Source organism: Nannobrachium achirus (genome assembly GCF_963921795.1).
Source record: "Nannobrachium achirus genome assembly, chromosome: 8".
Classification (NCBI taxonomy): Eukaryota; Metazoa; Chordata; class Actinopteri; order Myctophiformes; family Myctophidae; genus Nannobrachium; species Nannobrachium achirus.
In genome coordinates this window covers 28,652,465-28,722,162 of record NC_137817.1, presented here as the reverse complement: position 1 = coordinate 28,722,162, position 69,698 = coordinate 28,652,465, and the positions used below count along the sequence as shown (strand labels likewise).

Here is a 69,698-nt window from a genome sequence, read left to right as displayed (position 1 = left end):
CAGACAGAGATACGCGGACAAGATGTGCCTGTTTTCAATTAATTTACCAAATGTCTGTCTGTCCGCTTTACCGAATGTCTATCTGTCCGCCTGTCTTTAGTACTTTGACAACATAGTACTGACGTCACATACTGGCCTGGACACGGAACATCATATATGGGCATTAACGGGTGAAAACGTGCCCAAATTCTGACATCACTGATACCTTCGCCTGCACTGCGCATGCGTCCCCGCCAAACATCCATGCTGAAACAATGCCCAAATTTGAAGATGACTGACATCACTGATACGTCTGGGTTCTCCAACATTACTTTACACTAACACTTAGGCCTACTTTACTACATTACACCCTCCCCGCCCAGTTTCCCTTCCCCAAAGATGGAACAATTTGTTTGTATAGACGCCCCACAAAGCCGGCTGCACTATGGTGAAATCGAACCCACAACCACCATGGTGGTGGGCAGGGAATAAACCACTGCACCACCCGAGCGCTGCATATATTATTATTATTATCTATCTATAAATGCGACAAATCTCTGTCTGTTTGTTTGTTTGTTTGTTTGTTTGTAATCCGCGTATCTCGAGAACCGTTCGTCCCACCGGCTTCAGATTCGGCACACGCGTTCCCCGCCGCCGCGCGGAGTGCAGTGCCAGGCCTCGACCCGACCCGACTCGCGGTTTTCCGAAACCGGCGCGAAACGTTCGGAATCTCCTTATGCGGAGCTGATTGTTGACATCAGGCTGTTCCGGAGGAAATCGGCGCAAGCGCTGAGTCATTGTGACATCACTTCATAAAAGGCTCTGACATCACGTACGCCACATGAGTCAACACAAAATCTCTGTGAATGTGTATGTATGTATGTAATCCGCGTATCTCGAGAACCCTTCTTCCCACCGGCACGCGCGTTCTCCAGATATGGGCATAAAGTCTGACATCAGAGTTTTCCGCAACCGGTACTGTGTGTGCAGAGATCTTCATATATGGGCATAAGTGCGAAACGTTCGGAATCTCCTTATGCGGAGCTGATTGTTGACATCAGGCTGTTCCGGAGGAAATCGGCGCAAGCGCTGAGTCATTGTGACATCACTTCATAAAAGGCTCTGACATCACGTACGCCACATGAGTCAACACAAAATCTCTGTGAATGTGTATGTATGTATGTAATCCGCGTATCTCGAGAACCCTTCTTCCCACCGGCACGCGCGTTCTCCAGATATGGGCATAAAGTCTGACATCAGAGTTTTCCGCAACCGGTACTGTGTGTGCAGAGATCTTCATATATGGGCATAAGTGGACAAAGACAAACAGATGGTCAAAACGGGTCCTATGACAACAGGTATATTGGGGTTTGCATTAAAGGGTGGGGCATTCATGGGGTTTGCATTAAAGGGTGGGGCATTCATTCCCTATTTCAAATTCGGCACGTGCGTTCCCCACCGCAGCAGGTAGTGCAGTGCTCGGCCTCAACCCGACCCGACCCACGATTGTTTGAAAAAGCGACAGAAATCTCATATATGGGCATAAAATGGACGCAGATAAACAGATATCTCCATATATGGCATATATGGGCATACAATGGATGCAGAATCACAAAGATCTCCATATACGGGCATAAAAGGGACACAGACAGACAGATACAGAGATCTCCATATATGGGCATAAAATGGATGCAGATAGACAGATATCTCCATATATGGCCGCGGTTTTCCGAAACCGGCGCGAAACGTTCGGAATCTCCTTATGCGGAGCTGAATGTTGACATCAGGCTGTTCCGGAGGAAATCGGCGCAAGCGCTGAGTCATTGTGACATCACTTCATAAAAGGCTCTGACATCACGTACGCCACATGAGTCAACACAAAATCTCTGTGAATGTGTATGTATGTATGTAATCCGCGTATCTCGAGAACCCTTCTTCCCACCGGCACGCGCGTTCTCCAGATATGGGCATAAAGTCTGACATCAGAGTTTTCCGCAACCGGTACTGTGTGTGCAGAGATCTTCATATATGGGCATAAGTGCGAAACGTTCGGAATCTCCTTATGCGGAGCTGATTGTTGACATCAGGCTGTTCCGGAGGAAATCGGCGCAAGCGCTGAGTCATTGTGACATCACTTCATAAAAGGCTCTGACATCACGTACGCCACATGAGTCAACACAAAATCTCTGTGAATGTGTATGTATGTATGTAATCCGCGTATCTCGAGAACCCTTCTTCCCACCGGCACGCGCGTTCTCCAGATATGGGCATAAAGTCTGACATCAGAGTTTTCCGCAACCGGTACTGTGTGTGCAGAGATCTTCATATATGGGCATAAGTGGACAAAGACAAACAGATGGTCAAAACGGGTCCTATGACAACAGGTATATTGGGGTTTGCATTAAAGGGTGGGGCATTCATGGGGTTTGCATTAAAGGGTGGGGCATTCATTCCCTATTTCAAATTCGGCACGTGCGTTCCCCACCGCAGCAGGTAGTGCAGTGCTCGGCCTCAACCCGACCCACGATTGTTTGAAAAAGCGACAGAAATCTCATATATGGGCATAAAATGGACGCAGATAAACAGATATCTCCATATATGGCATATATGGGCATACAATGGATGCAGAATCACAAAGATCTCCATATACGGGCATAAAAGGGACACAGACAGACAGATACAGAGATCTCCATATATGGGCATAAAATGGATGCAGATAGACAGATATCTCCATATATGGGCATATATGGGCATAAAATGGACCCAGAACTATAACTGCAGTGATCTCCATATATGGACATAAAATGGACACCGACAGACAGATACAGATATCTCCATATAGTGACATCACTTCATAAAAGGCTCTGACATCACGTACGCCAGGAGTCAACAAAAAATCTCTGTGAATGTGTATGTATGTATGTGAATCTCGAGAACCGTTCTTCCCACCGGCACGCGCGTTCTCCAGATATGGGCATAAAATGAATCCCCGAATGCGGAGCTGATGTCTGACATCAGAGTTTTCCGCAACCGGTACTGTGTGTGCAGAGATCTCCATATATTGGGGTTTGCATTAAAGGGTGGGGACAAAGGCTAACAGAAGGCAAACAGATGGTCAAAACGGGTCCTATGACAACATGACAACAGGTATATTGGGGTTTGCATTAAAGGGTGGGGACAAAGGCTAACAGAAGGCAAACAGATGGTCAAAACGGGTCCTATGACAACAGGTATATTGGGGTTTGCATTAAAGGGTGGGGACAAAGGCTAACAGATGGTCAAAACGGGTCCTATGACAACAGGTATATTGGGGTTTGCATTAAAGGGTGGGGCAGGCATAAAATGGACGCAAATAGACAGATATCTCCATATATGGGCATATGGGCATAAAATGGACCCAGAACTATATCTGCAGTGATCTCCATATATGGACATAATATGGGCATATGGGCATAAAATGGACCCAGAACTATATCTGCAGTGATCTCCATATATGGACATAAAATGGACGCCGACAGACAGATACAGATATCTCCATATATGGGCATAAATGGACACAGGCAAACAGATGGTCAAAACAGGTCCTATGACAACAGGTATAATGGGGTTTGCATTAAAGGGCGGGGCATTCATTCTCTATTTACATCGTTCCCGAGTTGGCCAGGTCGCCGACTAGACGCTGGGCCGCCCAAAGGGCGGCCCAGCTTCTAGTACTTATAATAATATAAATTATATTATTATAAGTTATAACACTTCAACTGTTATTATAACAAGTGTTATAATGCCTTATAACTTATAAGTGCATGTTATCCATTATAAATGTGGTTATATAGCGCATTACAAACTCAGCCTTAGTACAACGTTTTTAAACAGATTCCCCCTATACTGTAGCATTAACACAACAATCTAAAATGATGCATTATACAATCTCAATTCATGTTTCAATTTGCAGAGATGAAAGGATTAAATTACGTGATCATTCTTCATTTCCTTTTTTACTATTGCCTGAAATTAACATTGCATTTTCATTCTGTAAACACATGCACCACAATGCTTTCTCAATTACACAACATAGATTATTATCATATTATACAAATCCTTGTGTGCTTTATTTATCTCAGTGTACGCCTTTGCTGTTTTCTAATTCCATTCAAAGAATCTCTTTCAGAATGGTGTACACTGTACAGTATACAAAGCGTGGCAGTCCAATATGAGAGGACAGTGTGAGAGAGTTGGCTTCTTAACTGTGACTGTGACTTTGTAGAACCAAACTAAATACCGGTAGTAGCCTATGTATTGTATTACTCAACAACGGTATGAAGTGATTCATCATTATTAACGGTACTGTGATGTATTTGGGCGGCCTCAGCTGAGTGGAATGAGAGTCCGTTGGGTAATCAGATGGTCACAAGGCTTGGTTCTCCCAGCCAGGGACATGCTGGGCCCCTGATTCAGCCCCGGAAAAAGAGTTGGAGAGGCCCTCATTGCGTGCTATAGAGAGAGATCTCTCTCTATAGCACTGCTGCTACTCAAAGATTTGCCATTTCAGATCATGACAAGTGACGGGTGGAAACCTTGTATGTCCAAAACCGTTTGTTTTGTATTTATCATTTTAAAAATGATTTAAACTAGTGAAAACAGCCGATCTACAAGCACACAACGCCTCGCACCGCGAGGCGTTGTGTGCTTGTAGATCTGCTGTTTTCACTACTTTTGTGCAACGGCCTTGTATGATGAAGCAGGGCTTTGCTTTGGGAAAGAATGTATACATTTGAAACTTGGAGATACGAGGTTGCTGCCCGACAGTGATGATTTACTTTGTTGGCCGCCCAGCCCCCAAAATGGATTTTTTTTTCTATTTTTTTCCAAATGGTCGGACTGGACAGGCCGGGAATGAACCGGCCGTTCGGGAGTTGTCCCGCTTTTCCCAATGGCCAGCACGTCCCTGCTCCCAGCTACATGTCAAACTGTCCCTGAGCAGCTGCAAGACACCACAATTGTGTCCCTATTCTTGGGCAAAAATGTGCAAGTAAGTATAGGGTTTTACATGGTTAATTCCTAACAGCTCTGCACTGAGGGCTCATTAAAAAGCTGTTGAGTTCCAATCCACCGTACGTGGTGCATCTGGCTTTGTCGGGTGTTGTTGTGAACACAAGTGTTCAGGGGAGGATGATAATGGTCATTGCATGTATTCCTATGGGCTGGGACGGCATCTGTCAGCAGGGAGTGTTGGGCAGGAGGAGTATATGTGGTACTTACTAAGGCTGGGCAATATATAAAAAAATTATAGATATCGAGGTATCAACATGTGAGGTATACATATCGACGAAGACAGCTTGAAATGAGGTATTGGTGACATGTGTAATTAACAGACACACTATGCATGCACGTAGCACATGCAAAAAAGCAGTCCATCTATAGTCCATGTAACCAGGTGTGGTTATTTCAATAAAACCATTGTTGGAAAATGGAAATTAGGCATTTCATTTACCAATTGCCTGGTAGTTACCATGTAATTATAATTAATAATAATACTTAATAATGGGTAATAATAATAATTTATAATAATAATTAATAATAATAATTTTATTTATTAGTCAGACACATTGCTGTGATGTAATTACCTGGTTATTACTTGGTATTACCAGTAAATACTTGGTATTACCTGGTAGTTACCAAGTTACCAATTACATAGTAATTACCTGGTAATTACTGTGCCGTAAAAGGAAGCGTTACCAAAAAAAACATAATGCAATTGTTTTTACTAATATCGTGAGTAATATCGATATCGAGGTATTCAACAACGTTATCGAATATCGAAGGTTTTCCTAATATCGCCCAGACTTAGTACTTACTGGAACTTACTGTACCCTCAATCCAAGCCTAAAGCATTGATGCTGAGTGCTAAGCAGGGAGCTATTGGTATCTGTGTGTGTGTATGTGTGTGCGTGCGTGCGTGCGTGCGTGCGTGCGTGCGTGCACATTCACATACACAAACCATAATGAACGGGATTATGATGAAAGTGTGAATCTTGTCGGTATACTCCCTGCCATTCTTGGCAGTGAGCAGCCAGCTCCAGCCAGGAGAAGGTCTTCAAAACATTCCATTTCTTAATATTTCAGTCATGAACCACCTGGTTAGGATGACTGATGACTCTGTTGAAAAGGTCACAACAATAATGTGCTACAACCTTGGATGCTTCAAAGGATTTCCATTATACTGAGACTAAAAGACTAAAAGATATTAGATGATGTTCTATTAGGCTTGTCTGACTCGGATGTGTAAAGAACAACAAATTATGTTCACCCTGTGTACAGTATATGTTTATATGAGATGACAAGCTAAAAAGAAAACAAACGATTCTCAGAAAATTCTCAGAAACATTCCTGCAAATTTGAAACTATTCATGTACTGTAGATGCCAAATGCTACAAAAAAAAAGGAAGTGGAAAGTGCTTGGGGGAGAGGTGAGGTTGAATTATTTAAAAAGGTTTTGGCTAATTCTCAAGAATGTTTCTTTTTCGAATGGTTTGACCAGCTAGCTGTTCTGTTGCCAAGTGCTTTGGAGGAGAGATGCTTGGTGCAGCAAAAGTTATACTAAGACAGGATTGACAAAAGAAAAGAGACAGTAGTTATGATTAATGGTAAAAAGAATATGGATACAATAATGTCTCCTCTCCATTAAACTGACAGAGCGGAATATTTATTTTATCTTACAGACAAATCTTGGCACTCAACGTTCACATTGCTGACATTCCACAATACAGTTCCCACAATAATACAATACAAAAAAGATCATGTCCTGTCTCTTGAAACTAATTATCACTTAAAGATATTTACACTATGTAAATTGTTTTTAATCAATAATATGTCATTTTTTCTAATCTGTATTGTAGAGTTTGTTAATACAATATAGTGTGGTTGTATTTTGTCTCCCTGCTCTTCTATTGAGACATTTTAGATTGTGTCAAAGGTCATGTCTCACCTAGACACGAATCTGACTTTTTTATTTATCCCCTGAGCAAGCAGGCAGGCTCTATTAGCTCAATGATAAAAATGTCAGCACTTGCATATCCAGGTTCAAATCGTGGGTAGGAGAGATAAAATTACAATGCAGCTCTAATTGTCAGTGCAGATAGAGTGTGTGTGGCTATAATCACCATGACAAATACTGTAATCTCTAAACCAACAATAAAAAAAAATATATATATATATATATTAGTGCTGTTCAACGATTAAATATTTTAATCGCGATTAATCGCATGATTTAGCTAGTTAATCGCGCGATTAATCGCAAATAAGTCATCAGCTTTTATCAGTTTACAATGTAAATTAGAGGGATATCTTTCAAGTGTTTCGTGGCCCTATTAACTTGGGAGTGGAAAAATAAGCTGGCTTTATGCGAAAGTATGTTAATCTTTTATTCAAATTGAAAACCCAAATAAATCATAATGGCATTGCATTAAACAGACTGCAGCTGATGGGTACAAGGATATGCTTAATTTACTTAATCTTATTACTGTTCCCCATCTTTAATTATATTTTATATCAACAGGGATGGACCTTGAAGCCAAAATAGCCAATATTGTAGCCAATGTTTGACCTTAATTACTTGTGAGTAAATTAGAGATATTATAGAGATATAATGGCGGTATTAATAAAATAATTAAATTGTCACTTTATAAATGTGCAGATACCCTGTATATGTATGTTGGATTGTTTACTGTTGAGTGAGAAAACAATATTGCACATTAAGCTGATCATCTGGAGACCTCCCCAAATTATAGTTGAGATACTAATGTTGAGAAACAGTGTCCAAAGGCCAAATGGCTATAATATATAAAATTATGCGATTAATTGCGATTAAAATAATTAATCGCGATTAACATAATGGTGAGTTAATTGCGATTAATTTAGTTAACTCGAACAGCACTAATATATATATATATCATAATTTCATGTGACATGAATTAGTAGATAAAGCCACTAAAGAAGCCAGCAGATTGAAGATGTTTGTCTTTCTTGTATGGTCATCATGAATAATTAATTATGTACAAAAGAAATCACAAATAAAAAAAGAAAAAAAAAAAAGAAAAAAAAAAAGATATTGAATCACCCAGAGTGCTGTTTGTGTTTATGGAGATTACATTTATTAATAAAAATAAATTATAAGAAATGCCAGGACTTTTATACAGGATAGTATAATAATCTGAACATTAATATTAGTTAGTGGTTTCACATACTGTACATTACCATAAATTAAAATTAATGCAAAACACGTCACCAAATAAAACCATAAGAAAAATGCTGGTAAAGTAAAGCAACAGCCATTTGTGTGTATGTATCTTTATGTTTTGACCATATTATGTGTAGTCTGTGTGCACTTAAAGGTAATTATAAGGTAAGTGATGTTTTTTGGTTAAAACTAAACCTTTTTTGTTATTAAGGTTAAAGCTCTATATTGTGATAGTAATCATTGCTATAGATGTTGTGTTCAGTAACAGGAGTCTCCCTGTCTCTCCAGCTCTTTAATGAACATGAAATACATCTTCAGGTATAGGTGACAACATTTCAGCCAATCAGGAGAGACTAGAGTACCCATTCATCAGCTTCATTTGTATGGTGTTCCAGGTCCAAATTTGTTTGCTCATTTATTTGTCATCAGTTCCCATTTCACTTGTTTTATCTGTATCTTGACTGAGTTATCTATCCTGATTGGATAAAATTGGTATCCCGCAGAGGCGTCAATTGGGTATGGCAGGGGTATGCAGCTGCCATACCCTGGGTCCAAGGGGGAAAATAAAAGTTACTTTTAAATATAAATCCATGTCTCTTTTTCTATCTGTGTTGGTTATTATGTTGTTAAATTACAGTAAAATAACTACAAATGCAAAATTTAACAAAATGGTCACTTTAACTCACTTAGCGCCGGTCGACTTTTGGATCGACTAGCTCATTATGGACGTCCCTGCCGATCGACTTTAATCGACTTTTATATAAAGGCATATTGTTTAAGCTTTTATTTGGGTTAATAGACGGAGCGAAACGGTTAGCTTACCTTCAGCTCGTAATAACACGAGACCGTGAAAAAAAAAGGATACGATTATGACGTCACCGCTAAACCAGGCCTTCCTGTTTACATTAGCTTCTGCTAGCCGTTAGGCTCAATGCAAACCATCCGACCCTTACGCAGCTTCACTAGGTCGGATTTTGATTCAGAAACTTTCTGTGTGGCGTCTGTATACGTTCCGCTGCCCATACCGATGGTGGTTTTAGACGATCTAGCACGAATTGAACAGGATTGAGCACAGATGGCGGCCCGCGGATCTCCCATTGTGAGTCAATGGAGCGACGTCACTTTCCCATCCTTTATTCATGGTTTTAAGATGGCTTCTTCTGAAGGTTTTAGTGTTACGATGGCGCACTCTAGTGGTCTTTTTGTGGTGGTATATCATCATGGCTTTGAAAACAATGAAATTATACCCTATCATGATGATAAAATACAGCTATTTCCTGGCGTTATTAGCGCACATTCATATTTTAAGTTGGCTGGCAATGGGTTTTAACAAGGTATTATAATTATATTCTCCACACTTTTATTCTCCCCATCTTGACAAAATGGTATATGGTTCCGCAGGTCAGCTGTAATTCTTAAAATGTACTTCTTAAAATAAATGTTGCTAAGGCATGGCAACATGACAGGTGTCTTGCACGCGCGCCTTCGCGCGTGTGTAAGACACCTGTCATGTTGCCATACCTTAACTTTTTCTGAACTGACGCCACTGGTATCCCGACCTGAAAACGTATGTTTTGTCTAATAAAGAGCTGGAGAGACATGGAGACTCCTGTGACTGAAGAAACACATCAGAATATGGAGCGATTTAACTCTTCAATTTAACCTAAGAAAATCACATACTCTACCTTCAAGTGTTGTCATGTTGCAGCCCTCCATTGTCCTGTCTTCCTCCACAGCTCTCTAAGTTTAGCCGATAGGAGCTCTCTGAACTGGTCACCCATGAGGAAATAGAAGACGGGGTTGATAACACTGTGTAAGAAGGCAATTGGTCGAGTCAGGATGTACAGACCCTCTATGTACATCCTGGTACATAGCTCCATCCCTGCCCATTCCTGCTGAGATGCTATCCTCACATTCCTCATCACATGGTAGGGAGTGTAGAGGACCAGAAACATGGTAGCCGCTGCTGTGACAACCCTGAGAGGTCGCTTGAAGTAAGTGGTACTGCGCTGAAAAGCCCTTTCCTGTACCTTTAGAAGGCGTGCAATATGGTAGGAGGAGAGGCAAAGTCCCAGGAGAGGAACAACATAGCCGGTCAGGGTCAGTCCCATGCTGTAGCCCAATGCATTGCTGCCGCCACTCAGGCTAGCAAAGTCTGTGCAGCGGCTCCAGTTTGCCTTCTGCATGTCCTGGAACATAAGCGCTATCAGCGGAGCCACTTGGATGTTGACTGCCAGCCAACTCAGCCCAGCTATCGCCAACGCAACCTTTGGTCTTAGCAGGAAGTGGTTTCGTGTCGGGTGTCTGATGAGCAGAAAGCGGTCCACGCTCACCCAGACCATGAAGAGAATGGAGAGATAAAGATTGACGTGCAGGACATATCGGTTGATGATACAGGCATAGGGGCTAGTCTCTTTTTGGCCATTTGCATAGAGGCCTGAGAGACGAGGCAGTGTGCATAGGAATAGGAGGTCAGACAATGCCAGGTTGAAAAGGTAAATATTGATGCTCTGCCACTCTTTCAGACAAACCACATAGCCAATGACAACTAACAGGTTGCCAGGGAAACCAAGGCAGAACTCCAGAGCATAGAGTGGTGACAGGTAATATAGCTCTAGGACGTCATCTAGCTGTGTGCAGTTGAACACCTGGAGAAGAGAAGGGAAGAGAAGGCAAGGGAAGGGAAGGGAAGGGAAGGGAAAGGAAGAGAAGAGAAGAGAAGAGAAGAGAAGAGAAGAGAAGAGAAGAGAAGAGAAAATGGAAGAAGAAATGTCAGCATTCAGCTCAACTTCAATGACCATGTCTTCCAATAATGTTACTGTTTTACCTCGCTCTCTTTTCCTTTACAAATTGTTCAGTAGAGATTGTTCAGTAGCAGATATGAGTATGATAACTACATTTGTATTACAATATATCACACTCACAAACATGAATGTTATAAGATGTGAGTCTTACCATTCTGTCCTTACAGCGTAGCTCCTAGGAACAGGAAGAGGGTGCGCTGCTCTTGCTGGTGACTCCACTCTGTTGACTGAAAACAGCATGTGCATCAATGTGTGAGGGTGCAGGTGGTGTATTTCATTATTTGTTGGCAATAAAGTTTATTCCACAGTCAACTGGACAGAGTCATTTGCACTTATGGAAAATCTGTGAGGTAATAAAACTACATTCTGTTCTGTGTTGTGTATTTAGTGTCACGCTAATCTTCTATATTACTGTATGTTTATTAACGAAACCAAAGGTCAAGGAAAACAATTTCCTCTGTAACACAATGTTTACAGTACATGCACAGACATATGACACACTGGTGTCATGGGTAAACTGAGGTAGCTCTGGGTCTGTCCTGTACAACATCTACATGCTCACTGGCTCAGATTATAGAAAATAACAAACTAGGTTACTGTAATTATGCAGAAGACATAATATTTGCATAACCATATCACCATGGAACTATGGTCCAATACAAGTACTGACTAGAATGAATCAACAATTGAGTGTGCCAGGCTTTTGTTCATTTTAAGTGAACCTGGTGTAATTGTTTTTGGAGCCACGGACAAACGATTGAAAGTCAGTGCTCAGTTTCAATAATGTTAAAAACCAAAACCCAAGCCATACTGTAACAGACCATCTTATTAGACTCAGACCATATTAAGGCATTTACAAAGACTGTTTTAATTTAGCAATTATTTTCTAAAATATCTTAAAATAACTATTTGTAGTAAAAATGTGACAACTTTTCCCACCACTGTGTGTAAAGCACTGTGAATTTCCTTTTTTGACTTGCCTTTCCTTGTGTTGGCATTAGTACAAGTTACTATGATTTACTATGTTTATTATGTCATCCAAAATATGGGTAATATTTTCCATCATTTAAGTACGCCAAAGAAGCTAAATTAAAAAAGACTTACCCAGTCCAACAACGCTGATCGAGTTTTCAATCTCTAAAAGTCTGTTGAATTAGTCTCAGTTCGGAAAGCTTTTATAATGGTTGAGATGTACTATGACCACACCTAATTTGGTTACCAAACAGTAACTAAGAAGATGACTATTTATTTTCTCCATAATTCACATTCGACAACAGTGATTCAACACTTAACAGTAAATTTAGGCCCACACTTCTCCATTTGCCTAGCTGTTAATCATGTACAGTATTTCAAAGAAGTTTGTGTACTCAGAAGAATGCAGGAAGAACAGTATCCTGTGTACCCCACGTACCGGTAGTCACTTTAGCCTATTGGAGACTATATATACGTTGCAATGATCATGATATCTGATATGATGACATATAATATGATATCGTGTCTTGGTCTCATTATTGTTTTGAAAATGGAAAGAGCAATTGGTATTTCCAGGTAAAGGGCTACTTTTGTTGCCCTGTCACCTTTTATGTCAGATAGTTTAGTTTTATTGCTACATGGTGTAGTCATGGGTTGGGTCATCTGCTGCCAGTGGTGACCCCAGGAAGCTGCAGGTGGTCCAGAACAGGGCAGCACGGTTGGTCCTGGGCTGCTCACTAAGGTCTATAATGTGATGCCGTATGCATGCCTGCCTCTCCTGGCTTACAGTTGAGTCTTTTAGTACACTTGTGCTGTCAGTGAGTCATGAGCAATAATGGTAATAAACAGATTGTTTATATTTATACTGTGCATGATCATTACACTAGAGGTACAGTAATGGGCAGCTTGAATTACCGGATCCAAGAACCAATGCTTATAGATCATTGACTCTTTGGAATAGCCTGCCTCGAAACCTCTGAAAATTCACTTTTAAAAATAATCTTAAATGTTATTTAACATTATAAAGTATTTAGTTTGCTCTTTTTGTTTTCTTTTCTCACATGCAGTTTCAGCTATATCTTATTTGTTAGTTTCATTATGTATTCTGTGTTGAGTACTTACATTTAATAATTTTGTATTTGCATCTGTACTAGCTAAGACTAGATGACACCAGCTAATGCATGGTCCCGAATCGAATCAAATCAAATCAAATCAAATCAAATCAAATCAAATCAAATCAAATCAAATCAAATCAGCCTATGTTGTCAATCTATTAAATCACAAAACCTGTGTCTGTCGGTGTGTCCCGGGCATGGTCAATGGACACTGACCACATACTTTAAATTTGAACTAAAGTTCAAGGCCCACAGTACCAACTGGCCACAACGCAGCCATTGAGAGGGGAAAAAGGCCAATCCCAACAGAATGCACCCCCTCCTTCTCCAGTGCACTTTAGTAATATTGGCATACCTCGAAATCACACAGTCTTTTCTCCTAGTAGTCAGAGGGATAGAGAGGGTAAAACAAACACCCTTACTCTTCCCTGCAGTGTAGAGAAAGACGAGAGGATGGAAAAGAACAAAACAGTCCTGTCCTGAAGCAACCCAGCCTATGAATGGCACAATATTCAGTATTATTATTTCTACATTACTGTAGCATCAGCAATAACAAACCAATAATCCAACTTTGGAATTCTTGTGTTGTGGTTACATCAGACAGAGTCCAACCAATGACTGCTGACAGACATGTGTACATACTTAGATTGGTTTCATTCAAAATATACAAAATGCCTTTACAGTTCAGATAAGGCCACTGTCCTTGACTGAGCAGGGATTCTTAGAACTGTTTTCCCTCTTTATGAATAAGGGTTCTGAGAGGTGTGGGTAGTTGAGCCACATGGCTCATCAGCTGGCTTATAATACCAGTTCTGGGTAAGCTACTTAAAAACAATATAGGCTATGTAAATAATGATTCTAAAATGTAACTGAGCTACACTAAAAGCATGGTATTTCACACTGTCAAACACCAACAGCTAAAGCTGATGTATTGCACCAGTACTTTGTTGGGGGAAAAAAAGCACTTCCACAATCTGCCACACTCTGTTGAAACCTCTCTGGAAGCACTCAAAGAAATCCAGTGCTGAGGCATTGCTACAGACGGAAAAAGCTACAAATATTCCCAATCCAGTATTTTGACTGGAAGAAAGGTGGCGTGAAAACAAAACTGATCAAGGTCAAAAACACACCTGATAAGACAGCCAAAACGAAACCATTGGGCAAAACAACAAGGAAAAGCTATCTACTTTAGAGGATCTTTTTAATGTGGTTTTGACTATCTATATGCATTTTGTTGTGATTTTATTGTGATTGTCTGTTGTCTTTATGTAGAAATGGAAAACAATACATTGAGAATATCATTTTCTCCCACATTTACACAGGCACTGAAAATCTAAAGGAGCTAATTGTTGACATTGAATACAGGTGGCTCCTTTCTCACATCAAGACACAATGGCTGTTATTATTCCCAGGCGTTCGGGGGCTGCTACAGATGTCTCCAGCCCTTCTGTCTCAGGAGAAGCCACCCTGAGTAGTAAGGGAAAGTTAGCCTATTGCTACATCAATCTGGGAACTAAATCTAAATCACTAGCTTTCTTCACAAATGTGTTCATAAAGGTGTCTACTATCACCTCTGAACTTTGTCAAACCCAACTCCCTTGACATACTTTGTGGGAGCCAATCAAAGTTGGGGGTATCGGGATACCCAGGGCCTGGGATTAAAGGGGGAAAAATAAAAGATGGCCAATATGAACGCATGAAGTGTGTAATTAGGGTATTGTTGGGCTGCTGAATCCATTCCAACCATTAGTTATCAGTAAAAATGACTCCTTGGCCACAAAAAAGGCCTAATTGGCTAAGGCTTAGCCAATCATGTCATTCGAGGTCACCTGTGTCCTGTTAGTCCCTATGTTTTAAACCCTGTGTTTGAGTGTTCCTTGTCAGATTGTATCATGTTATCCTATGTGTCATGTGTGATTACCCACCTGATCTTGAATAGTTTTCATGAATTCAAACCCTACTCCAACCTTTTTTTTATTGCCAATATTATATGTCTCATGGACACACAATCTAGGTGTGGCCTATTTTATGGCCAAGGAGTCAATTTAATTGAAAACGAATGGTTGGAATGGATTCAGCAGCCCAAAAATACCCAAATTACACACTTTATACGCTCATATTGGCCATTTTTTTCCCACTTTAATCCCAGGCCCTCGGGATACCCAATAACTTTGATTGGCTCCCACAAAGTATGTCAAGGGAGTTGGGTTTGACAAAGTTCAGAGGTGATAGTAGACACCTTTATGAACACATTTGTGAAGAAAGCTAGTGATTTAGATTTAGTTCCCAGATTGATGTAGCAATATGCTAACTTTCCCTTACTATGAGGTCAGCAGACAAAGTGACGTTAGTGAGAGGAAAAAACCTGGGTGAAATCTGCCAATCTTAATGGTAGTCTGTATATACTTAGGCCCACTTTACCAAAACAAACAGTAGTGTCACGTCCACTTTTGTTGTCTCATATGGGGTATGGAACATGACTTATAAAATGGCTATATCTCATTTACTATTCAATCATCGATTCCAGGTTTATCAGCCCATTATAGGCACTTGTTGAGACCGTTAGGTCGCAAGTTACTATGAAAAGCTCCACCGGCTGTCCGTCAGTCCATCAGTCTGTCCGTCCCGTCAGGTCACGTCCCGTACAGTCACGTTCCGTCACGTCCCGTCACGTCACGTCACGTCACGCCACGTCACGTCACACTTTTCCCCTACTCTTATCTCTGGCACTGTTGCCCCTATCCTTGCCAAACTTTGCACACACAAACACCTTGGCTGGCAAACCACAACCTCCACCCCTCATTTCTCACACGGCCCTCTTATAGCACCACCACCAGGCCGATTTTTGCAAAACACATTTTTGTTCCTACAGATTTTGGCCTAAAATCAAGCAAAGCGGTACACAGTATCTCTAAAGTCATGTCATCAACATGGATCTGTCACATTTCCCATATTCCCTCCTGATTGGCTACGATTGCCTTCTAAAGTTTGTGTATGCAACGAGGCGGTCGCTTATCTCCCGATTAGTGAGTCATACTGGTGTATTGTACAGTCACTAATTATTCATCGTCATCTTCTGACTCAGAAAAAAACATAGGTGGAATTGTCACATTCCTCAAATTGACACAGTCCACAGACGGTAATAGGTCTACTTGGGAGTCCATTTCTTAAACAAGACCGTCAGATTGTCTTGCAGGCAGTGGAGCAATTACAATGAATGATCTGTGTCTGCATCAGCATTGACTCTTGACATACAGTAAATGGGATGAATAAATTATCCTGCAGGTTCCAACCCTATGGCATGCATACCCTCTTCTTTTCCCATCCCTGCACAGGTGTGGCAGTTAGGGGCTAAGAGTCTTGCTCGTGGACACTTTGACGCATATTCAGGGGCCAGGGCCAGGTATTGAACCTGAGACAGTGTATAGATGCCACCTTTCCCAGGCGGCATCAAGAGTGGAGGACAGTTAAGGCATGTCCAAATCATACACACACAAAAGGCAGCAAAGGTTCAACTTAAATAATTAATTTGAATAATTAAGGCCACAATGTTGGCAGTTGCAAAAATCTGGTTTCCAAAGGCTTTATTAGAGCCCAGCCCAGCCCTAACAGGAGAACTCAACTACACAATCAACACCAGGATAGGGATAGAATCACCAGAATTACAAACTAATACAGAACACACAGAGCTAAGAAACAAGAACAAAACACTTAAACCAAACGGGGTAGAACTAGATGTCCAAAAAGTAGGAGTCCATGTGCTGAGGAGTGGATTGTGACACATAGCCGCTCCCGCCCACTGACTATGCTTATCTAATAATTAGTGATTAGCTTATCTAATCACAGGGTGTTAACTGATACAAGCTTATAGGCAATTGCCTCAGGGCTCAACTAACAAATGAAAAAGTTCAAGATACAGCAAAGGGTTATTGATAGGCCTACTGTAGCTTTTTTTCATTATTGCACTTCCATGTGGTATAATAGTGCTCTCTAGTGGCAAAGGACTGCAATAATCTTTATTTCCACCTAGGCATTTCTTGGGTGTGCAAGTTCTACAACAATTTGTCCTACAAATCAATAAAAAGAAAATGTCAAAATGTCAAATTAAGAACATTTGTCAATTAACTGGTGCATCTGGCTTTGTAGTCCATGAGCTAGATGAGATGTCGGTGCCATCAAAAGGGACAAAACATATGTGGTATCAGTTTGTTCCTATGACATCCAGGAGTGAGAAAATGTATGATAGCAGTTTGAGAAGGCCAGCTGAATACCATTTTAGGGGTATAATCTGAATATGCAAAACCACATAATTCATTCTTGTCGAAACTACACAATTATTCAATATTATGCAAATTTCTGATGTTTGTGCCATGGATGGACATGACCAACATCATAATATAACAACAGACAGGCTGAATTATACCTCTGGTAGCCATACCAGACAAACTCAGGAAAACATGTAACCAGTAAGACTCCCTAATCGGGAGATAAGCGACCGTAGGTGGCTTATCTCCACAAAATTTTCCAAAATCTTCCTGATCCATGGTGATGACATGAGTGTAGACATGCTGTGTAGTGATATTCGTGATTTTAGGGCAAAAACTGTAGGAGCAGTGTCCAAAAATGTGTTTTAAAAATCGGCCTGAAGGTGGCGCTAGAATAGGGCCATGTGAGAAATGAGGGGTGGGGTCTCCGCGTTGCCTTGGCGGACGAATAGGTACCGGCCCCGGCTCTCCCGGACGCTCCTAGCCCGAGTTACGGCATTTTATGTGCGCTGCAGTGGCAGGGGGTCCTCCACTGGGGGCGCCACCACTTTTGCATCCGTTCTGGAGCACCAGGAGTCGGTGGTCCCCGGGAATTCCCCGTGAGCAGCCCCGTTGGGGTGGTCATTTGGTCATTTTTGCACATTTGGTCATTTTTTACATCAGGGGGTCCCCTAGGGACCTGGGGGTCCCTGGGGCTCCGGGGGTCCTTGGAGGTTGTAGTTTGGCAGGCAAGGAGTGTGTGTGTAAAATCTGGCATGGATCGGGTCAACGGGTGCGGAGATATAAGCAGGGAAAAAGTGTGACGTGTGACGTGTGAGCACATTTGGTCATTTTTCACATCTGGGGGTCCCCCAGGGACCTGGGGGTCCCTGGGGCTCCGGGGGTCCTTGGAGGTTGTAGTTTGGCAATCAAGGAGTGTGTGTGCAAAATTTGGCATGGATGGGGGCAACGGTTGTGGAGATATGAGCAGGGCAAAAGTGTGACGGACTCACTGACTCACTGACTGACTGACTGACTCACTCACTCACAGACAGCCGGTGGAGGTTTTGGCATGTAACCAGTAAGACTCCCTAATCGGGAGATAAGCGACCGTTGGTCGCTTATCTCCACAAATAGGCCAAAAGTTTGTTTTACCAATTATCAAGACATACGGGCAGTTGACAGTTTGCCATGGTTACTCATTGAAGTTGAATCTCCATATATGGAGATAACCTACGCATCACACTAAGTCTGACCTCACCAGCCCATATTTGGGCATGAGCAACTTATGTCTCCATATATGGAGATATGATGACATCACACAGTCCTCAGCCAATGATGTGGCGTGATGTCATACAATACACAAACGAGCCCTACAGTATAAAGGGGCAATTCTTGCCAGGAAAGAAGCATTTCTTCGACTCAGACCTTATCGCCAGGGTTGGCTTATAGCAGCTGTCGGTAGGACCATATATGGATTCTGTTAGTGTGGATCTCCTAACAGGGCATCATCTGGGATACAATCCCTTTTATGCCCATATATGGAGATCCCTAACAGAATCCCTTTCATGCCCATATATGGAGATCCCTAACAGAATCCCTTTTATGCCCATATATGGAGATCCCTAACAGCATCCCTTTTATGCCCATATATGGAGATCACTAACAGCTAACAGAATCCCTTTTATGCCCATATATGGAGATCCCTAACAGAATCCCTTTTATGCCCATATATGGAGATCCCCAACAGAATCCCTTTTATGCCCATATATGGAGATCCCTAACAGAATCCCTTTTATGCCCATATATGGAGATCCCTAACAGAATCCCTTTTATGCCCATATATGGAGATCCCTAACAGAATCCCTTGTATGCCCATAAAATATATGGAGATCCCTAACAGAATCCCTTTTATGCCCATATATTATGGAGAAATCCCTGCTCTGAGTATCTGACATCAGTGTGATGTCACCTGTTTATGCCCATATATGGAGATCCCTGCTCTGCGTATCTGGTTGCTATGGTAAACAGTTGGTTGCTAGGGTAAAAAAACATGGTTGCTATGGTAAACAGTTGGTTGCTAGGGTAAACAGTTGGTTGCTAGGGTAAAACCATGGTTGCTAAGGTGGTTGCTAACGTACACTAACAGACCAGCAACAACAGACTGTTGCCACAGCAACGTACACAAAGGTTTGTGTACACATGTGGTGTGATGTCATACTGATGCGGAGATATGAGCAGGGCAAAGGTGTGATGTGTGACGTGTGACCGACGGACGGACGGACGGACGGCCGGTGGAGGTTTTCATAGTAAACTGCTCCCTGACGGTCGCAATAAACATGTAAATCACGCACGCACGCACGCACGCACGCGCGCGCGCGCACACACACACACACACACACACACACACACACACACACACACACACACACACACACACACACACACACACACACACACACACACACACACACACACACACACACACACACACACACACACACATAACCTTTGCATTCACATTTAGGAATTCATGAACACAAGATGTTGATTCACAAACTTGGGAAACTCAACAACAAAATGTCATGATACAGATCATGGGTACAGGATATATTTGTCAATTATGCAAGCAGGCTACTCCTACGGGTTGGGGTGGTCCATAGTGAGTGTTGTGTGGGAGGATTAGGCCAGAGAACTGACTTAATTATTTAGTCACCAACTCTTGCTAATACTTTTCAGTGGTTATATATTTATAAAACCCACTGACACACTTAACCACTTTCATTTTACTTAGTTCAAAAGTAGCAAAAACTGCAGATCTACAAGCTCACGTTGCATCGTTGCGAGCCCTGCTTTTTTGGGGGTAGGGGGCATCTGGGCATGTCATAACAGGTGACCATTTTTGTGAATATAGCAAACATTCAGCAAAAATAGCAGATCTGATCTGCTATTTTAACATTTAGTAGGCTATTGAGGGAGAACATTTGGGCACCAATATAGATCCCTGGGGGTCAGAATTGACCCATAATTATGCTGTCATATAAATTAATAGAGATTATACTCTTCATCATTAGCATGATGTGTTAAGCTCTGTACAGACCGGCGAATTAGCGAAAGCGACGTGAATAAGCGAACCAAAAAGGCGAAGAATTCGCGATTCGCCTTTTTCCATACACACCAAAAAGCGACGCGAATATGCGTATGATATTCGCTTAATTCGCCTAAAACGAGGGGGTGATTATCTGCCTCTGGCGCAGGAGAAAGGAGAAGAGAAGAGAGGAGAGAGTAGAACGGAGACAGGGTCCAGGGAAACAAATAGTACACGCGCTCCCTATTTGCGAGACAGTGCGCTCTTCATATTATATCGCATCTCTCTGAGTCTGCATGCAGTGCATTTGGCCAGAGAGAGAGAGAGAGAGGGGAAGCCAGGGGAGCAGAGCGTTCACCGTTCCTCCTCCGCCCGTGTCCCTGCATACTGGCAGATCCCCGCAACAGCTTGTGGAAAGTAGCCTAACTAAAAGTACATTTACTTGAGTAGCCTGTACTTGTAGATGTGTCCAATTTCCAGTACTTTACTTCTACTCCACTACACTTCGGATCCATTTGTATTTAATACCCAGCGATTTATTTTAAAACATTAGTCTTTTTGCAGTTATAAATTAGCCTAAAACATACCATGCTTTTACCAGTAATACATTCGAGTACTTTTTCGAAGCAGCCACGCTGCCACAGAGAGAGAGACACGGAAAAGGAGAAAAACTCCGTTCCCCTCGGCCTCAATGTAACGTGAAGGTCCCTCCACCATTCTCTCTCTCTCTCTCTTGAAATAAGGTAGAGTGAGCTTACTTTGATACAGAGAGAGAGAGGAATTCGCCTTTGAACGTTCGCTAAATTCGACACAAGGGCGAATAAAAAACAGACGCCTTTTCGCTTTTTTTAAATTCGCGTTTGGTGTGGATGCTTCCATTGACTTTATAAGGTTTTAAACAAAAGGCGAATTATACTTAATTCGCTATTCGCCAATTCGCCGGCGGTGTGTACGAAGCTTTAGGCTACTATTAGACTACTTAGACCTGAGCCTAGCTAAATTGTTGTGTGATATGATAGAAACTGATGAAAATACATGGCTTACACCGGTATGTTATCTCTGGGTAATGACAAGAAACTTGGCTTTAGTCACTTTAGAAATGTGAGAGCTATGGTAAACTCCACCATCCCTATTCTAGGAAAAGAATAGCTGAAAATAGTAGATACAGGTTCTGGGGTCCCCACATGATTTTGTGGGGTCCCCACTCCCCAGCCTGATGTGCAACATTGTATACAAACCAACATATGACTTAAGTGTATTGCACATTTCCAAAGTGACAATTTAAGGACTTTTAAGACCTTTTTAATACCAGATCTAAAATGAAAAATTAAACATTGGCAGAAATTGTGAAACAGCCGATCTACATGCTCACAACGCCTTGCAACGTTGCAACGTATTTTCACAATAGAACTGTGTTAAACAAAATGTAATGCCTCAACTCTTCCAACTCCAAGTATAGTGCTCGTCAGGGTGGGGGGTCCCCAGTTCAAATATGATTATTTTGGAGGTCGCGGCCTGAAAAGGTTGAGAACCACTGCTGTATAGACAACCAGACTAATTGTTCTTGTCCATTTTTATTTCACCTAGACTAAATCATTTTTTCTGTAACTCCAAATACCATTCAGTTCAGTGGAAAAAGTAAACCTTTTTCTGTAAACTTTTCTGTAAACCCCAAAAGTCATTGAGTTGAATGATGGACGTTTTCTGTAACATTTTCTGTAACCCCAAAAGTCCATTGAGTTCAGTGGATGGACCTTTTCTGTGATTCTGTCCCTTTACTGATTGGACAATATAATGTTAATTCAGACAGGATTGGTCAAGCTAGTGCAAACACATTTACAATTTCCCAGAATTACATCTTTCTAATTTATGCCTTACCCTGCTACGTTAACCCAGCAGGTTCCATACTGAACACCATACAAAACATAATATTCTTAACCAGATTATAGGCTATTTATAAACCAAGATGCAGTCCACAAGTCATTTCTAGACATAGCACCATCCTGTGCTCATTACCTGAGATTGCAGATGTAAAAGAAAAAAAAGAAAAGAAAGAAAAACTGATTAACTTTCAAGACTGTTCAGACTTGCTTGTTCCCTTAAATCGGGTGACAATTTACTGCTGTCTATCTATCCCTCCTCTTCTACCCATCTATTAAGGCTTAATGATTTAATGCTCTATTTTAAACTAACAGGGCATGACCTCGGCTGCTGGATTAAGTTACAACCACCCTGACTGTGCGTGCGTGCATGTTTGTGTGTGTTTGTGTTTGTGTGTGTGTGTGTGTGTGTGTGTGTGTGTGTGTGTGAGAGAGTGCGTGTGTGCACGCGCGTGCGTGCATCTGTGCGTGTGCATGTGCGTATGCGTGTGCGTGTGTGTGAGAGGGGGGAAATGAGAAAGAGAGAGGATGTGCTGATGTACCACAGGGTATAACTAACATACTGTACAAACAAATATACATACATGTTTAAAGTATTACATAAAGTTGAATATGAACAAATAGCAACTCAAAAAATGATGGTGAATGGAACGGTCTCGGTTTGATCAGATGAACAACATAATGTCTGTTTTGAAAATTTGAACCTGGCTAAAGCCAGGTCATTACTGTCAGTACTATAGTATGTTACCTGTGATGCTAGATTTATTTTCTTCCAGTAGGGGGCAGTATGAGCCATATACACAGGCAGTACAAGACTACAGGTACAACAGTAAGCCAACTCTTGTCAGTAGAACTTGCAAGAATAACAGAGTCCAGTAGTTAGATGGACAGGATATGGAAGGTGGGGAGATAGAGATGGAGCAATAGATAGGCTACTCATGGATTAGTAATGAAGTGAGCCAACGTGAAAGGGCCCACACCCACAAGGGTGCATTTGTTGGTTCTGTAATGTATGACACAATGCCTGCATTTTGTTTTTGTGTTTTGTTTGCAGCTATTATAGCCTAGGCCTATTATTGTATATACATGTAGTCAAAGTACACACTATTGGCAGTATTAAGTTTAACACATATGAATAGTAGTGTCAAAGTGTAAATGCAATGTGTCCAATGCGTGACTGCAAGTGCGCGCGCGTGCGTGCGTGCGTGCGTGTGTGTGTGTGTGTGAGCGTGTGCGTGTGTGTCTCTGTGTGTCTGTGATGAGAGAGAGAGAGAGCCTTATAAGTGAGCAGCTGCATGTATGGTATGTGTGCCTGTCTGAAGTGAGTGACTGTGTGTGTAGCATGGTGGCCCCATTCTGAGTGGGGCGATCCCCTGAGCCCCTGTAGTTTACCCTGCCCCAGTTCTGGAAGGTGACACACTTAGAACCTTATCACAACTCTGTACTAATTATCAACATGGATGACACTCAACGGACAGTTAATTGGACCAGAACCTGATGAGGCAGAAGGCACAAGAGGGTTTTGTGTGACTCTGTAGGGCCTATAATCGTATTTTGTGCTGTACTTGTGTGCATCGATTTATTGTGACATGCACTTTGACAGTGGTTCTCAACCTTTTCAGGCCGGGACCCCCAAAATAATCATATTGTAACTGGTGAGCACTAAGAGTTGAGGCATTACATTTTGTACAATCTGGCACGCCATCGTCAAAGAAAGGGGTCTGTACCTCTTCCTTTCAGTAGCGTAAGCCATCATGACTCTGTCTCGAGAGAATGCATTTTGTATAACACTTTTCTATTGTGAGAATAGCCGATCTACATGCTCACAACACCTCGCAACGCGAGGCGTTGGGAACATGTAGATCGGCTATTTTCACAATTTCTGCCTCTAATATTTGACAATCTGGCCAATGTTTAATTTGTCATTTTAGAGGTATTAAAGTCCTTAAAATGTCACTTTAGAAACGTGCAAATACCCTAGAGTCTATACACATAAACTTTATGTTGGTTTATTTACTGTTGAGTGAGAAAACAATGTTGCACATTTTCACATTTCCCGGCCCACATGTTGAGAAACACTGCACTGTGATACAGCAGGTAGCCTACTGTTGCAACATTGCAGGCATGCAGTGATATTCTTGTATGCTTGTGTTTGTGCATGTGAGACCGAGGTATGACAGAGACTTTTTGACATTAGTCGAATGCTCTCAGATTGTGGGGACACATGCACCTCTCAAACACTCATGTCCTGTCCTCTTAAAGTACATTACTGGTAAATGGTGCATTTATATAGCGCTTTTATCCAAAGCGCTTTACATAGATTGTGCATTACATTCACCCATTCACGCACACATTCATACACCGGTGGCAGAGGAAACCATGCAAGGCACCAACCTACTCACCGGGAGCAATTAGGACTTCAGAGTCTTGCCCAAGGACTCTTCGACATTAACTCAGGGGGAGCCCGGATTCGAACTGGGAACCCTTCGGGAACCCTTTGTGCTCTAATAGCTGTTTCTCTACCCCTGAGCTATGCCGCCCCATCTACCACTGCTACTCTTCCATCTCCGAAAATAAAGCTTGATGTATAATTTCAATTGTCTATATTCCAATGCTACTCTCCAATACTGAGTAAAGGTAAAAGAGAATGAGTGAATGTGAATGAAAGAAAAAAATATTTGTAATAATCCATCCATCTTCAACCACTTATCTGACTGAAATAGGGTCGAGGAGATGGACGTTCCAGCAGGGGACCCCAGACTCCCTTTTCGTGGGCCATGTTAGCCAGGTTTGACAGAGGTAACCTGAGGCGATTTTGTAACACATTTATCACCCAGTGCCAAATGCCTAAACTGTAATCCTGGGCGCTGCTCTCCCTCTGCCAACCTGGGGAGAGCCCCGAACCGAGCTCACGCTTCCTTCAATGCATGAGGAGTGAGCAGGCCACTTCTTATCACCTGACAGAGGGAGGGTTTCCCCGGTAGGACGTAGCGCGTGGACTGAACACGTTATTCCAACCAGTTCCTTTTACCTCCATCAGGCGCTCCGGCTGACCAGGGGGAGGCAGTATAGAGACCAGGATTACTACATACATACATGTTTTTTGTGATTGTACTATACCTACCTACCTTAGGGCAGTGGTTTTCAACCTTTTCAAGCCACGATCCCTAAAATAATCATATTTTTACTGGGGACCCCCCCACCCCCGGCTATCGGCTATTTTCACAAATTCTGCCTCTAATATTAGATAATTTGGCCAATGTTTAATTTGTCATTTTAGAGGAATTAAAAAGTCCTTAAATTGTCACTTTAGAAATGTGCAGATACCCTCTGTACACTTACACTTTATGTTAGTTTGTTTACTGTTAAGAGAGAAAACAATGTTGCGCATCAAGTTAATCATCTGGGGACCCCCAAAATAATTTAGGGACCCCCCTAGGGGTCCCGACCCACAGGTTGAGAACCACTGCCCCAGGGGACACGGGGAGAACAATCATGCAAATTCCACACAGAAATGCCCTTTCACTTACCCCTCCAGGTATGGGCATTGATGATGGGAAGGAGAACACCCAGCGCCCCCGCCTCATGTTTTACAGGCTGAAAGCTCTTTAAAACAGTGGAGATTCTGCACTCATGTGACCACTATGCTGCTACAGCAATTAGCCCACCATGCTGTGAAGATAACAATCTCTGTGAACGTTTCACACAAAACAGATAGCATCAATTATATATTTTATTTGTATCTAGGCTACTGTATAAACTATGAGCAAGGAGTAAATCACAACTTTCTTTCTCTTTATCAAGAGAGAAGTATGTTAAATATTGATCAGAGTCAGAAGTTAAAAAGATGAATTCTGGAAACATTTGATGGTGTTCAACTGTTCATTCACATATTAGAATTTGATTATGTTCTTTTGCAAGAAATATGCCAAATTGAGGTTGTTGCTGTTGTTCCTACTTTTTTCCCATTACATAATTAGTTGAGATTGTTTATTGTAATACTACTATGCTTATATTTATGGAGTGTACGTTATTTACCCACTAGGGGGTGCTGGTTGACAGGTGATATCTTTTTTTTTTTTTTTCATGGTCCCCCCACAACCTTAAAATATTGTTTTGTGGTCCCCCCTGTGTGACTTGAGAAAAATGCATGACCCCCCTTCCCAATAAACATCATGTTTCAGGCCAACAACACATGTACAGAATAATGAGAAATAGTCTGAAAGTCGGGTCTGCGCAAATGTTTCATAAATTGATAGATTTATTTGGCCAGCAATTAATCAAATATATAGGCTACTCACTGGTATGGTCACGATGCTGCATACATCTCTGTTATGCAACTTTGAGAAGGTTGAAAGGGCTTTGGTGGTGATCTTGTACAGTTTCCATAACATCTCCCCATAAAGAACTTCAATCAAGTGTATAATGTTTGTTTTATATGGGTTGTTGTTAGTTGTCCTGCGTGCCTTCCATTGTGAGCTTGTAGATCTGCTATTTTTAAAATATCATTAAAGAACAGGACATTCTGCATAATGAGTACTTTTACTTTTGGGACTTTCATTTGACAATACTTAGGTACTTTTACTCAAGTACATTTTTTATTCTAGACTTGTAGTGTTACAAAAACACTCCAAACTAAAGAAAGATTGAGTAACTGATCTATTTTCCATGATATTCATCAAGCAACCAAGTCAACAAAGTGTGCATGAGTCTTTTCTCTCTCCTTCTGACTCCAATTCCCACTTCGCAGCAGAGAGAGAGAGAGAGAGAGAGAGAGAGAGAGAGAGAGAGAGAGAGAGAGACACTACACCTTTATTTCTAATGCTATATTCCTCTCTTGGTAACAAATATGGTGGTTGTGACGATGAGCTCCCGTTCGGCAACAGACGCTTTCCGCCGCCTTCCGCCGCCGAATCGTCGCCGAATCTGTGCGGTTAAAAGTGGCCTTTACATGTTTACCTCGGCTCGGTCAAATGGTTCTCAAACTGTGGTCCAGACTCCAGGGACACTTCAGGCAGGGGGTTCCAAATGAACCCCCACAGGTCTGTAACCCTGAGTGTATAAAATGGTCCCAGTCCCACAAATACATGTAGACCTATGCTTAGTCCATACGATGGACTTCAAGAAGCTAGAACATTTGTCAAATAATAATTTCGCTATCATAATTATTAGGCCTATTTATAAATAATTATAATCAAAATGAGCTGGCTGTCACTCAGTTTTAGTTTCACTTTCACCTGATGCAGTGTAGTGATGTCAAGTGCCCTCCCACCTCGACGACGACGTGTTAATCTTGCAGCTGCCGAGAATGAGAAAAGCACTCAGCAAGCATGGTAAGTTCACTCCCTCTTCAATACATTGTTGCACTTAGCGTTATGTGCAGATTTGCTACAGAGCTTTTGTTAGCTTGGTTTGTACAGAGTCAAACTAATTGTTTCCCTCATTTCCAATCAAGTGATTCAGGTGAAAAAGCAGCCTAAAGACATGTTAGGCTGCATCTGCTGTTATACCTACACAGCTGCAGCTAATCAAATTAATAATGGGTGTGTTACATTTTAGGTGTGTGTCAATCATGGTGTCAATACTATCATGCCCTAGCTTGGCTCTGGAATACACCTATGGAAATCAAACACACTAATTGTCTCCGCCAGGCCGAGACGCCCCTGTCCGTCCGTCCGTGTCTCCGCCTGTCCATCCGTCCATCTGTCTGCTACTAGCCATAAATTATAACTACCAGGAGATGTCGCTAATATTCGGACGTTATGTCTCTCCTGGAGTTATAAGGCAGAGTCATATGGCTCTCGCTGGTTGAGCCCCAACGTCCACATACGGCTCAAAACATTTACAAATTAATAAGTTGCTCACCGCATCGTCGAAACAGCTTTATATCTACCGGTGAGCCCACTCGTTGGCATGTGTTAGTCCATAATTATGTTTCTTTCTTTTCAAATCTTTTTTATTAAGGTACAATGTCACAATGAGGCAGGTACACACATAGTGATGGCACCCCAAATCACATTCCAATCACAATAATCATTGGTACAAAATATCACAAGATCTGAAGCGATCACGGTACGTACATGTGAAGGGGTGGAAGTCGCGTTATTCTTTTTTATTTTTCTTTCCTTTAATAATTGTTGTTTTTACAATTATTTCTTTCTGTTGAACATGTTTTGTATATTTTGTATAATATGTTTCTTTGGTTATAATGCGATATTGCTGTCTCCCTTTAAAACCTCCTCTCTTTCCATGTGTGAGTCTGAATGCGAACTGATAGGATAACTAGAAGCCGGTGCTGGCCAATGTATGGGGACTGACGTCATGACCAGCCAATGGGTGGCTGGCAGAGTGGGAGGCGGCCCTTTAAGAGGAACGCCAGGCTCAGTCTAGGTGAACGAGCAAGGGGTGCAGACGTGTGTGTGTGGAGCGGGCTGAGGGAAGTGACTCAGGTGGCCGGCTGTGATGAACAGAGAGACAGGCACAGGCCGAGCCAGGCAGTAACTGAACTGAACCTTATTGAACCTTACTGAACTAAAGTGCTAGGACCGAGTAGCACTTTACCTTACAAACCCAGCGGATTCCAGACGGTGATCCGGGTGCCAGCGTTACCAGGCAGTGTCTGGGCCATCCAGAGACGAGCGAGAGGGTCCCGACGAGCCGAACCGGCTACCCGGCTAACGAGAGGGGTCGTTGTGACTACTGTGGTGTCGTGCGAACTATTCGCAGCGGCAGCCCACAAGGCTGCCTGCGTGTGAGTATCCAATCCTGTACACCACTGTCACTAAAGTCACTGGCCTAGAATTGAGCTGTATAGTCGTCGCGACAAGGATACTGGCGTATTCTTTGTATTCACAGATGAGTGGACTAAAGAAGTAGACGACCAGAGATGAGCTGTGTGTCGCTGTGTGTGCCATTCCACCTGCTGTAGAAGTCACTATTCCCACCTGCTTGAACGATACGCTGCTTATTATTTGATATCTACTTAGTTTATAGTAATAATTATTAGTCACTAATCTGCGCTCCTTGTATAATATCCATTTATCGTAATACTATATTATTACGATTTGAGGGCCGTAACGGGCCTGGAACTACACGCTAAGTGCACTTTAACTGTCCCAAGAAACGATACGATAAGAAGGGGGGGGGTGAAGTATTGTTTTATTGTTGGAAGTGTTCTTAATTTTTTAGGTTTTAGCTTAGTGGCGCCATAGGATTATAGGATTCCCTTTTATTTTATTATTGTGTTTTTGGCATTATAGAGGCCGCTGTCACTAGAAATAAAGATTTGTTATACTTTTTCTAAACTGTTGTCCTGGTCAGTCTCTCCTCATGGTTCATATTGCTCTGATATCCCGTAAACGAACTTGTGTGTCCTTAAAGGTAGTGCCTTTTGTGCACTTACTTTCCTCTTTAAACGAGGTGGCGTTGTCGGAAACTTATAATTATATAATCTGCTAATGGTAATACTTAATGATATACATCAAACCAAAAAGGTGTATTTACAATTATTTATTGGCAAATTCAGTAACAAGGTGATGACAAAAGGGTACCAGTTTAAACACTGGCAGTTAATGTGAGTTGGGCCACCCTTACATAATTGGCGTTAGTAGCGGCAGGATCGGATACAGAGCAATATAGAGGAGAGATTGAATAAGTGTGTAATTGTGAACTTGTTAATATGATGATGATGCCGGTGTATCCGGGCGCCCCGTGGCTGCCCACGTTTGGAGGTACAGAGGGTGAACTTAAGTACAGGGAATGGAAAGTACAGATTAAAGGGCTATTGGGGACGCAAGATGTTAATGAGGCTAAAAAGGTTGCCATTCTATTACAAACCTTGACTGATGAAGCTAGACGGCAAGTTAATGTGTTGGATGAGGGGGATCGAGATACTGTGGCCAAAATCTTTGCTCATCTAGATAACGTGTACAAAGAAACAACCCCTGTTGCAAAGGTACGCTCACAATTTTATAGTTGCGCACAGCGCCCTGGAGAGAGTGTCAGTGCCTTTATTCTGAGACTTAGAGAATTATTTTGTGGGTTGCGGCGTTATGATGCGACTACAGCCCCCTCCGAGGCCGTTCTGAAAGACCAGTTTCTTATGGGATTAACTGAGGGCCCACTTGGCCAAGCACTGAGAATATATGCTCGACGCCACCCTGACGAAGACTTCGCCGCGCTGCGACAGGAGGCCTTGACGTTGGAAACGGAACATGGAGGTACGCCAGCTACTGAAATTGCTTGTCATGCTATTAACCCCGTAACTGTCCCTGTGCCACCACAGACCTCTGCGTGGAGAGATGAACTGAAGCGAGAAATAATGGAGGATGTCAAGACGCAGTTGCAAGGTATGACGAAGGAGTTGATGAGTGAACTCCGACCGCTCATCCAAGCTGCCGCTCCTGCTGTGCGTTCCCAACCACCGCCGCCTGAGGCGCCTTATGTGCCACCTGCACGCCGGTACGCGCCACCTCAGAGACATGAATGGGATGGGGAGGGGAGGCCAATATGCAGACAATGCAAACGACCGGGACACATAGCTAGATGGTGCACTAATAATCAGCCGTCGTTAAACTAAAGGGCCCTGTTGCCGGAGCCCGTGCGACAGGGGTTATTTCCCCACCTATGGGAAGGAGGGCTAATGAGGCGTTTGTTGGGGAGTGTCAGGTTATGGGGGTACCGAGACAGAGAGTTCCATTATGTGGCTTACCGGATGCAGGATTACAAGTTAGGTTAATGCAGCAGAGACACGATCGGGATATGCGGGCCCTTTTGGACAGAAAGAACAGCGAAATTGAGGCGTATAGAGCTAAGCAGCGGGACTCTGAGGAGCGCGTCCGCAAGCTAGAGGAGACAGTTCGAGGCCTACGGCGGGAAACCCAGGTCATTCGTGAGTGCAAAAATAAGCAGATCGGTGAGCTGAGGAAGGTGGCGGTTCAGAGCGCCAACTCGTTGAAGGAGGAGCAGGAGAAGTTTGAGCTGCAAAGGAGACACACAGAGAGCACCCAGGCTCTGCTGGAGGACACCAACCTCAGATGGGCCAAGATGGAGAGTGAGTATAACAGCCAGGCACAAGCAGCTGACCAGAAGGTGCGTGTTCTGGAGCTGCAGGTAAGGCAACAGGCGGTGGAGCTGGAGGGAGGTGGTGCTCTGCGTCAGAGGCTGAGCCAGGAGAAAGCCCAGCTGGAGATCACCATAACGGGCCTCAGCGCAGAGTTGCAAGAGGCCAACAGACGGAGCGTGTCCCCGATGAGAGAACACCAGCAGCTGTCTGAGGAACAGGAGATGGCCCCTCAGAAGCTCCAGGACGAACCCCAGTTGCAGGTCACCTGGGGGAACGAGGCTCAGGCCGTCCCATTGAGGCGGAGAAAGGGAGGATGCATTCAACCAAGACGACAGCCTAACTGGAAGAAGCTTTCAGGGAGGTATCAGGGCCCCGACGTTCTGCTGGAGTTAATTTGGGCAGCCGTCTGTGCGGTACAGCCCGGTTGAGTTGGTCGCAGGGACTGCTAATGATTCAGTAGGGGGGAGTGTGAAGGGGTGGAAGTCGCGTTATTCTTTTTTATTTTTCTTTCCTTTAATAATTGTTGTTTTTACAATTATTTCTTTCTGTTGAACATGTTTTGTATATTTTGTATAATATGTTTCTTTGGTTATAATGCGATATTGCTGTCTCCCTTTAAAACCTCCTCTCTTTCCATGTGTGAGTCTGAATGCGAACTGATAGGATAACTAGAAGCCGGTGCTGGCCAATGTATGGGGACTGACGTCATGACCAGCCAATGGGTGGCTGGCAGAGTGGGAGGCGGCCCTTTAAGAGGAACGCCAGGCTCAGTCTAGGTGAACGAGCAAGGGGTGCAGACGTGTGTGTGTGGAGCGGGCTGAGGGAAGTGACTCAGGTGGCCGGCTGTGATGAACAGAGAGACAGGCACAGGCCGAGCCAGGCAGTAACTGAACTGAACCTTATTGAACCTTACTGAACTAAAGTGCTAGGACCGAGTAGCACTTTACCTTACAAACCCAGCGGATTCCAGACGGTGATCCGGGTGCCAGCGTTACCAGGCAGTGTCTGGGCCATCCAGAGACGAGCGAGAGGGTCCCGACGAGCCGAACCGGCTACCCGGCTAACGAGAGGGGTCGTTGTGACTACTGTGGTGTCGTGCGAACTATTCGCAGCGGCAGCCCACAAGGCTGCCTGCGTGTGAGTATCCAATCCTGTACACCACTGTCACTAAAGTCACTGGCCTAGAATTGAGCTGTATAGTCGTCGCGACAAGGATACTGGCGTATTCTTTGTATTCACAGATGAGTGGACTAAAGAAGTAGACGACCAGAGATGAGCTGTGTGTCGCTGTGTGTGCCATTCCACCTGCTGTAGAAGTCACTATTCCCACCTGCTTGAACGATACGCTGCTTATTATTTGATATCTACTTAGTTTATAGTAATAATTATTAGTCACTAATCTGCGCTCCTTGTATAATATCCATTTATCGTAATACTATATTATTACGATTTGAGGGCCGTAACGGGCCTGGAACTACACGCTAAGTGCACTTTAACTGTCCCAAGAAACGATACGATAAGAAGGGGGGGGGTGAAGTATTGTTTTATTGTTGGAAGTGTTCTTAATTTTTTAGGTTTTAGCTTAGTGGCGCCATAGGATTATAGGATTCCCTTTTATTTTATTATTGTGTTTTTGGCATTATAGAGGCCGCTGTCACTAGAAATAAAGATTTGTTATACTTTTTCTAAACTGTTGTCCTGGTCAGTCTCTCCTCATGGTTCATATTGCTCTGATATCCCGTAAACGAACTTGTGTGTCCTTAAAGGTAGTGCCTTTTGTGCACTTACTTTCCTCTTTAAACGAGGTGGCGTTGTCGGAAACTTATAATTATATAATCTGCTAATGGTAATACTTAATGATATACATCAAACCAAAAAGGTGTATTTACAATTATTTATTGGCAAATTCAGTAACAAGGTGATGACAAAAGGGTACCAGTTTAAACACTGGCAGTTAATGTGAGTTGGGCCACCCTTACATACACATTCAGTTGTAAATTAGAGAAACCCTGCCCTTAAGAGATAATAAAAGAAAACATTTTTTCCCATATACCCAATTTAGTGTCAAGCCAATTCCCCCATCCCCATACTCTACGTTAGACCTATCCCTGCTAATCCCCACAGTAGTCATTGGGAGGGTAAAGACAACAACGGGTCTCCTCCGATACCCGATCCGTCATGCCACCATCTTCTTTTCACCTGACATTAAGGAGCTTCACCAGGGGGGCGTAACGCATGTGGAGGTACACGCTATCCTCCCCGGTTCCACCCCTCTCTGAACAGGCGCCCTGACCACTGTGGGAACCGTTAATGCAGAGACAAATTCTGTTCCTCCTCCCCAATCGACTTCCCTCCCACGAACACAGCCAATTGTGCTCGTTGGAGCGCCCGGCCAAGCCGAATGCACCATGAAGGTAGTGCTCCATGGTGGTGGACAGGAAGTTTAACCTGCCCACCCAGACGCCCCAATACTGGACTGCCACCGGGTCCCAAAAGGCAGCCTCCAGACATCAGAAATTAAAAAAACAAAAAAAACAACATAATAGGTTATATAATCCCAGAGGGAAGGTGCTATGTGGCGACATATTTATCTAAAAGGTAAAAAAAGGAAAAAAACTAATGTCCATGAGTCAGTTGTAAAATAAAGTAAGGCCTGCCAGTCGAGAGGCTGCTGTTACAACCAAAAAGAAAAAGTAACAAAAATAGTAGTGATACCACCTCCCAGCCGGCAGAGGCAGCGTAGAACCATTAATTGTCGAGCGTGGTTCAGAGTTTAGAGTTCACAGTTTGGTCCATCCTGTCAGAGGCACACAATGGCGGCCACCGACCAAAAACAAACAACCAACTCAGGCTATCAGCATATTAGAGCCACATCGTAAGAAGATGAAGTATAAAAACAACGAAAACATGTCGAGAAGTTTCGACTACAATCATGTCATCATGAAGTGCAAAGCATTCGATCGCTCTCTAACACTTAACTAAACCGCCATAACGTAATCGTCATGTACGGAGAGAAAGAAACAGCGCATATTAGCATACCACAAGCGCAATAGAATTCGCCGTAAACAAAATACCTAATTGAGTAAACAAGTGGTTCGCACCAACCGTTGGAACGGAAATGTCCACACACGCCGTCCGATCATATAATATCAGTCAAAAAAGGGTTGCGTATTTACGTCAGAAAAGGAAATAGGAAAATTAAAGAAAGAAAAAAAAACCCTGTTAGCATGTACTAGCTAGTTAGCCAACCCCACACACTATCGACCATTCCACAAGCTACTGTAAAACAATATAAATAAATAAAAAAAAGTGACATAGCAAATAACACAAGTCAAACCCATCTAAACATTTACTTTACACTGTAGTATCCATTGTGGAGTACGAGAGATCGTCCATATGTGTGTAGAAAAAATAGAAAAGTAGAAAAATAAAATTACTGGAGCATATATAGCATGTTAGCATGTGTTAGCTGGCCAGGCTAGCCAGACCAATATACTTCTACATCCCTTCTCAAACCGATGCGGTCGAAGATGAAGGCGATGTCCCCTCGTTCTGCCCCTGGTTCTTCTTTAAAAAGTCTGCGGCTTCTTTTGGAGAGGAAAGATGTTTCCTCCCCTCCGCGGTGGTTATGAAGAGTCGAGATGGATGTAGGAGCTTCGGTTTGAAGCCGCGTTTGTACAGGGCGGACATCACGTCTCGATAGGCCGAACGCTGTTCGATGATTTCTTGTGGCAGGTCCTCGAAGATCTGAACAGGGGTCCCCTTGTAGTTTAGGGTTCCCCTTCTCTTCCTGGCGTCTCGAATTATGGCGTCCTTGATGCGGTGACGGTGGACACGAGCTATTACAGCCCGAGGTCTGGCACCAGGCCCAGGCCTGGGAGCCAAGGCCCGATGCACTATGTCAAGCTCGGGCGCTTCTGGTAGCAGATCCTTGCCCATAATTTCGACAAGTAGGTTAGAAAAAAAGGTATTAGGCTGATCTTTTTCGATTAGTTCGGGTAATCCGATTATACGGACGTTATTTCTACGCCCCTGGGACTCAATAGCGACAGCCTTGGCCTTGATTCTAACGTAATTATCCTCCAAAGTATCACATCTAGCGTCCAGCTCGGCGAGCTTGTCGGAATAACGCGACGCGTTCTCCTCCAGTGTCGTCAGACGATGTCCCTGGTCAGAGAGCTGGATTTGCACGTTGTCTATTTTCGCCTCAAGTGAAGCGATGGTTGCATTAGTTGTCTTGAATTCGGAGGTTATGGATGCATTTAAGTCGTCAAACCGTGTAAGAACAATGGCCAAGTCCGCAGTTGTTAATGGCGCCGGCGGGTCGTCCTTCTTGGCCTGGCGTGTCTGCGGCTTTGCAGAGACCGCTGGTTTCTGCGAGTTAGACATTCTACCAACTTCTTTTTCGGTTCAAATCAATGAAAAGTTGTAGAGGATGCTATTACTGCACTTTTAGTGGAGTTTAAAAGCAAGTGAGGCTTTGAAAAATAACTTTTTAATGAAAGTGGGAGCACCAGCTCCTCAAACGCACTACTGTCCCATTCGTGACCCGGAAGCACTCCCCATAATTATGTTTCTAATAAATTAATGTTTACTCAAACTTCTCAGAGTCTCATCGCTTTCCTTGTTTTTGAACTGCTTGGGTAAAAATGGCCGAACATATCACCTGACGTTGATCGCCGTTGCGATTCGCTCATACTAGGACATGACGTTTTTGTATGCGGAAGTATCACCGGTAGATATAAAGCCGTTTCGACGATGCGGTGAGCAACTTATTGATTTGTAAATGTTTTGAGCCGAATGTGGACGTTGGGGCTCAACCAGCGAGAGTCATATGACTCTGCCTTATAACTCCAGGAGAGACATAACGTCCGAATATTAGCGACGTCTCCTGGTATTATAATTTGTGGCTAGTCTGCTACCAGCTAATCTCTGGTGCTGTTGGCCCGGGCAACTGCCAAACTGTGCACACACACTCCCTGGATACCAATTCAGAACCTCTGCCCCAAATATTTCACAGGAGGCTGATTTTTGCTAAACTAACCTTTGGCCAGTACTCCTACAGATTTTGTAAAAGATTCACGCAAATCAGTAGACAGTATCTCTTCAGTCATGTGATCGACATGGATCTGTCTGATTTTCCATATTCCATCCTGATTGGCTAAAATTGGCTTCCAAAGTTTGCAGGATTGGTCCGTTTTGAATAAAATGCCTGAAATCATGAACGCAGCGTGCGATTTTGTTGAAATTGTGCATGCACATTCCCAATAGGCTGAGGAATAAATGCCACATAAAAATATCTAATCAGCCGCATGGTGGCGCTATAACAGGCCGATTCGTGTTTTTACCTATAACTCCACTGATCAGTGTACATGTACAACTTTGTATATGTGCACTCCCTAGAGACCAAGGAAAAACCTTTGCCCTGCATTTTTCATATCTACCTTTTATAGCGCCACCAGGAGGCCGAATTATGTAAAACATTTTTTTTCCTATTATTCCTTGAGATTGTATCCAAAAATCATGCAAATCAGTACACAGTATCTCTATAGCCTACTCATGTGATCAAGACGGATATGTCCGATATTTCATATTCCATCCTAATTGGCTAACATTGGCTTCCAAAGTTTGCAGGATTGGTCCATTTTGAAACAAAATGCCTCAAATCATGAACGCAGCTTGTGATTACGGAGAAATTCTGCATGCACATTCCCACTAGGTCAAGGAACAAATTACACTTTTCACATTGGCCTGTAACACCTGTTATAGCACCAGGAGCAGGTCGACTTTTGCCAAACTAATCTTTGGAACAAAATGCCTCAAATATGCATGCAGCGTCACATTGCTGTTAAAGGTCAAAGAGGAGATGGCACCCTTTACACATTTAGTGCCACCAGGACCTACCTGACCTGGTGGAGACTGGAGACCTGTGCTCGGAAGAGCGCTGCTTCTAGTTAGTCATGTGTTTGGTGCAGCTGTGTTGCCATGTTTTTAGCCTGCTTTAGTTTTTGACCTGAGTTTGAAAACAAACTACTGTACAAATCAGCCTAGGGGTGTTCTGCCCCAGGCTGTTTGTGGTAGAGAAAGATGCAGGGGGCAGAGGAGATGGGGAGGGTAATAGAGGAATGATGACATGGGCCAAGTTATTGTGCTTTGCTGCACACTCAATGTCTGCTACCCAGGCAGGCGGGCGTAGGAGCGATCTATGGCTGTGCATTTGAAATGCATACAGTATGTCAAAATATGTCAATGGACATATCTGTCCATTGACAACATTATTTACATAAACCTCAATGTACCTGAACGTTTTTGTCAATCACCCCTAAATTTCATGTCAGCAGCCCTGTGTGTGTGTGTGTGTGTGTGTGTGTGTGTGTGTGTGTGTGTGTGTGTGTGTGTATATATATATATATATATATATATATATATATATACTTATATGTATATATGTTACAGTATGTTCAAGAAACCAGTAAAAGTTGTCAAGGAGCACTCGTTTTGACGTTCACCACACACTAATCACCACCAGATGGCGACGTCAGCCACTGCTCTGCCATTCACCAGAGTGTATATAAGAGAGTTACGTCACGCTTTGAACTCGCCGCAGACCGGAAGTGTTTACTCTTTATTTACTAGCCTAGCCTAGCCTAGCCTAGCCTAGCCTAGCCATTAGCTCCATTGTAGTCACTTGGACAGGGCGTTTAACGTGCGCTTGCCCAGGCCTTACGGCCTGGGCATAAATATAACGATTGCATTCACCACGGCTTCGTAACTCGCGCGGCGCTCCGCCGGCCGCGCGGCCCTGGCCCGCTCTTCGCGGCCACTCGCGCCTGCGGCGCTCGGGGGCGAAGAGCAGGACCAAGGTCCGCTGGCCTTCGCGCCGCTTGGGGCTTCGTGGACCCAGGGGGGCCTCGTAACTCGTTTGGGCTTCGTGGATACAGGGGGGCTTCGGTAGCCGCTCGCAGTGTCGTGGACAATAGAGCGGCGCACCGCCTGGAGTACGTTGTTGTGGCGACCGCTTGCTCCGCCCCGTGCCGCACCACGAGTGCTCCGCGTCTCGAATGTGCTGTTTCTCTAATATACTATGACATATATATATATATATATATATATATATATATATATATATATATATATATATATGTCACCGGATGATAGAGAAACAGGACGGTCGAGAAACGTAGCACTCGTCATGCAGCACGGGGCGGAGCGGAGCCGCTCGATTGTCCACGACATTGCAAGCGGCGCGCAGGCCAGCGGACCTTGGTCCTGCTTTTCGCCCCCGAGCACCGCAGGTGCGAGTGGCCGCGAAGAGCGGGCCAGGGCCGCGCGGCCGCGCGGCCGGCGGAGCACCGCGCGAGTTACGAAGCCGTGGTGAATGCAATCGTTATATTTATGCCCAGGCCGTAAGGCCTGGGCAAGCCCACGATAAACGCCCTGTCCAAGTGACTACAATGGAGCTAATGGCTAAGCTAGGCTAGGCTAGGCTAGTAAATAAAGTCGCAAATAGAGTCGCACACGAGTGACGTCAGCGCCTTCACTAGTGAATGGCTGTTGTCGCCACCTGGTGGTGATTGGTGTGTGGTGAACGACAAAACAAGCGCTCTTACATAGAACGTCCTGCGTTACCCAAACATCCGGTAACATATATATATATATTAGGGCTGGGACTTTAACTGATTCATTTCGATTAAGGTGTACCGATCATACTTATGCACCAACAATCACACCGCTTTTTTTATATATTTTTTTATTGTTTTAAATAATGTTTAGCCTTCTAACATTATATTTTGTTAAGTTGTCTGTTGGATGAACAAACAATTACAGTACAATATTCAGCATTAAATTATGTTACACACTCCGGTACAGTAGGTGGCGACATTCACCTTTTACGTAATCCGCAGTAAAAAACTAAGAAGGAGTGTATTTCAGTTTTTCAGTTCATGCCAGAGATTAAAAGTTCAAAAGTTGTAACATTAGCAATATAATTGCTGAAGAGCATGGTGGGTCATACTGATGATTATACCGTCACGGTGTGAATAGTGTCATTTCTGTCAAAGAATTACACTTTCTAATTCTGGTAGAATTACAATGAATTGGAACTAATCCTCACTCACTTTTAAGACCCCCACATATTGTTTCAAATTATTATATAGAAACAAGAATATTCTACTGCCATTTATTGTCTGCCATCACCACCTTTGCGATTTTATAGAATAATAAAAAAAGGCGGTCGCATGTCTCATAGTGTCACGAAAAAAAAAGATCTGGCGCTCCTCATTATCCAGTGGCTTAGGGGCTGCAGCCCTCAACAGTCTGATCCTAGAATCAACCCTACATTTTTTTCAAGCAAAAATTCAAGTTTAAAATGCAGTGCTTATAAGGAAACCTTTTTCCAGGTGTATTGATGCATATTTGAATGGCTTGTATTGGAGTAAAACTGTGATGTTAGTTCAGATAAACAGTGTAGAGACTTTCAAAATAGTGAATTACCAAAGAAACAAACAAGACCATAATTTGTAATAACGTACAATTTGTCATTGGCGTTTTACAATTCACAGCTCTACTGGAATAAAAGGAACCACAGAAGCAATTATCCCACGGTGAAGTATGTGTCTGAGAGACAGCTACGGCAAGTTCCCTCATCTACTTCCTCTAGCTGCAGGAAAAGGGGAATTTAACTTGAAACCAATGAAGGAGGTGACCTGTAAAAACTGCCATTGTCCGAATCGAGCCTAGAATAACACTCACTCCCAAATCCACACAGAGAGGTAGGTACGCACGCACGCACGCACGCACGCACGCACGCACGCACGCACGCACGCACGCACACACACACACACACACACACACACACACACACACACACACACACACACACACACACACACACACATATATATACACGGTATATATATTCCATTTTCTGGACCACTGGTTCCAGAGGCAAAATGCAAGACTTGTTTTACACACTCTGCTAGTGTATGCTGTGTCAGGCTTTCTCGGCGTTACTGATATGATTGCCTCCTCCCTATACTCCCTACTGGGACGCATCAATTCTACACCACGGTGGTGGGGTCAGTTAGCCGTCAGCTAATCACCATGTTCTATACAGTATAGTCAGACGACATGTTGTGGAACGTAACTGGCCACAGCAGCAGGGGTGTCCGTGTCACAAGGGGGGGGGGAGTGGGACTGAGTTACCAGGGCCCAAGGTGGAGGGGCCTTAATTATGTTATGCTGCGAGCTTGTAGATCTGCTATTTTTGAAAATGCTGGCAAATCTTTGAAAATGTATTTTTTAAGAAAACATTTGTAACTGAAGTTTTGCGTGGGGGCCCCTGGAACTCATGTGGCCAAATACATATTTTGGGAGTCCTTCACATGAAAAGGTTTGAGCACCACTTAGAAACATAGGTTTTTGGGGCGGCATAGCTCAGGGGTAGAGAAACCGTTATTAGAGCACGAAGGGTTCCCAGTTCGAATCCGGGCTCCCCCTGAGTTCATGTCGAAGGGTCCTTGGGCAAGACTCTGAACCCCACATTGCTCCCGGTGAGTAGGTTGGTGCCTTGCATGGTTTCCTCCGCCACCGGTGTATGAATGTGTGCGTGAATGGGTGAATGTAATGCACAATCTCTGTAAAGCGCTTTGGATAAATGTGCTATATAAATGCACCATGGCATTTACCATTTTTGTATATCTGCTATTTTTCAAAAGTTAAAGCACAAAATAATCCGTAATAAAGCGTTCCTAGTCTAAGTGGATTAAACCCCCTCCCCCTATGAAGAACATTCATGGGGGCCCGCAGTGAATCCTTGTACCCAGGGCCCAGTATTTGGTGCGACACCCCTGCTCAGCAGCATGGGCTAACATCAACCTTGTCATGTCTTACTTCAACCCCTGATAGCGTCCCAGCTCTCAGGGTCAGTTGAGCACAGCTAGTGCGTGTTGAGGAGCTGTTTGGGATTCAAGTCATGAGCTAGTATAAGGTATAAATAGAACATGGAGGGCTAAACGTGAAGGGTATATCATTGCCAGAAATGTAAACAGGAGCTACCTACTGCATACACTTAGCTAAACAGAAGCTTGAACGCACATTTGTGGCCCGTACTCCACAAGCTAATAAAAGGTGTTTTTTTTTTCTCTCCATATCTTGGCCTGGTTTGAAGTAGGCCCAACACTGCAGCTGTGTGACACAGAGGCGAAATCCTACCAGCAACATCTGTTTGTGATTTGCATATATTGTGTGTCCTTGTCAAACTGAATCTAGTTTAAGTGAATGACTACTTTTCATTCAGCGGTTAGCAGCAGCTGCTAACGTATGTCTGTTCGCTTACTGTCAGTCTGTAATGTATTGGGGAAAGTCAGGGTTTGTTTAAGCACACACACACATGCATGACACAGTCACATGCGTGCACACACACGCACGCACGCACGCACGCACACACACACACACACACACACACACACACACACACACACACACACACACACACACCTCGGGGCCTAATCAAAGTCTCCTCCTGTTTCATTGCCAGCTTCACCAGCTTTTACGGATGTGAACATTACCGCACCGCTGAGCAAATAATGGCCCTCCTGTTCTACGTCTTTGGCTTGACAGGTTGATGACATCACACTGCTGCCGCTGAGGAGCCGGGAGGCCGTAAAACAGGTTATTTATATAAAACACACATTGTAATGGTTAAGCTACGTTTGTTGAAGACGGCACATGCCTCTTATGAGCCTCAGTGGCGATAATAAAAGTACTGTGGCACTGGCTGAACTTCATGGATTCTTAATATATGAGCTGAGCCTTCAGCTCAGGGGCGTCACAAGGGGGGGGGGGGAGTGGGACTGAGTTACAAGGGCCCAAGGTGGAGGGAGCCTTAATTATTTTATATACTTTAGCTATTGAGAAATAGCAGATATACAAGCTCACAGCTCCGAGCTTGTAGAGCTGCTATTTTTTAAAAGTTGTGAAAATCTTTGAATTTGTGTATTTTTTAAGCAAACATTTGTAACTCAAATTTTGCTTATGGGAAACAGGTTTTTCAAAAAACCTTTGAAGGATTTGAAATATTCAAATACTTTTTATTTTCACGATAGCAGATCTACAAGCTCCCAACGCTTTCATGGGGGGTCCGCAGTGAATCCTTATACCCAGGGCCCAGAATTTGGTGCGACACCCCTGCTTCAGCTGGCCTGACTGACACGGACACGCCTCCTCTTGTGAGCCTGGGATTGGCGCGTCTATCACACAATAAAATCTCGAATGCTAACTTATACCGTACAGGTCCATTTGGACACTATCTTCGTTAAATTAACATTCAGGATTTTACTGTGCAGTTGACAACTGAGGGTGGAAAATGTGCTCCTGTATCCTGACATCAGACAGTCATCCTCTCCATAGCTCACTTATTTCCCATCTGCCCTTTGTATGAGTTATTCCTCCCAGCCTCCTCATCTGTCTCTCATCTAGGGATGAGACGATAAGTGATATTATCGTTTATCGTGATAAAAAACACTTCACGATAATCGTATCGTGGAGATTTACTTTATCGTGAAATCGTACTCCGTCATGCACTGGGATCAATTCACCTTTTATTTGCCGAGCTGCATATGCGGTACTTATGATATACATACTTGATACACATATAGCCGATCTACAAGCTCACAACGCGCCACGTTGCGACACGTTAGTGAGCTTGCAGATCTGCTATTTTTTGGCAAATGTTCTGCACCAGGATAATAGATGCTGGGGATATTTTGATTATCGCGATAATATCGTAAATCGCGATTTCTTTGGTCACAATAATCGTAATATGAAATCTTCATATCGTCCCATCCCCACTCCTCATCTGTCCCTCGTCTGTCTCTCATCCACGTCACACACTATGATATCAGACCCCCCAAAGAAGAACACAGCATGGGAGAGTCTGTTTGGCCCAGTGGCTTGTCATATCCACAGTGTGCTAATTGGTGTCACACAGTCTCGGAGGGGTGTTGGTCTCTCAGCAGCGAGGAGGACGTCACTAATATGTCGGTGCACCACAGGAATAAAGAAATTAGGCGAGGCAACGTTTGCTCCCTGGAGAACTGAAAACGATGTGTGCACCGACGTTACTTTTCCGGTCTGACTTACCCATCCCCCGAAACGGGCCAGGAGAATTATCAGAGACCTTGAATGATCCTAAACCTCTATCAGGTTTATGAGAGAGAGAGAGAGAGGCAGGGAACGATGATGTCACTGTGTCGAATTCTGGACTTCCTGGTCTGTATGTGTTGGCAGTCGTGGACGTACGCCTCATCCTGCCAGGCATTGTCGAGGCGGTCAACAGCCCTTCAAAATAACATGCCCGCAAGGATCCGTTTTGGTCTGCTTGGTTGAAAGAAAATAAAGAGAGGCAAAACTGTGTTTTTCTGCAGGAAATGGTAGCACGGACAGAGCCATCGGAAAACAGCCACGTTCAGAGGCTACCTAAAGATTGTTGCTGCTCCGCCCGAGGAGGTTGCTCTATTTGTGTGACAGATTCACATAAGTGCTGAGAGAAATGCGCTGTATAAATAGGGTTTCTTTTCACGTAGAGTTTGTGTGTGTGTGTGTGTGTTCAAAATGCAAAAGTGTGCTTGTGAGAGTGAATACATTATATCTTCACTGTCGGGCAGAAACCTTGTATCTCCATGTTTCAAATTTGGAAATGTCTTCATCATTCAAGGCTGTCGCACAAGACTAGTGAAAATAACTATTTTCACTACTCTAAATCAATTTTAAAATGATAAATACAAAACGAACGGTTTTGGACATAACCTGTACGGCTTCCACCCGACAACAACAATATGGTACACGAATGTCCGTGTTGTACGCCGATGTTGGCACTCAGCCGTCGTCTCCGTGGTTTCGCTCTTTTATGGAAATAGAGACCCTTGGGTCCATCACCTCCATTTCTGTCCAGGTGGTGATTATACCTGTCTCAACTTCTGCTGTACACGGAAAAATAATAGTGTGACAAAGTGCAAGGAAAAACAATCTTGTGCTGTTCCTGGTTTCATTTCCCCTTCTCCTGCTCTTCTGCTCTTTGCACTCATTCTCTCTCGCAGCAGGTAGAGAGGACACGGGTGACATCATCAGCGCTCCCTACCTGTCTCCCCACGAGCCCTGATTCATCCCCACAGATTAGATTAAGCTCATATAGGCTGGCTGACTTGTCGTCCTTGAGTTATGCTGCACAGGAAAATCGAGCCCACGCGGTCGTGGGGGTCAAAAGGGGGGAGGTGGGGGCGGAACTAAATTGCATTTTGGTCCGGATGGAGATGCATCTGAAATGAACCTGCGTAGGTCTCTCAACCTCGCCCTGGCACAACTTCTTGGCGATTCATAGAACTGCTTTGTCTCCGTTTCTTGCAACTCAATGACCTCTTCATCATAGTCAACTTAAAACCTGTGATGTAAATCCATTATTTAAGTCCTCATCTTTCTTATTTACACACTTGACTGAGCTTATATACGTACGTCCTTGCGCGTCATGGAACATGTTCTTTGGCACCCTATCCTCATTTCTTCTCATGCAACACTTTTCCACATCTGTGCTGGTCTTGTCCTTTTTCTTTCCACACCTTGTTGGCAGCTCTCTTTCTCCACATGCCCCAAATATGCCCTTTTGTTCTTTCTTTGAAGATATTTTGGGGTAATTTTCTGCATTTATTGATAATAGATAGACAGGAAATAGGGAGAGAGAGACGGGGAGTGACATGCAGCGAAGGTCGCCGGGATCGGGATTTGAACCCACGACACAGTGTCAGGCACCCAGACCACAAGGCCAGCGGTCCGGGCCCCCTTCTTCTGTTCTGATCCAATGTAGCTTCTTTGATTCTTACACATTGGGGATCTAAATTTCTACAGAGAATTCTTCTTTTGAAAAATCAAGCAAATCCACATGTAGATATTGTTTGTCTTAAATGTGTGTGGAAAAGGTATCAGGTGTGTTGCAGTTACATTTAGCATGTGAAAGGTGTCCTTCGAATTAGACACTCTCCCTGGCTCTTATTGTTTTTAGCTTCCCCTGCCTTCTGAATGTATTGTAAGGTGAGGAATCGTTATGATCATCTACCTGTGTTCTCATTTCACCTTTGTGGATAAACGCACACACACACACACACACACACACACACACACACACACACACACACACACACACACACACACACACACACACACACACACGAAAAGGCTTGGGTGGTATCACGTTATTAAGGTATACCAGGGTATTAAGAAATCCCTAGGGTATGATTTTCAATACCACCAAAAATACAGTCGCTCCGAGTCCTAGACGTCCTAGATATGGAATAATGAAAATATTGCCACATATACGGCTTCATCTTGAGATGACTTCTTCAGACTACAAAAGCAGTCTATTAACCACATGACTTTTATTCAACTGCCACCACCACCACCCGCATATCATCTCGGTTCAGCCCTTATGTGTCTCTATCTGCCACGGCAAGTGTCATCGGTTCCTCCAGCATTGCTCCTCCAGGTATGCTGTATCTATGGCTGAAGGGTGCTTATTTCCTTTCTACCGTATTCATTATGCTATAAGCATTTAATACCAGCAGACTTGTCCTAAGTAGGCTGCCTGCATATTAGACACACAGCACCTAGACAATCAAGCTACTTCTATCATCAGCAGCTCAGCTTTATCCAGCTTAGTTGTTTTGTTTGTTTGACTTTTTACACAAATATAAGGTAGCGTATATATAATAATATATAGCCTACCTTACTGGTGAAATGTCAGGAAGGTGTTAAAATAGATACAGTACTACCCAAGTCTCTCTCTCACACACACATGCACACGCACGCATGCACGCTCTCACGCTCGCAGTCGGCTCAGAGGGTTCAAAGGAATGTGCTCAGGAGCCTCAGAGATGGTGAAACAGATGTGCTGCTGTTAGGCAGGATGAAAACAATGAGTGCTAATGCAGGCTGCAGCACAGATACGGTAGTAAACGGTGGAAATGGTGCAGTAGAGCAGAAGTGTTTTACTCCACGTCTGAAGAGCAATCGTTGGGATTTCATTACCTGGCACAGATTCACATGGTGCAGAGTGCAGGCCCAGAAGACAACCTGCCTGAGTTTTATTTTCTCCTTATGAGTCCTGAGCTTTTTTCTACGGTTCCCAATATCTGTTCTCTGTCTTTTTTTCTCTCTTTTTTGCCATCATTGCTTTGGCGGAATTCCAACAGCGTGTGCTTATAGAGCTTCTTTTTCATTGGTCTGCTGACTCTACAAACCACTTTACAGCATTCCTGAGCAGGCATCCTGCCTTCACTTCATCCCTTTACACAACGCTGCACCTTGCCTCTCATAAGGGCTGATACTTTCGGTGCAGAAGCACCAAGAACATCCCCTCCTCCATTGTCATGTATATTCTATTCTATTCTACATATCCTCTAGTTGTACTTAAGCTCAGTAGTCTGATCGGTTTACCTTCCCTTAAGCCTCATTTATTCTTCATCGCACGATGGTGTTGCTTGCCAGCAGTGGTGGAAAAAGTACTCAAATGTCTTACTTAAGTAAAAGTATCAATACTGCAATGTAGGAATACTCTTTTACAAGTAAAAGTCTGGAATTCATAGTGTACTTGAGTAAAAGTATGAAAGTATTGGCATCAAAATGTACTTAAAGTGCCAAAAGTAAAAGTTTGAAAATAGCAGATCTACAAGCTCACAATGCGTCGTGATGTGACACGTTGTGAGCTTGTAGATCGGCTATTTTCAAATAGCGTAGGTATAAAATAGGGCTAAAGAGGTTAATGTATGTTTTTTAATATCTGCAAAGTAACAAGTAACTAAAGTTTTCAAATAATTTTAGTGGAGTAAAATTACATTATTTGGATCTGAGATGTAGTGGAGTAGAAGTAAAAGTATTGGAAATTGGAAATACTCAAGTGAAGTACAAATAAGTGAAGTACAAATACCTCAAAATTGTACTTAAGTACAGTACTTGGTAAATACATAGTAAATGTACTTAGTTACTTTACACCACTGCTTGCCAGACAACAGATTTACAAGGGGAAAACTGTGATGCACAGCGTGGAGTTAGTTGCTTGTAGATCAGTAATTTGTGGCGTGAGGAGGTGATGTATGAATTAGGCTTTACTGCCGCAATCTCAACATTTCATTATGTTCTCTAAACAGTGGATAGAGACACACAGGGACATAATCATGCACGCAGGCAGGCGTAGGGTCATCTACAACTTGTGTTTATGTGAGTCAAAGGCAGATTGTAAACAGCTCGCTAAAGGCCCGCGTCTGCTGCACAGCATCTACTGTATGATGTCATCCGTGTGCAGGGGTGTCGCACCAAATTCTGGGCCCTGGGTACAAGGATTCACTGCGGGCTTTAGTGCTTAAACTATTGAAAAATAGCAGATATACTGTATAAGCTCACAGCGCGGCACCAAGTGCTACGCTGCTAGCTTGTAGATCTGCTATTTTTTGAAAAATAGTGAACATTTTTGCAAGTCTTTGAATATTTCAAATCCTTCTAAGGTTCTTTGGAACAAAAACAACGTTTCTATGTCAGTGGTGCTCGAACTTTTTCATGTGAAGGACACCCAAAAGGATACGTATTTGGCCACAGACCCCCATCTGAGTTTCCATGACTTTTCAAAAGCTCGGTGCTGCGCTGTGAGCTTGTATATCTGCTATTTATAGCAATAGCTAAAGTATAAAATAATGAAGTAACTCAGTCCCACTTTCCCCCCCACTTGTGACGCCCCTGTCCGTGTGTTTGGCTACGTCCAGAAGCTCGGCATTCTGCTCATACAAGCAGCTTAGAGGGCTGACGCTCACTGCGAGGGGGAAAGCGCGTACGACCAAAAAAAGGCAATGCCATACTGGCCGTGGCATCAGTATTCCGGAGCATAACATCATTAAACTAAGAACTGTGACTACCAGAGCAAAGAATTGAGTTAGCTCAGACAGTCAGCTTTCATCTGAACTCATTAAGTTACAGCTCATTCCTGGGGCTCACAGCCTCACACAACAACTGGTGGGTTTTTTCGCTGTCTCTCTCACACGCGCACACACACACACACACACACACACGCTTACGTACGCATGTACTATAACAACAGCAGTAAACTGCAGTATTGGCTCTGCACATTAGACAGGTCCTGTCCGGTGCTGATTACTTATGAGCTGATGATGCCTCCGAAGACGGCAGCCGGTGTTTAACTCAGTGACTCACTGTCAACAGTGTTAAATGGTGGAGACATGGAGCCCGGGCTGCCACCAGGGACAAGGTCAGCAAGCAGGCTGGATGGTAGGGAGCAGGGGCTGGGGCGTCACAAGGGGGGGGGGGGAGTGGGACTGAGTTACTAGGGCCCAAGGTGGAGGGTCCTTAATTATTTTATACTTTAGCTATTGAAAAATAGCAGATATACAAGCTCACAGCTTGTAGATTTGCTATTTTTGAAAAGTTGTGAAAATGTGTCCAAATCTTTGAATTGGGCCTGGGACTCGATTAAAAAAATAATCTAATTAATCAGAGGCTTTGTAATTAATTAATCAAAATTAATCGCATGTTTAATTGCATATAAATATTTGACCTGAAAAGCATTTCTTTCAAGTAAAACACATTTTGTTGTACGAGTGAATCAACAAGTGAGTTTTTTAAATCTAAATTTCGCATCCACTGGGCCAAGCAAATCGCTCTGATCGGCTACTTCTTCCCTTTGCATTTGTTGTCTCTTCTTGATTCGTCCATCGCTATGATCGGTATGCCCGAAACTGAAGGTTCTGTGGTGTGATTAAAATGCGTACATTTTTGTAATCCTGTTAATTTTCTGTAATGAATTAATCGCAATTAATCAGTTAAAGTCCCAGCCCTACTTTGAATATATGTATTTTTTAAGTGAACATTTGTAACTCAGATTTTGCTTCTGGGGTGTCCCTGGAACTGAATATTTTGAGATGGGGGTCCGTAGTTAGTACCCACTGCCCAGGGCCCAGAATTTGGTGCGACACCCCTGGTAGGGAGGGAGGCTGCTGGGGTACATGTGGGGGAGCAGGGAGGAAATCAACGTTAACATGTTTGGCTTGCGGCTGCTCTGCCTTAGAAGGCTCTGTTTGAGAAAGGCTTGTTTACGTCGCAGGGCCAAGGAATCATTCGGAGACCACTTCACAGTTACCCATAGCTCTGTTTTTCTTTCTTTCTCTCTCTCTCTCTCTCTCTCTCTCTCTCTCTCTCTCTCTCTCTCTCATACACACTGTCCATGATAAACTCAGCCACAGTGTTCAGGCTTGCAACAAACACGCTCTGTTGGCAGTATAGTTTATACAGGTGTCCCTAGAAATGAAAGAAATGAAAGATTATGCATGATGTACACTTGTGTGAATGAACACACGCACGCGCGCGCGCACACACGCACGCACGCACGCACGCACGCACGCACGCACACACACACACACACACACACACACACACACACACACACAGCACGAATATTCACGTTCGCACAACTAACACCACACATCATGTATGTCTGCTCTCCATTTACAGTAAATGAATAATTCAGGAACAATTTAGCAAACTCAAATCCTATAAGGTTGCCATTGTGAATTTCAATGAAAATATTATGCTGCATTGGTTAACAATGTTTACTGATTCAATACCAAGGCCTGCTTCATATTCCGTGCACGTTTTCACGTCATTTCTTATCAGCTACCCTCTGCTCCTCATTTTCACTATATGTCACATGTGATGTCACAGCGATATGTCAGGGGAACCATAGTGTCAGGCGCTACACGTCTGGACGTCCAGACACGGACAAGCTGTGACGGTTCTGATTAGTAAACAACAAAAATCACTAATGGTTCTGGCTCTGCAAGCATCCACTTTTCCACCTTCACATGTGTCTCCACTTCTCATAATCACAAAATGTTTACCAATAACCCTCATATTGTGGCCTGTAGACGGCGTGCAGGGCCGTGCTTTGCTGAAGGCAAGGTTAGGCGGCCGCCTGGGGCCTTGTATTAAGTGATATTTGGTCCAATGTAAGTGATCCCTGGTGTGTGTGTGTGTGTGTGTGTGTGTGTGTGTGTGTGTGTGTGTGTGTGTGTGTGTGTGTGTGTGTGTGTGTGTGTGCGTGCGTGCGTGCGTGCGTGCGTGCGTGCGTGCGTGCGTGCGTGCGTGCGTGCGTGCGTGCGTGCGTATACTTCAGTTACATAGTGCTTATATCACTTGTTGCAAAGTAATTTACACAAATACATACATCTGAGCAAAACTTCACTAATGACATCTTCTTTACAAAAAAATAAAAATTCAAAAAACACTTCACAGTATAGGAGGCTGACATGAGTACTATGATTTCATATTGATGACATAAGCCCGGGATTGCCATATAATGGGCATAACATGACATAGAGTCATAGACAGATAGACAGAGGTACGGATGGAAATACACAGAGGCCAACCGGGTGCTCTCAGGAAATAGAAATGTTTTAAAAGTACATTCAAGGTGCTTCTAGGATCAGCAGGAATGTAGACTTATTAATGAAGAGGTGATCTGTGAACGCCAAAAATGTGAATGAGAGGAAGTAAAGTTAAATAAAATGTTATTATATAAAGATATAGTGGATTTATATGTATATTTCTAGACAATAGCCAATCCGATCGACTGAACACTCATCAGAATGATCAAATCACTTCCGCGGGTCCTCTGCAATACTCGTGCCAAGTTTAAAGTCGATCGATTGGATGGTACTCAAGATTATGAGGTACAGGCAGATACACAAACACACACACACACGCACAGACAGTCACAGGAATTCTGTGCATTTACAGACAGACAGACACTCTTAAAGGAGCTATAGTCAATAATATTTTTCTTGAAAGACGGACTCTAAAATAAAAATGATGTCGAAAATATTTTATAAAAAAGATTAAGCTTCATATATGTGTTTGTAATTAAAAAATGACCACAAAAAGCGTAAAATAATGATAATCATTTTGGCCATTGCCAGGCTGACTTTGTTTATATCCCTCTTCTATTCTTTTATATGGATCGATAAGGGATGTCAACAAAGTCAGCCTGACAATGGCCAAAATGATTATTTTATCATTATTTTACGCTTTTTGTGGTCATTTTTTAATAGAAACACATATCGTCGTTGTCGGGTGGAAACCTTGTATGTCCAAAAGCGTTTGTTTTGTATTTATCATTTTTAAAATGATTTACAGTAAACTAGTGAAAACAGCCGATCTACAGCCGATCTACAAGCACACAACGCCTCGCGGTGCGAGGCGTTGTGTGCTTGTAGATCAGCTGTTTTCACTACTTTTGTGCGATGGCCATATGATGAAGCAGTGCTTTACTTTGCGAAACAATTTACAAATTTGAAACTTGGACCTGTTATAGTACGAACTACGAAGTACATTTTCTTTTTTGTACTGTTTTTCATGTGTCTAGGAGGTTGACAGTACTTACCGTAATTAGACCCCCTGATGTGGTTGTTATGAGCAATTATGTATTCCCTTTGTTTTGTTTTTTTTGTTTTTCCTGGTGGCTGCCACCCAAAAGTGCCGGTCCAAAAACACAGATACAATCACATCATATAATCATCCCCTCCCCTTTTACCAACCCTAACCCTAACCCTAACTTCAGCTGGGTCACCACCCACCATGACAACCAGGCATACTTAACTTTTTCAGTGCCAGATGTTGTTATTTATTATTGGGTTTTGTGCCAGCAAAAGCACCTTACCTTTGCGATGTTATAGACAAAGATGTATTTGATCAGCTGTTTTCACTACTTTTGTGCGATGGCCATATGATGAAGCAGTGCTTTACTTTGCGAAACAATTTACAAATTTGAAACTTGGACCTGTTCTGCCCGACAGTGACGATATATGAAGCTTAATCTTTTTTATAAAATACTTGTGAAACATTATTTTTATTTTAGCGTCCGTTTTTCAAGAAAAAGTTGACCTTTAAAGCAAAAGAAAAAGCATGCCTCAATCATAATATACAACCATCCCTGTTTTTTCCTCTTTGTACAGTTATCAATATACGAGTTGAGAGTAATATGCAAACAATTCCTGAGGCAGTGTGGGTAGTGTAGTCCCCAGGGTGTCTGTCTTAGTGTAGGTCTAGGCTGTGTGCTCCCAGGCGGGGTACTAAAGGGATTGGACATGCTCAGCTAATGCTATTAGTGCTGCAGCTAGGGATTACTGGCTCAAAAGGAGAGGCGCAAGGGGCATGAAAAGTGAAAATATCAGTGTGTCAGGGTGTGTACTCACTGTACTGTATGTGCACAGTAAAATACTGAGTGTTCATTTAACTCTGAGAGTGTGCAATGTGTGATCTGAAACTGGTACGCTCAGTGTTAAATGAACAGGTGTGACAGGAATTTGTGTGTGTGTGTGTGTGTGTGTGTGTGTGTGTGTGTGTGTGTGTGTGTGTGTGTGTGTGTGTGTGTGTGTGTGTGTGTGTGTGTGTGTGTGTGTGTGTGTGTGTGTGTGTGTGAGTTTGTCTAGATATACTTATGGGGACTAAACGCATGTTGACACAGTCACCTGCAGGGGACCACTAACAGTGTGGGGACAAAATAGTAGGTCCCCACAACGGTTAGGGGTTAGGTTTAGGCATAGAGGTTAGGGTAAGGCCACAGGACTTGCATAAAAATGAATGGAAGTCTATGTAATGTCCTTACAAGTGATGTCAATATATAGTTTGTGTGTGTGTGTGTGTGTGTGTGTGTGTGTGTGTGTGTGTGTGTGTGTGTGCGTGTGTGCGTGTGCGTGTGTGTGTGTGTGTGTGTGTGTGTGTGTGTGTGTGTGTGTGTGAGACAGAGGGAGAGAGAGAAGTGAGAGAGAAGCACACAAGCTAATGTCTGCAAATAAAAATACCAAGTCATCTGCACTAATGTAAAGCCTAAAGTGTTGTGGGTGCTGTTTTTATTCCATTTGGCTGTTACTGCACTCCTGGGAGTTTAGTTAATTAGTCTATTAGGCAGGCCAGGCACCTCTCAGAACTACAGCCTTATTTTTAGCAAGAAGAGAGAGAGATACAGAACAGCAAATTACTCTTTTCCAAGAAGACCAGAGTTTGAAATGGAGACGGGAATAGAGGGGACGATCCATCTGACCTTTTCCAATGTCATGGCGACCCATTATGACATTTCACAGCATCGTGACACAGCGAAAACAAAGCTGCATTGCCAAAGGCAAAAAGTAATAATAATAATTTAATTTAAAACAGGCTGAGGAGGGGGGGGGGGGGGGGGGGGCATAGTATATAGCTTCATAGTATAATAGTATTGCATTTTAATATTTAATACCATTTAATATTATATTGTTGCATTTATAGTTAAACTAACATTTCCAACTATGCATGCATATCACTAAGTTCTTTGGGGTGGCGTGAGTGATATTACGAGGCTCTGAGGAGCCCTGTGCAGTGAGAAGTAGGGATACTGTATACTGTATATACAGTACTGCACAGTATCCCATCAGAGATGCTGCTTGAGATCAATACAGGATAGGAAGATGAGAATCATCCTCTTTGGCTAAAATACGGTGTACAATCCAGCCCTGAGACAAGTCATATCCTCTCTGACACCATCATAGAATGTGAGGGTGTCAGCGCTTTTACTTTGCTCCTCGCAGGAGAAGCTAAAGCACTTTCTTGTCCTTAGAAGGCTACGGTGCCGGTGGCTTTATTTTATGACCACTTTTAGAGAGCAGGTCGAAGTGAGGTAAAGAATAGCGTAATGCATAGCCAGTGGTGGACAAAGTATACATTCAAGTGAAATGTGTAATAGTACGAACTACGAAGTACATTTTCTTTTTTGTACTGTTTTTCATGTGTCTAGGAGGTTGACAGTACTTACCGTAATTAGACCCCCTGATGTGGTTGTTATGAGCAATTATGTATTCCCTTTGTTTTGTTTTTTTTGTTTTTCCTGGTGGCTGCCACCCAAAAGTGCCGGTCCAAAAACACAGATACAATCACATCATATAATCATCCCCTCCCCTTTTACCAACCCTAACCCTAACCCTAACTTCAGCTGGGTCACCACCCACCATGACAACCAGGCATACTTAACTTTTTCAGTGCCAGATGTTGTTATTTATTATTGGGTTTTGTGCCAGCAAAAGCACCTTACCTTTGCGATGTTATAGACAAAGATGTATTTTTTTTTCATCATTATTATTTTATTTTCTCCTTAAATAGGTGTACCGTAGCTCTACCAGCAGTAGAGGGCAGCCTCATGCAAGAATTAATGTGAAAATGGCCGCAGTAGGCTGCCGTCCGTCAAGGCAGCTCAGTCGCTACAGAGCAATAGATCCAGAGAAAATAACATGGAAGTGTTTTGTTACTCCATTGATGCTAACGTCCAGTGGGTTTTTGAGAGTACTTTTACGGGAGCTGTCTCTACGGTACACACCCGCGCGACCCCTCATCAGTTTACAGACATCAAACCAAGGTACAAAAGAACGAGCCAAAGAACGTACAATTGGCATTGCGCCACCGTCAAAAATGGGGCGAACGGGAACGTCCAAAGCGTGGATAGAGTTAATGAACTGATGGGTGTGGCCACATAAAAATCCTAATTGTAACTCTTTCTGTACACTTTTTTGAAAAAAGATCTTCTTCCTAGTATATAATCATAATAGCTGATAATCATGTTTTAGAGGGGGAAAAAATCATAGTCGGCTATATTCACTATATTATTCATAAATCATTATACACGTATATTTGAGTAAGTTTGGGTCCCAACTCCCAAGAGTCCCTTCTTAGAACTGTATAGTGGAGTCAAAAAATACTATATTTAGTGTGGTTGCCTATAGGGCATTGAGTTCAATGGAGGAGTGGTACAAGCTTGAGGATTGGTCAAGCTTCACATGACATTTTGGCTATCTGGACTATAAATATGACATATAACATAGTGTTCTCTCCTTTCAGGCAAGCCCACAATTACATGCATTTACTGTCCACCACTGTGTCTGTGTGTATGGATAGAGCTGGGATCGGGCCCATTTTTTCTGTCCGACCCGAACCTGTGTCTGACAGTTTTCTGTCCGACCCGAGTCGACGTCCGAGCATTTATGATGAAAAAGCGTCCGACCCGAGCCGAGGCCCGAACCTTATGTTTTCAACGCTTTTTCGCCTCGTTTCTTTTTCTTTGAGGAAGCCACTGATTTACACTCACTAGCAAACGTGTTATAATGTGCAGTGAGTGCATGCAGCGTGCCTGTTTGTTACCCTTAATAATATTAAGCCACATTGTGGCTTGTGAAAGTGTTTTAGATAATTACATATTAAAGTAGGCTACGTTGCACTAAGTAGCGCAATAACGTGCACTGCGCGTCTGGTGACTCTGGTCTGACTGCAGTCAGTGACTCGCTGCAGTCACACACTTAAAATCCTCTTTTACAAACTGTTAATAAAGTATTCACACACAAACCTTTTTCACAGTTCAATCAATATCAAAATGTATTCAGTCTTACCAGCATAGACGAATCTGACATCTGCTTTTAATATCCAGCGTCCACAAACTCCAGTCCAAGTAACAGCGGCCTTGGCCGTATTTCTTAATCAAAAACTATTATTAATCCAACCATTATGGTTTATAGGTTTTAGGCTTAGGCTACATTCAACATCGGACTTTTTAATTATGTCTGCGTTGACAACTACGTTGAAATGCGTCCATACCGCTGATTCCCTCTTTCGTTTTCAATTGCTTTAAACTTTCCCGTAGACAAGTTAACTTTTATCTCGGCTGGCGGCAACATTATCTCTCACTCATTCGCTTTTTCTTCTCGTGTGTATCTGTTTGTTTGTTTGTTCTCTGTCACATATGACACTCCTTCCTTTTCCCTAACCTTGCATCACCAGGCTTTCCGCTGGGGGAAAGCCTGGTCTTCGTTTACTAAACGGGCCGTTTGATCCGGTCGGGAGCGGAAGATCTCCTACGTTTTTCTGTAGTCCAAAACGGACTACACTTTGGCCGGAAACAACGACCGGAAACAGTTTCAACCCAGTTAGCGCATGCGCAAGTCGTTAGCCATGTAGTTAGCGCATGCGCAAGTACGGGTTAAAACTGTTTCCGGTCGTTGTTTCCGGCCAAAGTGTAGTCCGTTTTGGACTACAGAAAAACGTAGGAGATCTTCCGCTCCCGACCGGATCAAAAGCCCGAAATTGGAAGCCAGCCCAGGCTACCTTTTCCCCATGTGCATGGTTGTCAAGACAACGCACTGAGCGTAGTCACGGGCAGTGCACCAGAAAGACAAGGAAATAGCACACACAGAGACGATAGTTGTATCGTTTTACACTTTATTTTCTATGAATCCAAATTATGTCCGACCCGAATCGACGTCCGACAATTAATTGTGAAAATGCGTCCGACCCGAGCACGAGCCCGTCGGGCTTGTCGGGTCCCGTCGGATTTCGGTCGGGTATCCCAGCTCTATATGGCACACACTGCAAATAATATGAAGTAGTCCTGCTGTCTAGGACTTCCCTCATATGGCCTGCAGGTTGAGCTCCTCCATGGATTATGGACCCAGAACCATCTGGTAGAGGAGGGCACAGCACAGTACGGAGGAAATATTACTAATCGTGAAATGTTATGCACTGTTACAGCCAGGCCATCCATCATTTGGAATAACATGATGTTATGAATGTGTGTACCCTTCTCCAGTTTCACCCAGGGACATGTTTTGTTTTTGTCCATTCAAACACTAAACCTGGCTTAAATAGCCTGTAGTCTGCTGTGTGTGATCTTTTGAGGTTCCTTGCGGAAATGTATTATTCCACAGTCGTGGCTTTTTAGACCGTAGAAATTGAAGGATTAGTGTTCTCGGATTGTATACATCTCTGTATCACTTCATCAGTCTTTAATCATCGGTGTGTGTGTGTGTGTGTGTGTGTGTGTGTGTGTGTGTGTGTGTGTGTGTGTGTGTGTGTGTGTGTGTGTGTGTGTGTTTTGTGTGAGTTTGTGCCTGAGTGCGGGTGTGCGTGTGTGTCTCTGTCCAAGCACATGTTTCTTGCTGATTGCCAACATACAGTAAAAGGCCTAGAAACAGTCATGGCAGGTTTAAAATACATCAGTTATACGTTGGATCCACAAGGTTAGAATAACTCGGCTCTAAACTTCTACATCTCCAATTTGAACAAGGTGCAATCTATTCATTTGTACCAGTTTCAGTAGGTAACTCATTGCTACTGTATTATGTCTTTTGAGATACTTGAGATCCGTCTTTTTCCGTCTATAAGCATGATCTCTTACCCCAACATATTGCATATTCTCTTTGCTTATCGCCTACTTTGTGGTGAGTGGAGAGATATATCCATATTCTTATGAATATTTCCAATAAAACTATTACCAAGGGCTATCTGCAGGATCTTCTTCACCATGATTCATGCAGTATGTATGTGTGTGCTCTTTGCCCTTGCTCTTGGGTGTGTGTGTGTGTGTGTGTGTGTGTGTGTGTGTGTGTGTGTGTGTGCGTGTGCGTGTGCGTGTGTGCGTGCGTGTGAGCACATGCATGTGTGTGTGCACGTGCGCGTGAGAGTGTGTACTTATGCATACGTGCCTGTATATATTAGATTTTCTGTGAAACAGACCTTCTGTGCGCAGGGTCAGGTATATGGATCAGAATGCATAGCGAACTGTGTACCAGAACCAGATAATCAACATTTACACTAAAAGGATCCCTGGCTAATACGCCTTAATATGCCTTAAAGCAGTGTTTTTCAAGCACAGTGCCTGGGGACCTTTGGTGTGCCCCTGAGAAGGGTCAAGTGTGCCCCTTGAAACTGCTTGAAAGCCAGTATTGTATTTAGCATTTTAAAAATGATTTAAACTAGTGAAAACAGCCGATCTACAAGCACACAACGCCTCGCGGTGCTTGTAGATCGGCTGTTTTCACTACTGCTGTGCAACAGCCTTGTATGATGAAGCAGGGCTTTACTTTGCGAAGAAACGTACACATTTGAAACTTGGAGATACAAGGTTTCTTCCCGACAGTGACGATATTTACACCCCCGTATTATGTTGATGTGCCCATGGATTCTTGGGACATGAAAAGTGTGCCCATGCAGAAAAAAGTTGAGAAACACTGCCATTTTTTGGTGTTCTATCTGTGTTTTTAGATAATGTGGAATAGCTTTGGTGGAACTTGTTGTGATGCATGCACAAACTCTGGCTATTATCCATGAGCGCAGCGCGTCAAGCTGCACTCTGACTGCACCCCTTGGAGTACTCCCCTACGCACATGAGGTTGCAGCAGCATTGCAGCTTTCTGCTTGGACGCTGGCTGAGAGGATTTCTTCAAAATGTCTTCAACATTCCCTGTTTTATACATGAGTTGCAGTCTCATGTGAAATAGTCCGACAAGCTGTGAGGAGTCAGTTGATCGATCTCACAGCTACATATATGAAAGTGTCTTAGCAGGTAGGCAAGTTTGAGGCAACTGCTGCTAAGTTGACCAAATAAGGAATCATCCACACTATGCTGGGTTTTCTTTCCTCTCTTAGTCTACTTTATGTTTTGTAATATATGGTTTTCAAAGTTATGGCCACAGAACAAGTGCCGGTTTGCCTTGTCCTTTAATGGTTAAAAGTAAGAGCGAACCAACAATAAGTGTTCCAGTATCTTGCAGTCGCAGTCCTTGCCTACTGCCATTCGAAGTTTTGCCTGGCTGTCATAATACGTTGTTTACAGAAATGCTACAATGGGCTAGAGGTGTTGTGGATGTTTTGGCATTTGTGGATTATTTACCGTAGTAACAGAAATACATACTGCCATTGGGGATAATGGTTGCGAATAGTTGCAAGGAGTTGCATGTTGCAAGGAGTTGCATTGATGTGGACTGGCCTTTAGTTTTAGTTGCCAAATTTGAAAATAATTCAAGATTGAATGAAAGAAAGAAAGAAAGAAAGAAAGAAAGAAAGAAAGAAAGAAAGAAAGAGAAAGAAAACATTTTTATTGCATAGTCACGACTCACGACTCACACGTGGTTGGCACTGCTCATTCTTTAGCATAATGACTTGTTTGTTCCTTGCTGATAGATAATTTGTTGTAACACTGCTATGATAAGCAGACCATGGAGTATTGGCATTTAACGTGACTAATATGACACAGGTCATAAACCGTCCCAGAGACAAAACTAATATTTCCTGGGTTCCTCTTAATAGGATGATGCCGCTGATGCTATCAACGGTACAACGCATACGGGGGGGGGGGGGGGGGGTATTAAGAGTAACCCAATGCTGTTCAGAATCTCTCAGGAACAGACTGATTCTAACGGAGCATGACGTCTCCTCTTACTCATCCCCTGCTCTCTCTGAAAAGCATGGGATGTGTTTAAAAATAAATGAGCAGATATTGTTTACCTGTCAGCTGCACTGTTGGCTCAGATTTTGCTCAACCTGCCACTACACTCCAACTCTTCTGCTGCTTGTTAACATTCACACTTTGGTGATTATATTGTAAACACAAATGAGATGCTCTCTGCAAAACACATACGTATCGTTGCTGTTGGGTGGAAACCTTGCATGTCCAAAACTGTTTATTTTGTATTGTTAATATACAAAATTATTAAAATTTGAATCATGAAGGTAGCCGTTCTACAAGCTTGTGAGCTTGACGATCTGCTACTTTCACTACTTTTGTGAGACACTTGTATGATGAAGTAGGGCAGTGTTTCTCAAAGTGGATTTCAGGGACTCTCTAGGTTCCTTCATGGGGGTCTAAAATGACCCTTACAAGTCTGTAACTCCGGGTCCATTTGGTTCCATTTTGTACACTGTCAGAGTTAAGGGGAGACCTTGAAATGTGAACGTTTGAGAAACACTGAAGTAGGCCATGAATAGTTACTATGGAGATACAAGGTTTCTGCCCAGCAACAGATGATGCTATACTGTTTCCCAAACAGTGGATCGGGACCCATTTGTGGGTCACAGACCAATTTTTGTAGGTCGCGAGAAAATATCCCCTTTATTTTTTTCACTTTGTTTTTAATTATTATTGTATATCCTTACAGGAGTTTACTGACATCAGCTACTCCGCTGATCTCTATTCAATTCCTGGCACCTGATTGCGTACAATTTGATCACCCCCATACATGCTTTCAAACATGCATGTGAACAAAACAGCGACAGGTCCTGGATGCAAGACACAAAATACACGCCATAGCAGCGGCGTGCTGTTTATATGGTAAGCAACCCTAATTGAGCACAAGTCTGCAAGGGCAGCATTAATTACAGGAGCAGCTCCAACACCCTCATTATGCATAAGGCTAATCAATGGCCATTGCGCTTAAGGGGAGCTGCAATGGCGTAAATGAACGGTTTCTGTGAACTGTGTGCGTGTGCGTGTGCGTGTGTGTGTGTGTGCGCGCGCGCGCGTGTGCGCGCGCGTGTGTGGGGTTGGTTAGTCCTAATATATGTAATGAATAGATGTGACACATAGAGCCTGTGGACACCTGCTTGTACCATTAGCTCCCAGGGAGTGGACTAATCACCCTGGTCCTCTAATGTGAACAGGTTATTCAGTGTCCCTCCCTACCACTCAAGGACCCTTCACTGCACGGAGCTCCACACAGCACCTTTACCCCAGGGCCACACAGCACACAGGGCCCACTTACAAGCAGAAAACATAACCATCATTTAAAAGCACAAAGGACAAACGGAGGACATTCGGCGTCGCTATGACAACATGCTCCGTTGGCCACACAAATTGAAGGAAGGTTTTTCAACAGGAAAATTAATTATTTTCTAATAACTTGAAACATAAAATAATTGACCCTTTGTCAAGTCCCACCTGTGGGTTGCTGTAGATTGCTGTTGCTTGATTGGACAAAAAAAAACATCTCTCTCCGTTCACTACCATTGAAAAACGTGCTTTTCAGTTGCATCGTAAATTGCATGTTGGGAAAATACAAACATTTAACATTTTACCTATCTTACTCTCTAACCCAGTGGTCCTCAAAGTGGATTCCCGGGACTTTGTGGGTTCCTTTATGGGGGTCTAAAGTGAGCCATACAAGTCTGTAACTCTGAGAGCATACAAACGGGTCCATTTGGTTCCATTTGTATACTGTCAGAGTTAAGGGGAGACCTTGAAATGTAAAAGTTTGAGAAACTCTAACCAATCATACTGGACAGTACACTAGGGAAAGGGAAAAGAAGAAACCTGGTTCATCCCACTGAAGGGAAAAGTCACTTCTCAGCTTCACCCAGCTGTTGGCTGCTCAGATGGTTCTGATGAGTGCTCACGGGGGATCAGTTAGCGGTCAAGTGTCTTGTTTGGACACGTTGACACATAGCCAAGGCCCATATTATGCCATGTTTTACTATGTTCTATTGCAGTGTTTCTCAAACGTATACATTTCAAGGTCTCCCCTTAAAGGCCCACTTCACCTCTGGGACAACCAGATCTTATTTTATTGTCGTTTGGGACACGATTTGCATTTTGCATATGATGCAGCATGATGCATCATATGATGCAAAATGCATCAGTAGTCAGGCTGAAATACTAAAATATCTCAAAACACAGATGACAAAAAATAACTCAGGATTGTTTTGATCGTGTCCCAAACAACAATAAAATAAGATCTGGTTGTCCCAGAGGTGACGTGGGCCTTTAATTCAGACAACATAGCTACAAATGGAATCAAATGGAACCGTTAGAGTCAATTTGGTTCCATTTGTACACTGTCAGAGTTACAGACTTGTATGGGTCAATTTAGACCTCCATAAAGGAACCCACAGAGTCCCTGGAATCCACTTTGAGAACCACTGGTCTATTGGTTCCGTGTCTGGTCCCATTCTGTTGCCATAAGAGCTGCGACTGTTTATAATTGTGTTATACCTCAGTGGAGCCGAGAGGTCCCGTGATCAGCGCTTATCAGGAGAGAAATGCACAAGGTGCTGTGTAACCTGCAGTGATGATTAAGCTGACCTTCTCTAGGGAGGGAAAAGTTGAGCCAGAGTTGCATCAGAGGTGGTGCAATGATGGATCTAGCTGTCCTTTTCAAAACAAATGCACATAATAAATCCGTGACAAAAGCTTTTCTTTGTAAATTAATTTACATTCCATTTGAAGAGCCATACACCTACGCAGCAGGGCTGTTGTGTTGTTGTTTTGTCCACTCTGGCACACGCGCGCATGCACACGCACATACCGCACGTGCGCCCGCACGCACGCACGCACGCACACATGCATCAGAGTTATTTTGTTTTGATGAAATTAAATATTCATTGGTTTTACTTTTAATTTAGTTTTTCAATTTGGTTAGTTTTACTACACTAATCTAAACTAGGTTTGTTTTAGGAGTTTTTAGTTTAGCTTTTATTTTGTTTTCTTGTTCATATTTATATATTTCAATTAAACAGCAAAAACACAATTACAACTTTAGGTAGGCCTACATACTGGGACTTTGGGTACATACTGTATGAATGCAGTTAGCCTTCTGTGGATTCTTCTTTATGCGTCTCATGTGCACTGTCCTCTGGGGTACCTACCACCAGTGCTTTGTGGTGAAGAACATCTTGCTGAACTCCTCTATGGTTGGTCATTCGCCATTGTAAAAAACTACTAAGGAAAATGGACTGTTGTCCCAAATGCTTGGACCTGCCGCAGTGGTGTCCTATTAGTACGTGATATCTAACCTCAGTGTGGTCAGAAGTTGATTCAAGGCAACTATTGGACCAAAGCAAAGGAGTTTGAGGCCACACACCCTTTCTCGCACAGTAGAAGACAAACTCTATTGAGATTTAGACTTGCCCTTTTGTGTGCCTTGTGCACACAAAGTTTGAAAACCACTGCTCTACACCAAAATGTTTTATGCACCGCATACTGTATCTGGAACAAACTCCCAACTGCTGCAGATATGCCATAGTTCTTTTAAATCGAAGCTGAAGAATTATTTTTTTGTTTGTTTGCTGCTGCCTTTTGAGGCTTGTGATTAATTCCTTGCACTGCATTATAACTATATTCTCATATTTGTTCTTGTGCTTTTATAATGTGTTTCTTTTGCTTTTTTGTCTTTGTAAAAGACTGGTTGTCAGTCAAGACAAGTCTCAGTGGAATCTGTACATTAAATACGTCCTTGCCTTTAATATCATTGGCTACGGTGCTTGTGTCATCCCGGTTATGTTTAGTGCCAGTGTCTGTAAATGTAGATGGTGGACTGTGAACTGTGCACATAAACATAACATGCCCATATACAGAGAGGTTGTTGTCCAGAAGCGTAGCGTCTGTTGGGATAATAATAAGAAAATCGCCCCGCCAGGGAAGGTCCCCCCCACCTTCCCTGAGCCGCTTGTGTCAAGTTGTCGGCCATATCTAGGCCAGATGTAGGCCACGCTTCAGAGCCCGGACATTTTTTGGGTGCCGAAGATTCTTTGAGTACCCCGGTTCATTTTCTGACGCCGTCTGACGTCGGCACGACGCCGATGACTGCAGTGGAGCCATGGCGTAACAAATACCTCACCACCACTCTTTGCTCCCTATTAGATCACTGATGAATTCATCAGCATTCCCTACAGTAATCTTTTAATTCAGTGTCCATCATCCATCTCCTGCACCGTTCCCATGGCTACTGGGAAGAGTGCCTCTAGTCTAAATGGACTGTGGTGGGAGACATTGTGTAGGTTGGTTGATGGACCACATAGTCCCCTGTAACGCTGATGGTGCTGCAGAATCACTGCATGCAGGGTTCGGTCTGCTGGGCTGGATGAGAGGGAAAATCCATTGGCTACTTTCTATTTCTACTTTCGATATCGCCCTCTGGTCATTAATTTGTATCTTCAGCGGGGATATGTTTTAATTATGTTTTAATACATGCAATAGATATATTGGCAAAGGTAGACTACAGTATATCTTCCCGATTACCCCTGGCATTCCTATATTTTGTGAATGTGAATGTGAGTTTCAATTTAAATGATTTTTTAATTCAACTTTTTAGATTAGCTATTTCCGGTAGGCCTATATGTGATTCTGAAGAAGTATATAGGGCTTAAGTGGCTTAAGAAACCCACCCTTCTTTTTTCTTTTTTTAATGAACCCTGATGGTATGGAGCGTGGAGAGTGTATAGGGGGTGAGGACTGGGCGTGGCCTTGCAAAAATCGGCCACTTCCGCCCGCCATGTTCGTTGCTATCTTTCTTGTGAGACTCTTGGATAAAAGGAAGCGATGACCGGAGAACAGCATTGACAGTTCGCTGGTTGTAGATAAGATGGATTGGTCAATGCAAGTGTACTCTATTACAAGTCTTAGTCCAGTAGGCCTATTCAAAATTTACATGAGTAAAAGTATTGGTAATGGTATCAAAATGTACTCAAAGTACCAACAGTAAAAGTAGGCCTACTCATTGTGCAGAATGTCCCTTTCAAGTTATCAAAACATCTTTTGAAAATAGCATGGATCTAACATTGTAAGCTTGTAGATCGGCTATTTTCAAATGGTCTGTATGCTGAAGTGGTTAATGATGTTTTGTAATAATAATCAAAAGTATAGTAGGCCTAGCATTACTAACTAAAGTTTTGAAATAAATGCAGTGGAGTAAAAGCAGGCCTACAATATTTGGATCAGAGATGTAGTGGAGAAGAAGTAAAAATATTGGCAAAGTACATATAAACTCAAAAGTGTAGGCCTACTTAAGTACAGTACTTAAGTAAATATACTTAATTACTTTACACCACATAGCGTGCCTACAGCCAGTTATTGGGCCACTGCCAAGACCACTTGCAATTTGACCCGGCCATTACTCTGTCAATTTTCATCTAAAAATTTTAATTTAAACGTGTCCATATTCACTGGAATGTCTGCTTTCATTTGCTGGTGCTCATTATTGTCTCCCAATAAAAAGATATCACGCTAAAATCACGACTTCGGCTGTCCATGCATGAGCGCAGAAAGAGCACAAGCAGATCAGAACAGCCATCACATTCATCCATTGCTTTGGAAATAAAGATCGGTTTATAATAATATAACATTCCCTATAAACAGTAAAATGTGTGTGATCGTTATGTTGATCAAATATGTTTTTTATTGAAATGCAATCAAAGCCTATAGAGCAATTGAAGTAAAAGTATCGTTGCTTGCTCAACAAGTAGAACTAGTACAGACTGATCTTGATGCATCCAAGACCTAGCAATGGCAATGGCCGCCAAAGTGGGCGGAGTTAAGCCCCGAATCTTGCGGTGATGTCATAACCGACAGTCCCTATAGGTTTAGCATGCAGCATGTAATGTATAGCAACCTGGGGATGGTGAAGATCCTTGGATAGTCCAATAGATGAATGTAGAGGAGAGAGAGAGAGAGAGAGAGGAATAAAGAGGTTGAGCGAGGAAGAGGGATGCATGAAGCCGGGAGAAGGATTGAATGATGAAGAGGGAGGGATGGAGGGAGGGATTAGCCAATGGGAGGGCTGCTGATTGACAGGGCCTGAAGGACAGACGTGGTCTTCCACCCACTCTGTCGCCATGGGAAACGCTGCAGGTGATATCTGTCTCACTCTCATCCTCTCTCTCTCTCGCATGGCGTCATGGTGACTCTGTGAGTTCCTTTTAGCATCATTAGTACATGATTATCAAATAATACATTGATATTAACAGCATCTGGCGAGGTTATTCACTCTGTTATTCAAAACTAAAATAAATATATCTTCGTTGTCGGGTGGAAACCTTGTATGTCCAAAACCGCTCGTTTTGTATTTATCGTTTTAAAAACAATCTAAACTAGTGAAAATAGCCGATCTACAAGCACATAACGCCTCGCGGTCGAGGCGTTGTGTGCTTGTAGATCAGCTATTTTCACTAGTTTTGTGCAATAGTCTAGTGTGATGAACCAGGGCTTTACTTTACGGGAAAACTTACAAATTTGAAACTTGGAGATACGAGGTTTCTGCCCAACAGTGTTATTTTTGTTTCCAGGAACGTGACCAATCTACACATACAAGTACACAAGCACGTGCATACAGTACGCGCACGCCCGCCCGCACGCACGCACACACCAAATCACACAATTACTCTTTCCGTCTCATCAAGCACGTCCCCTCGCCATCTCAGGAGACGGATGCAACAGTTAGTGATCACATGACACAAGGAGGAGGACCCTTCCCTCATTTCGCCTGCACCTGTTAAGTCAAACCCAAAGTGAACAATTGGAGATGTAGAGGACTGCGAAGGGAATGCAGATTAGAAAAGACCCCCCCTCCCCGCCCTCCCATCACTTTTTATAGTCAATTCACAGCGAGAGCGTGGCGAGGGATAGAAGGGAGATATTGAGGGGGTGAGAGAGAGAGAGAGATGGAGGGAGGAAGAAAGAAAGGGAGGGAGGCTGTTGCTACGGCAACCTCAGCCGCGGTGTCATCACAAGGCTGTTTCTGCATACTGTGCGCGCGTGTCAGTAGAATGTGTGCTCAGTCTCCTCTCTCCAGACAGGAGGAGAGGACATCCCCCCATCAATGTGCTGAGAGAGAGAGGGAGAGAGAGAGAGAGAGAGAGAGAGAGAGAGAGAGAGAGAGAGAGAGAGACAGAGAGAGAGAGAGAGAGAGACAGACTGAAGCCCCATAATGCACTGCACGGTGCAGGACTGGAGTCGTGCAGATTCATCAGTTCTTGTTCGGAGGGTTGTGTGCGAGCAGCAGACACACACAGACGTAGCGCTCGTGCAAGAGAGACACACAGTCTAACAGGCAGGTAAGGTCGCATTTCTGTATGTTTGCCTGTATTGGTGGTTGGGGTGCATGTTGTTCTGTACCGCAGCCTCTGCTTCTCCCCCTGTGGAACTCATCAACACAGACAAGAAGCTATCACTAAATATTTTGATTGATATTCTGATTCGGACAACTTCCATGCCTGTTGCTAGTGGTTGCTGCTATATTTCTCACATGTAGGCTACAGTATGAGTCTGCATGGGTTTTACTGGATTACATTTTTTCATGGGCATTCGTAACAGCTGTTTGTTATTCTGCTTGCCAGATACTTGTGTAAGTATAGCATAGCTCATTTGGGTCTTTTGTACTGTTTTGTGCTGTATACAGTATACTGCCTATACAGTAACTGTATCAGCTGGTCATTTGAATGTAAAATGACGGTTTGCGCATGCTGTCAAATATATCTATAGGTCAGTTACTTTGCATTTTCTTGCATGTTGGTACATTATGCAAAACAAATGTCAAAGCACACACTTTGTCGGCTCAAAGTTGGTATCAAAAACGGACGTTTCCATCAAAGAATCGCAATACTATTTTGAAATTCAAATAAAACACAGGCTTCAGAAGACTTTATTCTTCATCATAAGCCTGCCAAGGAACACGTAGTGATAGTGGCGTAAGGTGATTGGCTGTCTAAAAGAGAGCCCCTCCAGTACTGGTCATTTTGTGGTTTAACTGTTGTGAGCGTATCTAGTTCACCACAGACACATAGACTGCCAAGCATGATTGCAACAGCTTTGGGCAGGGCCTCTTAAACTTTTTTTTTAGCCTGGGACTCAAACGGGAAATGTTGTTCCTCTATCCCGGTGCCCACAGTCTACTCTGGAGACCAAGTTGAACCTCTAGTCACACACATTAGGGATTATACGACACTCAAATATGCTTAAATTCCTATTATAGGACCAATCCTCCCCCCTTCCCTGCACATACCCGGAGTATGTGCAGTGTACTTTTACTAGTCCACTACATCTCAGAGGCTAATATCATACTTTTTCTCCACTACAATTATTTGAAAAGTTATTAGTTACTTGGTAGATTATGATTATATGTTTTTTTATAGATTTGGAAACTTGTGAAATTCTCCATAATGAGTACTTTTACTTTCAGTACTTTCAGTATATTTCAATGCGAAATACTTTTGTACTTTTACTCCTTGACAATGAGGATCTTCATAGGGAGGGCGTAACACGTCACATGCAGAGGAACACGCCAGGGACGTGCAGACAATGTTAGAGAGGCAGGGGCTGACATTTCGAAAAGGGCCTTTTGGTGAAAATATCGAAAATAGCAAAACCTCCAAGCTCACAATGCGGCGCACCGTTGTGAGCTTGGAGGTTGGCTGTGAGCTTGGAGCTCGGCTATTTTCGGTGCTTGATACCACACCGAACTAAGCATAGTCAATTTCTTTCACCATAGTAAAAACTGCATTCATGGTCTGGAGAGGGCACTTTTTTACAGACGGATAAAAGGGCTCAAACCCCCTCTGATGTCTATGTGTGTGCACGTGCCTGGAACACGCTATCCCTCCTTAGCTCCTTGCTGAACAGAGACCAACCTGTAGGAGTTGCTAGTGCAGCGAGAAAGATCACCCCTCCCAATTACACCTACCAACAAAATTGTCCTCCTTGGAGGAACATGGAGGAATCAAATCCCAGCCATCGAGGTGTAGGGCAGGAACTGTAACCAGAAACCGTTAAATCAGCCTTTTGAACAGATCATGGCCGATTATGTGACCAGAGGTTTTGGGAAAACCTGGTGTTTGAGTGCTCAGCAGACTTCACAAAGAGGCTTGGGACAGGGATGTAGCAAACTAATAATGTAGATCAAACTAAAATGATCTTGTTGTTTCTGTTTAGCTTTGATAGCACCACATTAACTCTTCCTTGAAGAAATCTGCCTGTCAAAATGGAGTGCCTCCTCTTTTCATCACAGATTTTCTTTCATTAAGAATCTCTCTCTCTCTCTCTCTCTCTCTCTCTCTCTCCGCTCTCTCTCTCTCTCTCTCTCTCTCTCTCATCTCTCTCTCTCTCTCTTTCTCTCTCTCTCTCTCTCCGCTCTCTGTCTGTATCTCTCTCTCTCTCTCTCTCTCTTCCCCCTATCTCTGCTGTTGTGTGATATAGTTATCCACTGGAGACCTATTTAAAAGAACTGACAGTAGCAACCATAGCTCTCTTCAGTAATAATTAATTGTTGCTGTTGTGGAGACTCAGAGCTGCAAGATAAGAGAGAATCGTGATTCGTGATTGGATCTATGTGTGTGAGTGTGTGTGCATATGCCTGTAAGCATGCATGCATGCGTAGTGTGTGTGTGTGTGTGTGTGTGTGTGTGTGTGTGTGTGTGTGTGTGTGTGTGTGTGTGTGTGTGTGTGTGTGTGTGTGTGTGTGTGTGTGTGTGTGTGTGTGTGTGTGTGTGTGTTTGTGTGTGTGTGTGTGAGAGAGTGTGTGTGTGTGAGTGTGTGTGTGACTCGCAAGGTTAATGCGCTCAATATTTAGACAGTTTCAATAAAAACTACAAATGCTTAATTATGAACTTCTCTTCTGTTTCCTGAATGTGAAGTAAACAAAGCTCAGTTACTATTGTGAT

At 43.1% G+C, this 69,698-nt stretch overlaps 1 protein-coding gene across 1 annotated transcript; it reads right to left on the bottom strand.

The window, feature by feature from the left end:
• Positions 1–9,912: 9,912 nt before the first annotated feature.
• Positions 9,913–25,905, bottom strand: LOC308290030 (succinate receptor 1-like; the record flags this gene model as incomplete). The annotated part of the gene is made up of 2 exons (XM_080731807.1): positions 9,913–10,863; positions 25,849–25,905. The coding sequence occupies 2 exons, from the start codon at positions 25,903–25,905 to the stop codon at positions 9,913–9,915; spliced, it is 1,008 nt and encodes a 335-aa protein (XP_080587933.1).
• Between the last annotated feature and the right edge of the window lie 43,793 nt (positions 25,906–69,698).